The 60,251-nt window shown below is 33.5% G+C and overlaps 1 protein-coding gene across 12 annotated transcripts; it reads right to left on the minus strand.

Annotated features, from left to right (window-relative positions):
• Positions 1 to 2,899: 2,899 nt before the first annotated feature.
• LOC127808916 (cysteine-rich receptor-like protein kinase 10) lies at positions 2,900 to 58,302 on the minus strand. Of its 12 annotated transcripts, none has more exons than XM_052347644.1 (8): positions 57,477 to 58,302; positions 6,011 to 6,395; positions 4,990 to 5,130; positions 4,716 to 4,837; positions 4,417 to 4,627; positions 4,046 to 4,283; positions 3,610 to 3,760; positions 2,915 to 3,518 (listed from the first exon to the last, which is right to left on the minus strand). In XM_052347644.1, exons 1-8 carry the CDS (start codon positions 57,984 to 57,986, stop codon positions 3,189 to 3,191), a joined length of 2,088 nt encoding a protein of 695 aa, XP_052203604.1. In that variant the 5' UTR covers positions 57,987 to 58,302; the 3' UTR covers positions 2,915 to 3,188. The 12 variants fall into 12 exon arrangements, with proteins under 12 accessions (XP_052203606.1, XP_052203602.1, XP_052203604.1 ...); XM_052347643.1 differs by lacking the exons at positions 2,915 to 3,518; positions 3,610 to 3,760; positions 4,046 to 4,283; ... (2 more) ...; positions 4,990 to 5,130; positions 6,011 to 6,395 and adding exons at positions 30,903 to 31,518; positions 31,616 to 31,766; positions 37,260 to 37,497; ... (2 more) ...; positions 38,232 to 38,423; positions 39,742 to 40,078 and having other exon boundaries at positions 57,477 to 58,255; XM_052347646.1 differs by lacking the exons at positions 6,011 to 6,395; positions 57,477 to 58,302 and adding an exon at positions 39,742 to 40,784 and having other exon boundaries at positions 2,900 to 3,518.
• Between the last annotated feature and the right edge of the window lie 1,949 nt (positions 58,303 to 60,251).

The raw sequence follows: 60,251 nt of genomic DNA on the forward strand, positions 1-60,251 counted from the left end.
TAAATGCCTAAATGTCATAGAACAGTCATCATCAAATCGCGGTTAGGCCTTCCAAGCACGAAACTTCCAATTTATTTGCTCGTCATACCCAATAACAAAACTTTAACATCCAGATATGCACACAACCTATAAATGTACCAATGAGTCATTTTCCTTGTCTCACCGACTTTTCCTATAGTCAATTCCTTCCCACTCGTGGCCACTCATAAACCTTTAATCACTCCACTTCATCCTATCTTATTTGATTCACCTAGACCTCACTAACTCTACTTGACAACTTCGGTGTACAGGAACTCGTCCCTAAAAAATGACTCAAACTATGCTCTGATACCAACATTGTAAGCACTCCCGCCCGGATATCCCAGTTGCCCAAACTATCCGAACGAGAGCACTTACGGAAGGGGAAAAATAATGAAACACGAGACAAAGACCACCCTGACATGCATACACAAAAATAAGAACAGCGGAAGCTAAACTATATACACATGCATGCACTACGGGAACCCCGCTAGCACAGCGGTCACAAGATAAAAAAAAAAAAAAATACAAACTCCTGTGCCGACACACACGAGACACGAGGTATGACCTGGCACAATCAGAAATAAAAGAACAAACCCTATACAACCATCAGAGTTGACAGAGATTGACGGGACTGCCTGTACACCATACCGACTCTGTCGCTAGGCACTGACTCCCTTGCCAAGGTCCACGCTGCCACTACCTAGAATGATGGAAAGCAAGGTGAGTCGAGAGACTCAGCAAGCATAAAGAAAAGAAAGGCTGTAGGTTGAGCATAATCAGAAAAAAAAAACTCTCCAAAATAAATCCTTAGGTACACACAAGCCATGAGACGCTACAACACAATAGTGGAGCATAATAAAAGCACATACCGGTCCTTGGGGCCCACACAAGACACACGGCACCCAAGTCCCATGCCAACCTGCCGCTGCCCTGAAAGGCAACAAATATCTCCACAAACCTGCGCGCGCGATCCCAGGCCGGTACTCCCGTCGCCCGTCCCCGTCGATACTCCCGACAACCGAGCCACAGGCTCCCTCGGAACGGTACTCCCGTCCGAGAACTAATAACTACCAGTAGCCATGCAATGCACATAACAATGCAATGGCGTAGTGAGCATCAACGTGATACACCGGCGCCCATACATCCAGGCATCAGGCCATGCTCCGCCCACATAGTAAACTACACGCGATGCATATGCCCGTGTTGGATGCAACCTAACCAAGCTAGCATGTTCGTGTCCAAGCATACTCAATAAATGAATATCCCAATATGCAACCCGTACCCATGTGCATATCAAATCATGGACAGTAATATAATAAATCTAAACGTGCAGAAAATCACATACTGGCAGAGCTAGTCAGCAGTGTTCGGCACCGGTCAACGGCCAGTGACAAGGAGTGTCCACCCGACGGTCCACTTCAAGGCCATACAATAGTCTACCCCAATGTCACCAACAACCGACCCCTGCCTTACTGCTTGATAGCTCTAACCGAACCATAAATAAACCCAAGAAAAACTGTAAATAAACCCAATAAAATCATAAATAAACCCGCACGTCTAGGAACCTAGTTCCCAAGCTGGTTCAGCATCATTCCCAAAGGAATGGGGGGCGATACAAACCCCCGTAGACTCATAACAAATAAACTCTAAAAGTCCTGGATTTAATTTAAATTAAACCTAATGAATAATAATTCAACAAATAAGGCCAGTTGCCGAATTAAAGTAAGGGAGATGATAAAATACGAGAAACTACGAAGTCTCTCACGGGAATTAAAGAACACAAGGAGAGGGTTAGAAGCTTGCCTTCACACGACTGTTTCCTCTTTTTCTTGCACTCCCACTGCAAAATAAAGCATTTAATAACTATTAATAAAACCTGTAGCTCACATTAATTAAATCTAACCGTGTAATATAAGTAATTAACCATCTAAAATCTCATGTAAGCGCACCACAATTAAAATCTCAACGAGTCTCATATTTATTTTAAATTAAATCACGCTAATAAAATCCTCGAAGCCAGCTGGGTAAATTAAATTTAAATCAACGACTCAAAATTCTATAATTAAAAAACGAGCCGAAACAGACGAAGGGAGAGTATAAAATACGAGAAATCATAGGGTTTCTCACGGGAATTAAAGATTAGGAGATGAGGGTTGAGAACTTGCCTGGAACTAGCTGATTCTAACCTCTCTTAAGCTCCCGAGGCAAATTAAATCATTTCCTAACAAATAACACAATCGAGACTCAAATTAATTAATTTTAATCGTCTAAAATTTATAATTTAAACATGACATACTTCGACTAATTTTTACCCACGTACCTGATCACTTCTCATGCCGAAAAATCCCAAAATTTCTTTATTTTTTTTTTCTTTCTTCCTTTGCTTTTCTTCTTCTTCTTCCTTTCTTCCTCCTATCCGCGCCCACTGTTCCTGCGCCTGGCTTCTTCTTCTTTTCTTCTTCTTCCTTTCTTCTTTCCTCTTCTTCTTCTTCTTCTTCTCTTCCAGCGGCCGCTGCTGTTCATCATCTTCCCCACGCGCACGCTGCAATCGGCCATGGCCACCGCTGGTCGCTGCTGCTTCGCTCGGCCATCTTCTCTCCATCTCGAGCTCTATCTCTTCCTCTCGCGGCTTCTTCTTCACTCGGCCGCACCCCCTCCTCAATCTCCCAGCTCTCTCTCTCTCTCCTCTGCTCTTCTTTGCTTTCCATTTGACAAAATGGCCACTTGCTTAACCCCTACGCACACACGCACAGCTACAAAATTTTTAAACAAGTTAATCAATTTAATTAATTAAATAAATTTAATTTACACTTATATTATTTTTAGGATATTACACATAAACTAAAAGTGCACAGCATCAGTATGAGTAATACACATTCAAGATCGTAACTCTTCTCTCTTTAAAACATCTGATAGTCATAGCAGGAGGCATCGATCCATCCAATGTTTTTACTGTTCAAAGTTTACTTAAAACACTCAATTACATATTAAAACTGCGTTGGTACTGGAAAAACCAAATTGATACAGTAGACTAGTAGTTTATGCTTCCCAAGTAGTGAGACGCACATGTATATGTTTCACACCTTAGCTAGCTTGGCATTATTCATCACAACACATCAAGCTATCATTGAGTCTAGATGCATGTGGCATGGACTTCTCAAGATCAATCATCTGGGGTGTAACTCAGTAATTGATGTTTCATTCACAGACCATGGCACTGAAGTGTTGGTTGGCTGATTTGTCTCCAGGCCTTTTGGTACTTGCGACCTGGTTCTGCTCCCAACGAAAAACGCGGGCTGTTCGGGAACTGGGAGGTTAATCGAGAAACTGTTGAGTGTCACAATAACATTTGCCATTGAGGGCCTGTCTTCTGGGTCCTCTTGGACGCACAACAAAGCAATGTGGATGCATCTAAGGACTTCATTTTTTGAGTAAGATCCTTCAAGACTTGGATCCAACAAATCAAGAGGGGTTTCATCTCGCCAGAGCTTCCAAGCCTGAAAGAATATATTCGTCATACATGGCTTGCGGAGACAATGAAATTGGCACAGAGAAGAAAAATGATTGGAACAATTTGTTCAAACTCACGTAGCTCAGAAGGTCCTCGGCATAGCCTGATTCGTAAAAGTTGCTGTTCATCTTGCCGCTTATGATTTCAAGAACTAATACCCCAAAACTATACACATCTGACTTCATAGAAAACTGTCCGTGCATTGCATACTCTGGAGACATATAACCGCTGCAAGCCATGCGCCATTAGCATGTTAACAAAAGTCATGATAATTAAGAAACCTTCAAAATTGTTTGGGTAGTTAAACCATTGATCATTTAAAGAGGGAAAAAAAAAAAAAAAGCATCCCCATTGCATGGGATTCCTTTCTGATTGTATCTATAAGGATATCTCCTTTTATTATTTTCCATTTGTATCTTAAAAGTTCTACTTATTGTTGGAGAAATGATGCATGAGTCAGGTAATGAAAACAAGAAAAAATAGATATACAAAATATGAGAATTGAATACTTACTATGTTCCAACAACTCTGCTCGTATTTCCATGAGTTTGATCCACGCCAAATATCCTTGCCATCCCAAAATCTGAAATTTTTGCATTCATATCCCCATCTAACAGAACATTGCTTGTTTTGAGGTCACGATGGATGATTTTAAGTTGGGAATCTTGATGAAGATAAAGAATCCCCCTAGCTATCCCTCCTATAATCTTGAAACGCCTGGACCAATCCAATTTTTCTTGTTTTTCTGGGTCTGTTCATTAGGTGTGTGTTAATTTGAGGGAAAAGAACACCATCAATGTCAACATGGTTCAACTTGTGCTCACAGCAATCATGTTCATTCTCAAATCAAATAGGAAGGGTAAAACTTAACAGATATGCCTTACCGAAAAGAAAGTAGTCGAGGCTTTTGTTGGGCACGAATTCGTAGACGAGTATCTTTTCTTCTCCCTCCAAGCAGAATCCTAGTAGCCTCACTAGATTTCTGTGTTGAAGCTTGGCCACCAAGACGACCTCATTCTTGAACTCTACTGCACCTTGCCCTGAGTTTCGAGATAGCCTCTTCACTGCCAACTCTTGGCCGTTGGGAAGTATTCCCTGATGAAAATCACGTCCCCAACTCAGATTTGGACTCAAACATTTGGAACCTGGCTAATAATTAAACAGTCTAGTTAGCGGTTCTTACTTTGTAGACATCACCAAATCCACCTTCACCAACTTTATTATCATCGGAAAAGTTGTTTGTGGCTGCTTGAATTGAGGCCAGGCTATACTGCAAGGACTGCACTTCACTCATCGCATTCACAACTGAACAAATTCAAAGCACATATACATGTCATGCACTTGGATTTGGAGATGTTTTTTCCACTACCCAGAGAGCAGACATAGTTAATTAGAGCGCAAGAGCAGACTGGAAAAAGCATATCTTGTTCATTGTTTTGTATTGTTTTTCTTTTTACCACTGCTTTCTCTAACCGCTTCATATTCCTTCTTTCCTTTCCTTCTTATGAAACAGAATCCTACAATGAAAACCAAGACCGAGACTCCCACAGGAACGATTATGGCAATGAGTAGCTGCGATGAGACTCCCCCCCCTTTCCCTGCATCAATGAAGATGGGTTTGAATCAAGTTCTTGAACTGCAAAGAGAACCTTCGGTTGGGCAATCGCCACAGTTATCGAAGTGAGTAGAACTCAGAAGGATCACTAGAACTTGAAAGTGCAATCCCAAGTTCCAAACACCATTGTTCTACATTTTAATTATGTAGGGACAAGTTGCTACTTGGCTTTAACAGTGAGCAACCCCCGAAGTTCCAAATGCTAATACCTATTGTGTCTGACATTTCTGATTATGGATTTTAGATTAAAGTTATCTCTTCGTCTGTATCAAGTTTATCTCCTTTTGATTGGTTTATTATTCTTTTCTTGGTTAGACTCTATTTAGAAATACTTTTGTAGGGTTAATTAGCTTATTCATTTAATTAACCATTTTTCTAAAAAATATTAACATGCTGTAAAGGTGTATAAATAATTATAAGTACGTTACAAAGCATAAAAATAAAAATAAAAATTTATTATTAAGCTAAAAATTTAGGGTAAATTTATTATTTTACGTTTTGTAACAATTTTTTCACTATATTTTAGTTTTTGTCACCACAATTATTAAATTTTAATTTTTATTACAATTCAGTCTTTCTTTTGATTTTTTGGCTAAGGTGTACTAATTCACTTTTCTGATAGATTAAAGAAACCGGTTCTATATCCATGATCTAACCATCTTCTAGTCATAATCTAATGAACCTGACCCGTCTGCTCCTATGTAAAGTTTAAAAAAAAAAAAACATTATTTTCAGTCCAATGAATCAAAAGCGATATGACAGAGCTTCAACTTAAATTAAATTAAATTTGCTGCTTATTGTTCCACTGAGATTCTATTTTATTATTCTGTAAATAATATTGACGTTATTGTTTTGGAGTTTACCTGGACTGTTCGCCGGACCCGGTGGAGGAGGAATGCCCGGTGCGGGCGCCGGTGGAGGAGGCATGCCCGGTGCGGGCGCCGGTGGAGGAGGAATGCCCTGTGCGGTGTCGTCGCTGAGGTAGTAGAAGGGGTAAATCTCGTATCTGACGTTGCAACTGGACTTAAGAACTCTTCCTCCTTGCTTCCCCTCGCAACAAGCTGGGAGTCTGGAGTTAGCATCGGCGAGGCAAGAGTTGCAAGCAGAAATAGACAAATCTGCCGTGCACTGTGCAAGCGTATATAGCTTCTGATCTCCACTGAAATTGGCTTCTTTAGTCGCAAACTTCCTCCCCGATTGATTTCTTGCAGCCTGGTTAGCTATATCGCCCATGGTTTCGTCCAAGACCTGCTTGAACTTGGCTAGGCTCGAGGTGCCAATGTCCTGTGTATTTGACATGTAAACTAGGCCCTGATTGGAGTAGACGGACTGGTTCGAGTACCGGAGCAAGCAGTCATCATACCAAACGATGGCTTCTCTCTGAGTTGGGCACAGCTTCACTATGTCTATGCTAGCAATCACCACGCACCTTTGGCAGGCTTGGCTTGAGACATCGCCGCGGCAGAGGAACAGGCCGTAGACTCGGTCGGAGGAGCTGTTTCCGGCGGTGGAGTTGTAGAAGCCGGTGGCGGTGGTGGCGTTGGAGAGAGCGGACAGGAGGGTTTTGAGGTTGGATCCGAAGGCACTGTTTGAACTGTAAGCGGTTGTGTTGGTGCAAAAATTGTATAGCGCCCCGGAGGAGCCAAACACACTGGGGATGAAGCTGCTGAGAAAGCAGAGCAGCAAGGGAAGAAATAGAATCGCACCCTTCATGTTCATGATTCTCTCTCCCGGTGCCATGGTCCTGGCTCTCAATTTCATCTCTAGCTTTTATGATTCAGCGCCAGCAGCAGGCTGAGAGATGATGTGAAGAAATTAACGGCATTAGACTCGGCGAGAGCTGCATCCAGGTCAACGAAGCCTCAACGGACTACGAGAGAGAGAGAGTTTCTAGTTGTGGAAAACGAAACAAAGACTGAAGACTGAAGACCAATGTTTTCAAATTGGGTCTATTAATTGGGTCACGGATCAATTGGTCTGATTGGTTAGACCGGTATAATCCAATCGGATGATGTCATATATATATTATATATAAAATACTAATATTTTATATATTATTATGAGAAATGTTATTATTAACTAATATTTTATATATAATTATTATATATGTTATTAAAGAATTAATTAAAATTTAAAAATAAGTGAGAGGGTAAAAAAAATCGGAATCAATCCGGTTCCAGTTCGATCAGATTTTGACCGATTTTGACCTGGTTAAAGGAGATTTGACTTTTTATGTCAAATCGAACCAGATAGGCCATCAATTTTCGGTTAAACCGGTCCGACCGGCCAATCCAACCCGATTTTTAAAACAATGCCGAAGACTACTAAAAATCAGTGGCTTGGATGAAAATGGAGAAGCCAGAAATAAAGTGAGCTGTCGGGAAAAGTCCATTCGGGGCGGACGAGATACAGTGATAGTTTTGACAGAAGTTCAATGTTAGTAATTTTATGTAATCTATAAATAGCACGCGGTGAAAAAAATTAAAATGATGAGTAAAATTTGATCTCACAAAAATTAATAATTAAATATCTTAATTATTAAAATTAGTCACAACTAAGAGAATGGATTACTCAAAAAAATTAACTCCTAAATTATATAATTAAAAAAATTAAATAACTAACAATCACTTAAATTTTAAAGAATTAAAATTCAATTAATTAAAACCTAGAATTTTATAAATTCACCTAGAAAATTCATTTTATCCAATTACTTTAATGTTGGTGGATTACGTTATGAACTATGTCAATTAAGTACTCTAATTTATTTATTAGTATATGCCTAGATCTAACAAGTTTATTCAACTAAAATACCTCACTATATGTCTATGTAAATTAGAATTAGAGAACATATTAAGTATAGGTATTCATAATATAAAAAAATTTATTATAAATATAATCAAAGATTGTAAATGTCTTCCCCTCTTAACACATGTTATTTTGTCAAAGAGTCTATTACTTATCTATATCTAGCATTATGAAAAATCTTAAATCATGTAATTGGTGATCAAATAATTATAAATATTAAGTTTAGAACAAAATAAACATAGTCGAAATAACAATCACAAACAAAAATTGAGTAAACTAATAAAATTTTAATGCATAAGATCCTTTAGAAATCCTAAAAAATTAATTAGTCACTCATAATGAATAATATATTCTCAAAATCATCCAAGAGTTGCATAATTGAAATCCTAAATAATCATTGAAATACAGAATTTAAAAGATAAAATCAATTTTCTCCTCCTTAACGAAGCACCACTCTTTGTTGAACCTCTAATAATAGATTGTAAATAGTCAAAGTAAAAATTAGTTTTAAGTATATTCTTCCTTCTTTATATATGTTTTTTGCATTGAAAGGGTAGTTGGTTAGTTGAAATGTACAAAAATAAGACGGTTATGACAATTTTCAAACAAATAAAAGTTTATTTTTTTTTTTTCACTTATAATCTCTAATAATAGAACTCCAAAACTGAATACATCATACTTTACATAAAATAACCCTCCTATGACATACTCCGAGACTATATGTCCATTGTTTTAGAGCATTTTAGAAAAAAAAAAATCTATGATTAGTGATGAGAATATGTATTTCATTTTAAAATCATTATTTATATATATATTATAACAAAACAGCCATCAAATCATTTTTCCGCCCATTTTAAGTTTTTATTTTAATATTTTATTATGTTTTGTTTATTTTTTTTCTTACCCGAAATAAAATTTTTATAAATCATTAATTAAGCCTAGATTTGTGGAACATGTGTAGTTCTTGAAATCTGTAGATAATGTTTTTTAGTTAAAAAGTACTTGGAGAATGTGTAAGCATGGTATATGAAGAGACAAGATATAATCTATATTATTAATTTTTAAATATTAATATAAAATTTTAATTAAAATAAATTATAGAAAAATAAAACTTTTTTAAATCGAGAGAAATTTTGAGATATCAAGTATTACCATCGAATACCGACTGCCAAGTAAATTTTTTTAAAAAAATAATTTTATTTTTTTATTTTATTTTTCATAATTTATCTCTCATTATCTCTCAATAAAACCACCACTACTTACTCTAAAACCCTTAATTAGTTTCAAAATCATGCAAAAAAAAAGTACAAATCTTATATATGTTTATGTTATTACTTAATTTTAAAAAATAATTAGTTGGTAGGTTATGTTAAATTAGTTATTTAGGCAAAATTTAATTATTTTAAATAAGTCATTTAATTTATTTTGACAAAATTAATATTTTGTATAGGCTATTTATATTTATTATATGTTGTCATATTTCTTTTAAAAATTTATTATGTTTTATATTTTTATTATTGACAGCAGAAATATGTGAAGTCATATATAGATAATTAATTTTGAAATTTTGATTATTATCATTTATATAATTAATTGATTATTTAAATTATTTTTATTTTTTATATATAGTTTAATTAATTTAATTTTTTTATAATTTTAAATGTTATAATTTTATATATAACTTAAATATTATAATTTTATTTTTTAACTTTATTCTTTTTATTGCTTTCTTAAAAATTTGACATGTCTTGAATGTGACAATTGATTGTCAAGAGGAATATGTAAAGTATGTATAGATAATTAATTTTAAAAATTTATTATTGTCATTTATATAATTAATTAATTATTTAAATTACCTTTATTTTATATATAGTTTAATTAATTTAATTTTTTTTTTAAATTTTAAATGTTATAATTTTATTTTCTTAATTTTATTTTTTTATTATTTTCTTAAAAATTTGACCATCTTGAATGTGGTAATTGATTGGCCGAAGAAATTTGTGAAGTCATGTATGGATAATCAATTTCAAAAATTTGATTATTATAATTTATATAATTAATTAATTATTTAAATTATCTTTATTTTATATATAGTTTAATTAATTTGAATTTATTTTATTATAATTTTAAATGTTATAGTTTTATATAATTTTATAGTTTAATTAATTTTTTTAAATTTTAAATGTTATAATTTTATATATAACTTAATTGATTATTATCATTTATTTAATTAGTTTAATCGTGCTTTTGGTTTTCAATCAATTAATTTTAATCGTATTTCTGGTTTGTTGTAAACAGGTTTTGTGTAACAACTTAATTTTTTGAAAATCGTCCTAGCATTAAGTTTTCAGTTAATAGTTATTTTTTAACTTTATTTTTTTTGTTACTTTCAAAAAATTTTGACCTATCTTAAATGTGGTAATTAATTGTGAGGGAGAAGATGTGAAATCATGTATAAATAATGTAACATCCCGAAAATTTGAAAAATAAATAATGATTAATAATTTTGGCATTTGATGTCATTTTGGAGTATTAGAGAAATTAAGAGAAAATATTTACTTATGTTATTTTGAGAAAATAAGTAAATAAGATAATTATTAATTCTTGCATTTATGGAAATTATTAATTTATTTGGGAATTTGGAGATATAAGAAAAATAAATTAATTTAATGGATTTTTGAAAGTTTTCGGGTGTAAGTGCAATAAAGGAAATTGGAGTCTGGGGTGTGTGTGCCAATAATGAAAGTTCTGGGTGCTAAAATGTGATTTGCCGAAGTGGCCGAAAATCACCTTAAATATAAGTGAAGGCATTATGTGGTTAAAGGAGTCGGCTAGCGCGGGCGGTCGCGAGTGCTCGTGTGCTGGGTGAGGTCGCGGGTTCGAGCCCCCTCGGGTGTGCGCGCGCGTTGGAGAATTTTGGCTGATTTTTCAGCCAAAATCCTTGCCCAAAACGGCGTCGTTTTGGGCAAGGCGGTGGCAGCCATGTGCGGCTGCTGGGGCGCCACGTGGCGCGCTGTGGGTCGCCCAATTTGCCAGCAGCATTTTTGCTGCGATTTTAAGGCCGATTTCGGCCAAATTCGAAGCAGAATCAGAGGAAAAAAAGAGAAAGAAGAAGAAGCAGCGCGCAGGGCTATTTTTGTGGGAGAAATCTCAGATTAAAAGAAGTTTAATCGCAGTTTAATTATTCTGGTAAGTAAATAAATGTGTATAAATCATTTTGTACGGTTGGAATTTAATTTTGGGCCCAATTTTGTTAATTTTGGGAGTTTAATCTAATTTACAGTGTGTATTAATCTGGTGATGTTTAAGCGTTGAAACGCTGTAATCAGCTGAACGAGGCAAGTTCTCCTCTACCCTTGCGATCTATTTCCATTTGGTGAACCCGTTGTCTTCCCTTAATTCGGTTTGGTTTTACGTATTAATTATACGAATTAGGGATGTTTTGGGCATGATTTAATTTAAAAGAAATATGAGATTTATTAAGATTTTATTTACGAGGTGCCTATGTGGAATTTAGATGGCTAAATTAATTATATTATACGGTTAGATTTAATTAATGGGAGCCTCGGGTTTTATTAATCGCTATTAAACGTTTTACTTCGCAGCGGGAGTGCAAGAAATGCAAGAAACGGCTATGTAAAGGCAAGCTCCTAACCCTCTTCTCGTGTTCTTTAATTCCCGTGAAAGACCCCGTGATTTCCTGTATTTTATCACCTCCCTTGCTTTAATTTGGCACATTGCCTTATTGGTTGAACTATTATTCATTTGTTTTAATTTAAATTAAATCTGAGACTTCTATAATTTTATTCGTTGTGAGCCTAAGGGGGTTTGTACCGTCCCCATTCCTTTCGGAATGATGCTGAACCCAGTTGGGGAACTAGGTTCCTAGTCGTGCGGGTTTTATTTACGGTTTTTCTCAGATTTATTTATGGTTCGGTTAGAGCTATTGAGCAGTGGGGCAGGGGTCGGTTGTTGGTGACGTTGGGGTAGACTATGGTACGGTCCTGATGTGGATCGTCGGGTGGACACCCCTAGTCACTGGCCGTTGACCAGTACCGGGCACTGTTGACTAGCTCTGCCGATATGTGATTTACTGCATGATTAGATACATTGTATTACTGTTCATGATTTGATATGCACATGGGTACGGGATGCATGTTGGGATATTCATTTATTGAGTATGCTTGGACACGGACATTCTAATTTGGTTAGGTTGCATCCACCGCGAGCATATGCATGGCGTGTGGTTTACTATGTGGGCGGAGCATGGCCTGATGCCTGGATGTATGGGCGCATTGTATCACGTTGATGCTCACTACGCCATTGCATTTTTATGTGCATTGCATGGCTACTGGTAGTTATTAGTTCTCGGACGGGAGTACCGTTCCGAGGGAGCCTATGGCTCGGTTGTCGGGAGTACCGACGGATACGGGTGACGGGAGTACCGACCCGGGATTGCGCGCGCAGGTTTATAGAGATATTTATTGCCTTTCAGAGCAGCGGCAGGTTGGTATGGGACTTGGGTGCCAAGTGTCTTATGTGGGCCCCAAGGACCGGTATGTGTTTTTATTTTGTAATGCTATTGAGCTGTTGTGTTGTAGTGTCTCATGGCTTGTGTGTACCTGGGGGTTTATTTTGGGGAGAGTTTTCTGATTATGTTCAGCCTTCAGCCTTTCTTTCTTTATGCTTGCTGAGTCTCTTGACTCACCTTGCTTTCCATCATTCCAGGTAGTGGCGGCGTGAGCCATGGCAAGGGAGTCAGCTTTAACGGCAGAGTCGGTGTGGTGTACAGGCAGTCTCGTCAATCCCTATCCACTCTGATGTCTAAGTAGAATTTACTCTATTATTTCGTACTGTGCCAGGTGTTTTCTCGAGTCTTGTGTATGTCGGCACAGGAGTTTGTGTTTATTTATTTATCTTGTGACCGCTGTGTTAGCGGGGTACCCATAGTGCATGCATGTCTTAAGCTTTGCTTCCGCTGTTCTTATTTTTTGTGTATGCATGCCGGGGTGGTCTTTGTCTGGTGTCTCATTCTTTTCTCCTCCCGTAGGCGCTCCCGGGCGGCTGGGATATCCGGGCGGCTGGGATATCCGGGCGGGGGTAGTCCGGGCGGCTGGGATATCCGGGCGGGGGTGCTTACAAATAATCAATTTTGAAAATTTGATTATTATAATTTATATAATTAATTAATTATTTAAATTATCTTTACTTTATATATATCATTTAATTAATTTAAATTTATTTTTTTAAATAAGTCGTTTCAGTTATTTTGACAAAATTAATATTTTGTGTAGGCTATTTATATTTATCATATGTTCTCATATTTCTTTTAAAAAATTTATTATGTTTTATATTTTTATTATCGGTAGGAGAAATATGTGAAGTCATAATTAATTTTAAAATTTAATTTATTATTATTATTTATATAATTAATTGATTATTTAAATTATCTTTATTTCTTATTTATATAGTTTAATTAATTTAAATTTATTTTTTTATAATTTTAAATGTTATAATTTTATATATAGTTTAAATATTATAATTTTATTTTTTAACTTTTTTTTTTATTACTTTCTTAAAAATTTGACTTGTCTTGAATGTGATAATTGATTGCCAGCATGTATAGATAATCAATATGTAAAGAGTCATATCAATACGAAAAGATTTTGTGTAACAGCTTAATTTTTTAGAAATCGTCATAATATTAAGTTTTTCGATTAATAGTTATTTTTTAACCTTTTTTTATTGCTTTCTAAAAATTTTGACTTATCTTGAATGTGGTAATTAATTGTTAGGATGAAGATGTGAAATCATGTATAGATAATTAATTTTGAAAATTTGATTATTATAATTTATATAATTAATTGATTATTTAAATTATCTTTATTATATATATATAATTTAATTAATTTAAATTTATTTTTTTATAATTTTAAATGTTATAATTCTATATATAACTTAAATGTTATAATTTTATTTTTTAACTTTTTTTTGTTGATTTTTTAAAATTTGACATATTTTAAATATGGTAATTGATTGTCAGGAGGAATATGTGAAGTCATGTATGAATAATCAATTTTAAAAATTTAATTATTATTATTATTTATGTAATTAATTATTTATTTAAATTATCTTTATTTTATATATAGTTTAATTAATTTAAATTTATTTTTTTATAATTTTAAATGTTATAATTTTATACTAGTGGATCACCCATGCGATACATGGATGAATGGATATCGTAAAAAAAAAATTGTTAAAGTGAAAATTATATAGTTTAGTAGTTACAATAAATGAAAATCACAATAAAAAAGTAAAAAATAAATAAAATAATCGTGTTACAATCATGAAAATATAACAAAAAGATTACAGATTTTGAAATATTTCCTTATATGCATTCAAGGGTAGACGAACAATTAAAAGCACATAACTCTATCCCGAAACCATGTAAAAATAAACCTAAATTAACATGTAATACAATAAGCAATGCATAAAAAATACAAAAATTATACAATAACAAGAAAAAAAAAATAAACGATAACCAACCTCTTTATTTTGAAATATGCATTCAAGGGTAGACGTTTTTTGGGGGGATTTTCAAGTGTATTTGTTTCATATGTGCATACCACATAAACCCTTAAAGCCTAATTTTTCTTAGTTGTATTCACATCACTCATTTGACAAAAATAGTGGTGTTATGTTATACCAGAAGACCAAACTGGATAAAAAAATACGGTTAAAATTTACTAAATAAAAGTAAAGAAAAAGAGAAAATTTGAGAAGAATAATCAAGAAATGAGAAGAGGGAAAATAGAAGAGTTGAACGAAAATGGAGAGAAAGAAGAGAGAGAGATATTTACTTTCTTTTATTAATTTTCTTTTCTTCAAATTCTCCTATTTCTCTCAATTTATCAAATCACATGCCACCATTAAGTTTCTCTTTTCTCCCATATTTTGCCACACAATTTGAATCTTACTCACTTAACATAATTTTCAAAACACAAATTTAATTTGTATTTAATTTCTCCAAGTCTAACATATAACACATCTTCAAAATAGACTAATAGGAAAAATGAGAATTAAATAAATGACAATAATCAATTAAGTTGAAAAATAAAATTATGACATTTAAAATTATAAAAAATAAATTTAAATTAATTAAATTATATGTAAAATAGAGATAATTTAAATAATAAATTAATTATATAAAATAATAATAATCAAATTTTCAAAATTGATTATCCATACATGACTTTATATATTTCTCCTAACAATTAATTATCACATTTAAGACAGATCAAATTTTTAAGGAAGTAAAAAAAAAAAAGTTAAAAATAAAATTATAACATTTAAGTTATATATAAAATTATAATATTTAAAATTATAAGAAAAATAATTTAAATTAATTAAACTATATATAAAATAAAAATAATTTAAATAATCAATTAATTATATAAATGATAATAATCAAATTTTCAAAATTGATTATCCATGACTTTACATATTTCTCCTGACAATCAATTACCACATTTAAGACGGGTCAAATTTTTAAGAAAGTAACAAAAAAAAGTTAAAAAATAAAATTATAATATTTAAATTATATATAAAATTATAACATTTAAAAATATAAAAAATAAATTTAAATTAATTAAACTATATATAAAATAAGAATAATTTAAATAATCAATTAATTATATAAATAATAATAATCAAATTTTCAAAATTGATTATTCATACATGACTTTACATATTTCTTCACAATTAATTACCATATTTAAGACAAATCAAATTTTTAAAAAAACAACAAAAAAAAGTAAAGTTAAAAAATAAAATCATAACATTTAAATTATATATAAATTATAACATTTAAAATTATAAAAAATAAATTTAAATTAATTAAACTATATAAAATAAAGATAATTTAAATAATTAATTAATTATATAAATGATAATAATTAATTTTTCAAAATTAATTATACATACATGACTTTACATATTTCTCCTCGCAATCAATTACCACATTTAAGACATGTCACATTTTTAAGAAAGCAACAAACAAAAATAAAGTTAAAAAATAAAATTATAACATTTAAGTTATATATAAAATTATAACATTTAAAATTATAAAAAAATAAATTTAAAATAATTAAACTATATATAAAATAAAGACAATTTAAATAATTAATTAATTATATAAATAATAATAATCAAAATTTTAAAATTGATTATCCATACATGACTTTATATATTCCTCGTAGCAATCAATTATCACATTTAACACATGTCACATTTTTTAAAAAGTAACAAAAAAATAAAGTTAAAAAATAAAATTATAACATTTAAGTTATATATAAGATTATAACATTTAAAATTATAAAAAATAAATTTAAATTAATTAAACTATATATAAATAAAAATAAAATAAAAAATTTACTTGACAGTCGGTATTCAACAGTATTAACTAATATCTTAAGATTTCTCCCAATTTAAAAAAGTCTCATTTTTCTGTAATTTATTTCAATTAAAATTTTATGCTAATATTTAAAAATTAATAATATGGATAAATTAATAATATTTATCTTGGCTCTTCATATACCAGCATGCTTACACATTCTCCAAACACTATTCAGCCATGAAAAAAATCATTTACAAGTTTCAAGAACTACATCTCCAAGACTTAATTAATAACCTATAAAAATTTCATTTTGGGTAAGTAAAAAAAATTAAAAAAACATAATAAAATATCAAAATAGTAACTGGAAATGGGCGAGAAAAAAATTGACGGCTGTTTTGTTATAATATATATATATAGATATAGATATAACTAAATGTTATAATTTTAATTTTTAACATTATTTTTTTTTTTTTGCTTTCTTAAAATTTTGACCTATCTTGAATGTGATAATTGATTGACATGAGAAATATGTGAAATCATATATGGATAATCAACTTTGAAAATTTGATTATTATCATTTATATAATTAATTGATTATTTAAATTATCTTTATTTTCTATATAGCTTAATTAATTTAAATTTATTTTTTATAATTTTAAATGTTATAATTTTATATATAACTTAAATGTTATAATTTTATTTTTTAACTTTATTTGCAAACGTAACAAACTTTTTAGTGTGATGAAGTTGATAATTAACCCTAATTTGATCTCTAAGTGCACGTGTATGTTAGAAATAAGTTAGGTTAGTATAGTGTTTAAAGTTTGCAATATGTTAAGAATGACTATGTGCTAAAATATGTTCTAACGTGTTATACCCATCTTTCTCAACAGCAAGAGTCTGATCTTTATTGAAATATTGAAAATACTAAAATTGAGGAGAAAAATGTGCTTCATCAATTTTCATAATTTAATGTTTATATTTGTAAAATAAGTTTGGGGTTCCTAATATGTATGATGTAAGTACTAATTAATGACATTATATTCTACATTTCTTCATCTAATAATGAGGTTACAACGTCGTTGAAGTCGAGTCGTGAGTTATAAATATATTAAAAAACTATGAAATGTGTTTTACCAAAAAGGCTCTCCTTAGCGATTTGTTGACTAATGCAACTAAGAATATTCAATCGATGATCAAGAAGGAGAATAACTGAAAAAAGTTTATTTGATTGATTTCGAATTATAATTTTTTTTTTTAATTATAACATATTCCTATAAAACTTTTGAGGTTGTTTTGTTAATTGCTACTGAATTTTATTTATTGACTTTTGTTATAATTTCTTATGCAAGGTAAATTTGGTTTGCTGATTTTTTATTTCTAAATATTTTGATTGTTGCTGGATTTATATCTAGGCAATTTGTTTGATCTACATGTTTTTTGTTTTCTTTTATTATTTAGTTATTTTCTTTCTTTCTTTTTTTTACTGATTCACACTTATGTATTTGCTCATTTTTTATGTTCTTTCACTTCTATTTATTTGTATATTTTTTTTAGTCCACTAATTTATAGTGGGTGTCTGACATTCCTAAGTACATTCTTACTTGCATTCTTTTTTTTTTTTTTCCACTGCACAAATTATTCTTTTCAAAGTATTGCTAAAGAATTTATCATAATTTAGCTATAGTTTAATAACATGCATAATATTGAAATAATAACGAACGAAAAACATCTTTAATCAAATAATTAATAAAATGGATCGAGAAATCATCATTTATACTGAGTAATCAACTACCTTACTACTGAGAATTCAGAATAAGACATGCCACATTTTTAGTATTTCATGCATCAAAGTAAAAATATTGTGTTATAAATAGTAAACGTTAACCTCACTCTAACATATCACGAATACTATAAACGTTGGATACAATATTTTGTTAAATACACACATACGTGTTAGTAAAAATACCATAATAAAAGCATAAAAAATGTCAAAAAATAAAAAAAGTCAAACAAAAAAGGGCATACATATTCCGAAATAATTGAATAACTAATTTTGTTGTATGTCTGTTCATTTTTCACGATTGTAACATGATTATTTTGTTTATTTTCTACTTCTTTATTATGATTTTCATTTGTTATAATTACTGAATTATATAACTTTTGTTTTAATGATTATATTTTTTCTTGCGATATTCGTGCATCGCACGGGTGATGCACTGACTGCACTCTCACCCTGCAATTAAAACACAATAAAAACAAATCATAATAAAACTTTTATATTTTTTTTATTTTAGTGAGAGGTTTATACTCGCCAGTGTACGAGTGCAGTTGTAGTCCAAATTTAAATTTATATTTTCTGGATGAATCCAGGTCGTCCACTGAGAGATTTATTTATGGCAAAAGAAAAAGAATGTCACACACACGCACACGCATTTGGACAAATTGACAACAAGATTTTTTATGGTTTTGTTTTTAGACAACAGATACTAGAAAATAAAGTAAGGCAGAAATTGAAATAAACATTAAACGTAAAAATATGAATTTGGATAGTGCTTGAGTTAAGACAATTTCAGTACCAACCCGTTGATTCCCAAATTTTAGCATAAAAGATTAGTAACATTAATTTAATTTCAGATATGAGGGTTTGTTATTAAATGCAATTAGAGATGATGATAGTTCTAGGTTAAGCAATCCCCATACATGATATGCGGGATTCTAATTTAAGCAACTACCATAAATCCAATTACAATTAATATACAAAACAACTAAATTAATCATCCGGGTTTGGGTATGATAGCGTTTCCAGTTCTAGTAACTCTCATACATGGCATGAAAGCTCTAAGTTAGGCTTACGCTCCAATCCAAACCTAGTGATTTTTTAATAATTAATACACACTCATACTGAAATTTAAATTAATGTTACTTATTTAAAGCGCAGCTTTCTTTGGGAATCATTGGCATTGGACACTGTCCTTGCCTTAACCCAAGATTAGATTTAACTACTCATTTTTATTTGAAAGTTAATTGACAGAAATTTAAATGACGTAATTTAAATAACAGAATTTAAATGACAAGAAATTTAAAAGCATAAACTAACCGGCCATTTAGGCGGTGGATAATTAAATGACAAGAATTAAAATTGCAGAAATTTAAAGGCATAAACTAACCGGCCATTTAGGCGGTGAATAATTAAATGACAAGAATTAAAATTACAGAAATTTAAAGGGCACAAATTAACCGGCCATTTAGGCGGTGAATAATAAAGTAATAATAAATGACATAAGAATTTAAAAGAAGAAAGAAAAAAAAAGTAAGATTATAAGAGAAAGTACTAAAGAAAATAAGAAAGAACAAGAACAATTCTCAAAGAGAGAATTATAAGGAAACAACTAAACTTTTATTCAAGAATAATAATCACACTTACAAATACAATCAAGTGAGCTATTTATAGGCCACAAGATGCAATACAAACCACACAATTTCAATTATTCAATTAGACATAATTATATCTAATGGGCACTCACACACTTAAAGTTAAATGGATTTTAGCTATAATACACACCTAATATTAAATGGATTTTAGCTAAAATACATACCTAATAAAGCACTCATAAAGTTAAATGGATTTTAGCTATAATATCCACCTAATAGTTAAATGGATTTTAGCTAAAAAACACACCTAATAAAGCTCTCACATAAAAAATAAAAATAGATTTCTATAAATTGGTTTTTAATCTTCATTAGGATTAAAAATAATTCTTGGGCCTTCTCCAAATAATATTTTCCATGGGTTGCTCAAATTGGGCCTTAATTCTTCATGGGTTTGAATTCTTCATGGACTTTAATTTTTCATGGGTTTGATTTCTTCATGGACTTGATTTCTCCATGGCTTTGATTTCTTCATGGACTTGAATTCTTCATGGACTTTAAGTCTTCATGGGCTTGAATTCTTCATGCCTAAAAAAAATAAAAATAATTTAATGTTATTAATAAATTATATATTATATATATGTATTACACATGGCACATATATATATTAGATTATATTATATATATATTACATGCATGCATATAATGATATATATGTATTATATATAATTTTATATATTATTATTATTTACTTTAGAACTTCATTTCATTCATCTTTCAATTTAAATTTACATATAACCATAAAATATATATTAATATCTAATTTAAACCATATTTAAGATCGAAAGAAGGGTATAATTATAACAAAATTTTTACAAAATTAACCACTAATCATGCACTAGTTGTTTATAAAAATGGAAGAGGCATATAAATAGTCATACTTCAATTATACACATTCACTTGCTATGAAAACATTAAATGGTGTATAACTAAAACAATAATGATACTATACTAAAAATTAATTACAAATAAAAAAAAACACACACACATAATTATTATTGTATTAGGTTCATTTTAAATCTATTGAAGTTTTTTTCCAATTGAACGTACCTATTTATTTTCATAAACTCAATTCAAATTTTATAAAAGAAAAAAAAACAAACAAATCACCTAACTACGATATTAAAATTTAAAAAAATATATATTATACAAAAAAAATATCAAACAACAAGAATAAAACAACAGAAAATATTTCACACTAATCTACAAAGTTAACAAAATCTATAATATATTCCAAGCAAAAATTTATTCCAAATAAAATTAAAAATTAATACTAACAATATTTACAAAAAATATAACACAAATATTGCTATTATTTATTTACAAAAAAACTCACGCATCACGTGAAATAACGCCTAGTTTATTATTAAGCTAAAATTTGGGATAAATTTATTATTTTACATATATAACAAATTAATTATTATATTTTAATTTTTATCACCATAATCATTAAATTTTAATTTTTATTACAATTCAATATTTCTTTTGATTTTTTATTAAATTATTTTAAATAAAACTAATATAATATATATTAATATAAATATTAAAATCAATTAATTGTGAGATTTACGTTAATTTTAACATTAAGCTATTTTTAGATTTATATTAATGTATATGGCATTAATTTTCAGTAACAGAGTTTGATAAAAAAATAAAAAATAAACTAAATTATAACAAAAATTAAAATTTAATAACTGTGATAACAAAAATTAAAATAAAATGAATAATTTATTATGAATTATAAAATTAAAAAACTAATTTTATTATTTACCCCTAAAATGTATATAGTCCAGCTCAATAGTAGTATTTGGTGTGTGGTTTTAAGGAAATGAAATACCCACAAAAAGGTATGGCAAACATAAATTTATAATCATTATGTACAAATTTATAAAAGTTCTACATAAATTTATAATAATTTTACTAAAAATTTGTAATAAATTTTTAGTCCAATAATCTCATGGAAAATGACAAAGCTTCAACTTAAATTAAATTAAATTAAATTTGTTGCTTGTTGCTCGACTTAGATTCTATTTTATTATTCTGTAAATAATATTGGCGACGTTGTTTTGGAGTTTACCTGGACATTTGGCAAGCCCAATTGATGTGAGTTGTCATATAGAGCTGAGGAGGAGTTGAAGAGTAAACAAAAAGGTGTCTAAATTCATCAATACTGAATAAATTATATATTAAGGTAGGGTTTGTTAAAACAAACAAAATAAATGAGTATGAAGATAAAGTTGAAATAGTTTTTGGATTAAGATATTGAATGATCAAAATAAAGTTAAGAAATATTTTAAGATTTTTATCAAAGTGTTTGTTAAATTCTTTGAAATGCATTAAAGGATACAGAAATTATTTTTTCTTATATGTAGAGACTGAGATATGCTTATTTTGAGGAAAATGATATATATGCATATCTTGAAAAATCAATATAAGAGGTCATTAATAATTTTTTTAAGAATTGTCAGATAAACTTAACATGTTAGAAATTATAGAAATTCAAGATGCATCTCATACTTAACTTTTTCACTTCATATTTTGATTAACAAACGCCCACAAACTGAAGAAATGAGTGAGAAACCACATTCTACGTCTATAGGCTACACATTCAACGTCTATAATCCATAAGTAATTGATTATGAAGAAAATTTGTGTGTTTGTTTACCGTAGAAAATGTGGTGAGACCTAAGACGTCAAGATTAAAAAAAACAAAACACTCTTATGTCCTGCTTGAGCCACTAGTTTGATTTTTTTTTTCAAAAAATAAAAATTCTGAATACATATATTTTTAATAATATACAATCTAAAAGATGTTATATCTTCAGAATCCTTAATTAGCCTTATCGGCGATGGTTCTTATTGTTTTTGTTGAATTATGATACGTTTCCAAGTACGATTGAAGGCTAATGTATGATGCTTCAAAAATTGTGTTACTTTGAACTTAGAAAGTTGTGTTGCATTAAATGTAGCATCTCAAAAATTTGGAGACAAGTAAAAATAATTAATTTGGATGTTGTGGATATCTTAGAATATTTAGGAATTTTTGAGAAATATTTATTTATGATATTTTAAAGAAATAAGAAATTAAGGTGATTAATTAAATTAATTGAAAATAGTTATGAAAATAATAAAATAAAATATAGTAATAACAATAATAATAATAGTAATAATAAGAAAGTAAATTAAATTAACTTAAATTAAATTAATTACTTAATATATATATATATATTTATATGTGTGTATGCATGGCGTGGCCTTGTCTTGGCCATGTCTTTTTATGACTTTAATGCCATTGAGTTGAGTGCAATGAGATAAGCTTGGGCAGCAAAGTGGGAAGAGCAGCGCGCGGGGAAGGAAAGAAAGAAGAAGAAGAAGAAGAAGAAGAGGAGGAAGAAGAAGAAAGGAAAGAAGAAAGGGAGGAGAAGAAGGAAAGAAGGAGGAAGAAGCAGTGCGTGCAGGGAGCAGCGGGCGCGGGGAGGAGGAGAAGAAAGGAAGAAGAAGAAGAAAATGAAGGAAAGAAAGAAAAGAGAGGAAAGAAAAGGAAATAAGAAAAAATAAAAGGATTTTGGAATCTTTCGGCATAGGAAGTGATCAGGTATGTGGGTAAAAATCTGTAGAAGCATGATATGTGTAAATTATAAATTTTGCGCGATTAGAATTAATTAATTTAAGTCCCGGTTGTGTTATTTGCTAGGAAATATTTTAATTTGCATCGGGAGCACAAGAGAGGCTGAAATCAACCATTTTCAAGCAAGCTCATAACCCTCTCTTCACGTTATTTATTTCCCGTGAAAGTCTTTGACGTTTCTTGTACTCTAAACCCTCCCTCACCTTGATTCGGTGCCACGCATTAATAATAATATTCTGCGTGGCAACCACCCTATGACTTATGTTTTATTAAATGGGATTATTATTAATAGAATGAATTAAGAAAATGATGATTTGGTGTTATTCTTTCTGTCCGTTACGGAGCTTCGTATCGCTCCGCTTCCCTTGGGAATGATGTCGAACCCGTTGGGGTTAGGTTCTTAGAGAAATTGGTTATGGTTAGAATTAGGAAAATGTGTTAAAGAGTTTATTATGTATGTTGAGATGACTTTATGTGAATGAAAAGTAATAAGAATGGTATTACGATGTTATGTGGTTATGTACATGAAGAGTTATGAGTTATGGAGAAATGTTATGTAAAGTTAAGCTGGGAAGATATAAAGTTAATAATGTCAGTAAGTGTGTCTAAGGGTATGGGTACAAAGTCACTGACTGTTGATCGTGGGTCGTGGCAGTTGATGGCTGGATGTATGGGCGCCAGTCATCGGTTGTTACGATAAGCGCTAGACGGCTAGAAGAGCTGGTACTCCAGATTCCCGCCTTGGTTTGTGCATTTCATGATGCGTGTGCTACAAAGGGCTGGGTTGCATTCACGCGGGGACATGCTTCGTGTGTGATAGGATGTATGAGCATTTGCATGACCCGGTTGGTCCAAGAGCTAATTTGGGTATCCTAGATGAGCATATGCATTTAGAACATGTCGCATGTGTGAATTCTTATGTGTGGGCGTAGCAGGGCCTAATGCTTGGTTTATGGGGGCCTTGTCATCACGTTTATGCTACGGAAGCCCTTGCATTTCTTATGTGTTGCATTGCATGGTTCTAATGTTACTGTTATTCTGGACGGGAGTACCGTGCCAGGTGTCGGGAGTACCGACTCATGTGAGCTTCGGCTCGGCTTAGATATTAGCTCGGGGTTGGCCCGAGAGAAGACCAAGATCGCGAAAGTATATGATTATGTGATGTATGACATGATGAACACATGAGAATATGATGAGAATCAGGAAAAGTATGTAACAAGTATCAGGAAAAGACAAAAGTTGAATGTCAGGAAAAGTCGACCATGTCAGGAAAAGGCTGGTCTAAGAGAATGATGATATGGTAGCCTATGTTAGGCTACAACAGGTTTGTATGTGGGACCCGGGTGCCAATGTTTGACTTATGTGGGCCCCTGGTTCCTTATGTGCAGTTTATTTTATGTTATGCATGTAGAAGTAAGGTACGTATAGCTCATGACATGACGTGATTTCATTGACATGAATTGCATGGGGTGTCATGAGAAGAGTCCTATCCTAAACCTGTAACCTTTCTTTCTAGAGCTTGCTGAGTCTCGCGACTCATGTTGTTTTACATCATTCCAGGTCAGCGTATCCTGAGATCGCAGGTGTGTTCATCGGGGTTTGGGTCCAGACCGTCAAGTCATGGTAGCCAGTGCAAAGCTCTCCCAAAACTAGATCCTGGGTGTCATCGTGTCTTAATAAGGTTAATGTTTATGTTTTCAGAGTTTGTCGCATGTTATGTAAGCCCAGGTGGGCCCAGGTGATGAATGGTTTGTAAAGATTATGATGAGATGTTATAATAAAGAAAAATTATGATTTCAAAAAGGGTTATGTGTGTGTTGTAGGTGCGTCATTGTTCGATATCATTTTTATAATGACTCTCTCACGGATCCTCTATCCGCGGTAGGGGCTCCGGGAGGCGGGCCGTTACAGTTTGGTATCAGAGCAAGTTAAGGGTTAAGGGAGGTGACTCTGCACACATAGCACGATCGAGTAGAGTTAGGTGCGTGTCATGGGTCGTATGGCTAGAATGGTATTCGAGGTGCGATTAGTTATAATCTGGACTTCTGAATATGGTTGCTATATAAGGAAGTGAATGTTAAGGAAAGAAAATTACCGGCTTGAGGGCCAGAGGTACTAGAAATGCAAGGAATAGATTTCCAGTTGCCATCGTTGCGAGTTTGGCGATTCGTGGGTGTTTAGGAATTAAATGTTGCAACGCGTGATGGAAGGCTAGTGACCCGGGTTAAGATTCTGTAGATGTTGAGGTTAGCCACGAGTAAATGGTAGGAATAAACCCCACTCAAGGTACGTGCCCGATGTCTAGGTTGATCAAGGTGTTTGTGTCTCTATTGGTGTTAGCTTGCGGCCTTGATGGAAGATAGGATATAAGTGAGAGGCTAGGTGCATGATAAATGATTACAGGATGTTAAGGATGTGCTTGGGTGGTTTCATGGTAGCAAAAGTGATTGCCAGTAGAAAGCTATAATAGGAAGTGTTATGTGAGCCAATAAGCAAAAGTTGGATATTAGAACCCACCTAAGGGAATTTGCGGTCAATAAGGACTCCCAAATGGGAATTCGGTGGGCAAGGTGTATAATGGTGCTAGCCAAATTAGGGTCAACCTTATAGTTGAAGTGAGTAATAAGACGATTTGGAAGTCATTAGTGCTATGAGAAAATTGAGGTTGATAGTTGACTCGGTACAAAAAAAAAAAGGCGAGACCTTGAGGATGATTTAGTGACGTAAGATGCCCAGTGAGATACTGAAAAATGATGATATGGAATGTTCCAGAAGTGATGTTGAGTAATCTCAGGAGAGTTACGAGTGCGTCTTGAGGAGTTGATGTGAGCGCGAATTTCGAGGACGAAATTCCAATAAGGAGGGGAGAAATGTAGCATCTCAAAAATTTAGAGACAAGTAAAAATAATTAATTTAGATGTTGTGGATATCTTAGAATATTTAGGAATTTTTGAGAAATATTTATTTATGATATTTTAAAGAAATGGGAAATTAAGGTGATTAATTAAATTAATTGAAAATAGTTATGAAAATAATAAAATAAAATATAGTAATAACAATAATAATAATAGTAATAATAAGAAAGTAAATCAAATTAACTTAAATTAAATTAATTACTTAATATATATATATATATATATTTATATGTGTGTATGCATGGCGTGGCCTTGTCTTGGCCATGTCTTTTTATGGCTTTAATGCCATTGAGTTGAGTGCAATGAGATAAGCTTGGGCAGCAAAGTGGGAAGAGCAGCGCGTGGGGAAGGAAAGAAAGAAAGAAGAAGAAGAAGAGGAGGAAGAAGAAGGAAAGAAGGAGGAAGAAGCAGCGCGCGCAGGGAGGAAGAGAAGAAAGGAAGAAGAAGAAGAAGAAAAGAAAGGAAAGAAAGAAAAGAGAGGAAAGAAAAGGAAATAAGGAAAAATAAAAGGATTTTGGAATCTTTCGGTATAGAAAGTGATCAGGTATGTGGGTAAAAATCTGTAGAAGCATGATATGTGTAAATTATAAATTTTGCGCGATTAGAATTAATTAATTTAAGTCTCGGTTGTGTTATTTGCTAGGAAATGTTTTAATTTGCATCGGGAGCACAAGAGAGGCTGAAATCAACCATTTTCAGGCAAGCTCCTAACCCCCTCTTCGCGTTATTTATTTCCCGTGAAAGTCTTTGACGTTTCTTGTACTCTAAACCCTCCCTCACCTTGATTCGGTGCCACGCATTAATAATAATATTCCGCGTGGCAACCACCCTATGACTTATGTTTTATTAAATGGGATTATTATTAATGGAATGAGTTAAGAAAATGATAATTTGGTGTTATTCTTTCTGTCCGTTACGGAGCTTCGTATCGCTCCGCTTCCCTTGGGAATGATGCCGAACCCGTTGGGGTTAGGTTCTTAGAGAAATTGGTTATGGTTAAAATTAGGAAAATGTGTTAAAGAGTTTATTATGTATGTTGAGATGACTTTATGTGAATGAAAAGTAATAAGAATGGTATTATGATGTTACGTGGTTATGTACATGAAGAGTTATGAGTTATGGAGAAATGTTATGTAAAGTTAAGCTGGGAAGATATAAAGTTAATAATGTCAGTAAGTGTGTCTAAGGGTATGGGTATAAAGCCACTAACTGTTGATCGTGGGTCGTGGCAGTTGATGGCTGGATGTATGGGCGCCAGTCATCGGTTGTTACGATAAGCGCTAGATGGCTAGAAGAGCTGGTACTCCAGATTCCCGCCTTGGTTTGTGCATTTCATGATGTGTGTCCTACAAAGGGCTGGGTTGCATTCACGTGGGGACATGCTTTGTGTGTGATGGGATGTATGAGCATTTGCATGACCCAGTTGGTCCAAGAGCTAATTTGGGTATCCTAGATGAGCATATGCATTTAGAACATGTCGCATGTGTGAATTCTTATGTGTAGGCGTAGCAAGGCCTGATGCTTGGTTTATGGGGGCCTTGTCATCACGTTTATGCTACGGAAGCCCTTGCATTTTGTTAGGATTATGATTCAAAATGTATTTTTTATATATAACTGATATGTGCTGTTATATATATATTTGGGTTTCATTTAACTAATGTTTAATTGTATACATGATTAAATTGCTGATTATATTGTGAGCTATTTTTGCTGTTTATATTCTGAGCCATTAGCCATTTGGGCCGAGATTAGTTTTGTGTAGCAAGCCCATCTTTCATGTGGCCCATTTGCTTTGCCCAAGCCCAGCCGATTGCAGCAGCTATTTAAGGGCAGCTTCTTGCCCTAATCTCTACAGATCTGCAATTCTCTCTCCCTTGAAACCCTCTGTTCGGCGCTTTCGAAGTGAGACTCTCTCTCGCTTGTGAATCATTCTCTTGTTCGTTTGGCTTCGATTTATTGGTAAGATCACGATAAGGTTGTATTGCTTTAAATCTCTGTTGTTGAATCGCCTGAAGCGTGAGAGATTTGGTATAGCTGATAGATCAGATTCTTGACACGATCTTGAGATCAGTAGAACAGATTCTATACTTGTTCTTGTATTTAGATTCTGATTTCAGTTGATGTATTTGCAATACGTTTTTGTTCTTCTTGTGATCTTGTAATCTGGTTGTAACCGAAAGCTATTAGTGGATTGACTAGAGGCGGAGCCTCTACCGTGAGTAGGATCGATTGATCCGAACACGTATATCGTTGTGTTCTTGCGTTCGTTTTCTGTTTCTATTTTTACCGCGCTTGCTCTTGGTTGGTTTGGCCGATTGTACAGGTTACAATACATTAACACATTTCTTATGTGTTGCATTGCATGGTTCTAATGTTACTGTTATTCTGGACGGGAGTATCGTGCCAGGTGTCGGGAGTACCGACTCATGTGAGCTTCGGCTTGGCTTAGATATTAGCTCGGGGTTGGCCCGAGGGAAGACCAAGATCGCGAAAGTATATGATTATGTGATGTATGACATGATGAACACATGAGAATATGATGGGAATCAGGAAAAGTATGTAACAAGTATCAGGAAAAGACAAAAGTTGAATATCAGGAAAAGCCGACCATGTCAGGAAAAGGCTGGTCTAAGAGAATGATGATATGGTAGCCTATGTTAGGCTACAACAGGTTTGTATGTGGGACCCGGGTGCCAATGTTTGACTTATGTGGGCCCTTGGTTCCTTATGTGCAGTTTATTTTATGTTATGCATGTAGAAGTAAGGTACGTATAGCTCATGACATAGCGTGATTTCATTGACATGAATTGCATGGGGTGTCATGGGAAGAGTCATATCCTAAACCTGTAACCTTTCTTTCTAGAGCTTGCTGAGTCTTGCGACTCATGTTGTTTTACATCATTCCAGGTCAGCGTATCCTAAGATCGCAGGTGTGTTCATCGGGGTTTGGGTCCAGACCGTCAAGTCATGGTAGCCAGTGCAGAGCTCTCCCAAAACTAGATCCTGGGTGTCATCGTGTCTTAATAAGGTTAATGTTTATGTTTTCAGAGTTTGTCGCATGTTATGTAAGCCCAGGTGGGCCCAGATGATGAATGGTTTGTAAAGATTATGATGAGATGTTATAATAAAGAAAAATTATGATTTTAAAAAGGGTTATGTGTGTGTTGTAGGTGCGTCATTGTTCGATATCATTTTTATAATGACCCTCTCACGGATCCTCTATCCGCGGTAGGGGCTCCGGGAGGCGGGCCGTTACATTAAAGGTTAGAAATTAATTAATTAATTTGCATCTAAAATTCATGTATCCTGTATAAACACTCTTCCAAAGATGGTTTATCCTGTATATATATATGTCATATACTCTTCAAGATTTTCAAAGATGGTGAATCAAATGAAAATTCTTGGAGAATCAGTTCCATAAAGATAGACAAGTGCTCAAGATTTTGAATAATTTGTAAGACAAGTTTGATGTTGTTATTATAGTTATAGAGGAGTCTAAGCAAAAACTTAAAACTTATTTATACTATTTTCATTGATGATTTTACGAGGATGACTTGGGTTTATTTTATGAGAAGAAAATCTAATATTTTTAATGTGTTTAAGAAGTTTAAACCTCTTGTAGATACTCAAAGTAACGTAGGATGAAAGTTCTCAGATTTAACAGAGGCAAAGAGTATATCTCATCTAAGTTTTATAAATTATGTGAACAAGAAGGAGGCATGGAACACCAAGAAACAGCTGGGTACTCCCCACAATAAAATGAAGTTTCAGAAAGAAAGAACAGATCATATCCTAATCTGTTATCCAATTCTAACGCTATCGAAATTACTCTACAAATGAAGTTTCAATCGACAGAAAAGGGCAACACGTTGCAAGGCATAACATCAGACTTTTAATTTCTCATGTAACTCAAAAAAGTTGGCAAATTTTTCAAATAGATGTAACTCAAAAAGAGCAAGTTTATAAATTGAAGAAAGCTTTGTATGGGTTAAAACGGACTCCAAAAGCCTAATACAATCGTATTGATGATTATTTCATCAATCAAGGTTTCAGGAGGAGTCCAAACGAGACAACTTTGTATGTAAAGGGCAACAAAGATTCTGGTTTGGTAATTGTATCTTTGTATGTTGATGATTTATTGGTAATTAGAGATAATTTGTAGGAAATTCAAAAGTTCAAACAAGAGATGTTGAAGCAATTTGACATGACAGCTTTGGGTGCCACGAGCTATTTTCTTGGCATGAAGATTCAATAATCAAGTCAAAGGATTTTTGTTTCTCAAAACAAATATGCAAAAATGTTTTGAAAAAATTCAACATGAAAAAATGCAAGCCTGCTCCTACACCACTAGTTCAAGATGAGAAACTTTTGAAAAACGATGATGAAAAACCAGCAGATGGTAATTGAATATTGCAACTAGACCGGATTTAACTTTTGCAACTTTTTAAGATTCACGTATCATCACATCATGGGGTTACATGCTGTTCTTTTCTTTGATCTCTCTTTGGGTTTAGAATTTCACATTTTGCTCGCTCATAAACTAAAAGTGCGCAGCATCAGTATGAGTAAATACACATTCAAGACCGTAACTCTTCTCTCTTTAAAACATCTGACAGCCATAGCAGGAGGCATTGATCCATCCAATGTTTTTACTGTTCAAAGTTTACTTAAAACACTTTATTACATATTAAAACTGTGTTGGTGCTGGAAAACAAAACTGATACAGTAGAGTAGTAGTTTATGCTTCCCAAGTACTGAGACACACATGTATATGCTTCACACCTTAGCTAGCTTGACATTATTCATCACAACACATCAAGCTAATATTGAGTCTAGATGCTTGTGGCATGGACTTTTCAAGATCAATCATCTGGGGTGTAACTCAGTAATTGATGTTTCATTCACAGACCATGGCATTGAAGTGTTGGTTGACTTATCTGTCTCCAGGCCTTTTGGTACTTGCGACCTGGTTCTACTCCCAACGAAAAATGCAGGTTGTTCGGGAACTGGAAGGTTAACCGAGAAACTGTTGAGTGTCAAAAGAACATTTGCCATTGAGGGCCTGTCGTCTGGGTCCTCTTGGACGCACAACAAAGCAATGTGGATGCATCTAAGGACTTCATTTTTTGAGTAAGACCCTTCAAGACTTGGATCCATCAAATCCAGAGGGGTTTCATCTCTCCAAAGCTTCCAAGCCTGCAAGAATATATTCATCATACATGGCTTGTGGAGACAACAAAATTGGCACTGAGAAGAAAAATGATTGGAACAATTGTTCTATGTTCAAACTCACGTAGCTTAGAAGGTCCTCCGCATAGCCTGATTCGTAAAAGCTGCTGTTCCTCTTACTGCTTATGATTTCAAGAACTAATACTCCAAAACTATACACATCTAACTTCACAGAGAACTGTCCGTGCATTGCATACTCTGGAGACATATAACCGCTGCAAGCCATGTGCCATTAGCATTTTAACAAAAGCCGATAATTAAGAAACCTTCAAAATTGTTTGGTTAGTTAAACCATTGATGATTAAAGAGAGGAAAAAAAAAAAAAAAGCATCCTCAATGCGTGTGTTAGTGATTCAAAATTGAGTCAGCAAAACGGTTGGATAAAATTGTTAGTAGTTGTTGGGGACTACAGCTCCAATGGCTACCCCTTATTCTAACTGTAACTAACTCTTCCTTGAAGATATCGAATCTCTTCTATAAATAAGAGCAGAGCGGGCAAGATAGAGGGTAATAAAACTTCTTTGTATCATTGTTCTCAAAGGTGTAAAGCACTGGGATTGAGAGAAGAAAGAAAGTTGTGAGCGCTGGGCGCTTAAGGGAATTAAGCTTGTACTCGGTGAGTTCTTGGAGAGATCAGAGAGTTTTCTTGAGTGATTGTACCTTGTAACCTTATCTGTTGTTCTAGTGGATTGATTAGGGGCGAAACCTCTGCCGTAAGTAGGATTCATTCAAATCCGAAAATGTATATCTGTGTCCCGTGTGTGTGAGTTGTGGTGTGGTGTTCTGTGGATCTTTTTCTGGTTTTCCCTTCTTGTATCTTTCATCGCTCTTGAGGTATCTGTCGACTGCCATACAATCAAAATTTGACAGCCAGTGAATCAAAGTATCAACAACTGGTATCAGAGCCAGAGTTCAGACTTCAAGATCAAAACGGGGGTGTCTTGAAGCATTAAGAAATTCAAGAACAAAACGAGATATGGCACCCACGAAGATGGAACTCGAGAAATTTGACGGCCACGGGGATTTCAATATGTGGCCCAAGAAGATGAAAGCCGTCGTCGTCCAACAGAGAGGTGCAAAGGCTTTGAATGAAAAGGATCCACCAGCCACTATCACTCGAAGAAAAGGAAGACATGAAGGAGATCGCATACAGCCTCATCATTTTGAACTTGTCAGATAATGTTCTCCGACAAGTAAATGAGCAGGATACGGCAGCTAAGGTATGGCTCAAAGTTGAGTCTTTATACATGACTAAAACCTTGTCAAATAAAATCTATTTGGAAGAACAACTCTTTGGTTTTAAAATGGACCCATCTAAATCTCTAAAAGAAAACCTAGACAACTTTAAGGTTATCACAATAGGATTGACTAACATTGATGAAAAGATTTCTGATGAAAACCAAGCCATCCTGCTTTTAAACTCCTTGCCAGAATCCTATAAAGATCTTAAAACAATCATCAAGTATGGCAGAGAATCCCTCTCTTTAGAGGATGTTTTAGTGGAAGACAAGAAATTAAGTTCTGCTAAAGGCCTGCATGTTAAGGGAAAGATTATAGAAGACCTCAGGTTAGAGGAATGAGCACCTCAAGATCCCAGTCTAGAAGTAGGGGCCATTCTAGAACTATGACCTGCTGGTTTTGTAAGAAAGAATGCCACCTAAGAAAACATTGTCCCTCAAGAAAAAAAAGGGTATGAAACTAGGATGGATAAACTAGATGTAGCAAATATATCTGATGGCTATGAGAGTGGGGAAGGAGTAACCATCTCAGAACAAAGTTATAGAGATGAATGGATAATGGACTCAGGCTGTACTTTTCACATAACACCTAGAAGAGATTGGCTGTTTAATTTTAAACAACTTAAGGGAGGAAAAGTCCTTATGGGAAATGATCAATATCGTACCATTGCTGGTATAGGGTCTGTTAAATTTAAACTTTGGGATGGTTCTTATAGAATCCTAGACAATGCAAGGCTTGTACCCGACCTGAGAAGGAATCTAATTTCCTTAAGCATGTTGGACTCAACTAGATGTACCTATAAATCAGAAAAGGGTACTCTAAGGGTAATGAAAGGATCAATGGTAGTCCTAAAAGGAATCCTAAATCAAGGATTATATATCCTAAAAGGGGAGGCCATCTTTGGTGATGCTGTAGTTTCCACAACTAAAAGGGATGAAACTGGAAAATGGCATTAGAGATTGGGGCATATAGTCATAAAAGGGCTACAAGAACTTTGTAATCAAGGTGTATTAGACTCTAAGAGGATCAGCAATTTAGAATTCTGTGAAACCTGTGTAATGGGAAAGTCACATAGACTACAGTTTGCTCCCTCAATACTTAAGACTAAATATATCCTTGAATATATACATGCAGACCTATGGGGCTCCCCTCAGGTACCTATATCCCTCTCAGGTGCTCAATACTTCATTTCTTTTGTTAATGACTTCTCTAGAAAAGTTTGGGTATATTTTCTTAAACACAAGAGTGAAGCATTTGGAAAGTGTAAGAATGGAAGACCCTAGTAGAGTATCAAACTGGAAAGCAAGTTAAAAATTTAAGGACAGATAATGGCTTAGAGTTTTGTAATCATGAGTTTTGCAAATTTTTGCAATCAAATAGGCATTACTAGGCATAGGACTTATAGTGAAACACCTCAGCAAAATGGTATTGCTGAGAGAATGAATAGAACTATCCTAGATAAAGTGAGATGCTTGTTAAAAGACTCTAGTTTGACCAAAAGATTTTGGGCTGGAGCCATGGCAGCGGCTTGCTACCAAATATAAATAGTTCTCCCTCTTTATCCATCCAATTTAAAACCCTAGAAAATCTGTGGACAAGCAAACCGCCCAAGCTAGACCATTTAAAACCTTTTGGATGCATTGGGTATGTTCATAAAAGGGAAGGAAAATTAGATCCTGGAGCCAAGAAGGCTGTATTTCTAGGATATCCCAAGGGAGTAAAAAGTTATAAATTTGGTTAATAGAGGAAAATAAGGTGGTCATCAGTAAAAATGTAGTATTCAATGAAATTGACTTCTATAATCCTAATCAGCTAGGAACAAATAAGCATAAGCAAACTGATAATTTTCAGTTTGAGGTGGAAATAAAAGAGGATAATTTCCCTCAAGGTGGAAAATTAGAAGATTCAAACTGCCAAAATTATCCTGCGAGCACCTCAACAGAGTAATCTAAATCATAAGAGCATTCTGGAACTTCTGATGACAACCCCATCCCTGATAGTCATGACACCCTTCCTAATACATATATACCCATAGAAGACCAGGACTGAAGTGATTATGTGCTCTCTAGGGATAGGGTCAGGAGAGAAATCAAACCACCAACAAAATATGCTCATGCAGATGTTATAGCCTATGCCCTGAATATAGATGATTCCATTGAGTTGGATGAACTAGTAAATTTCAATGATGCATGTAACAGCAAGAACAAAACTTTTTGGCTTAAGGCAATGCAAGAAGAGATGGATTCTCTTTATAAGAATAATACCTGAACTCTAGTAAAGAGACCAAGTGATAAAAGGGTAATCGATTGTAAATGGATTTTTAAGAGGAAACCAGGTATACCAGGGGTTGAATTAGCAAGATATAAGGCAAGGGTAGTTTCCAAAGGCTATTCCCAAGTTGAGGGAATTGACTACCATGAGATGTTATCTCCAGTGGTAAAACACACCTCCATAAGACCAATATTGGCTATTGTAGCTCTTTATGATTTAGAAGTAGAACAATTAGATGTCAAGACTGCATTCCTACATGGAAATCTAGAAGAGAAAATTTATATGGAACAGCTAGCAAGTTTCGTGAAAAGGGGGGAAGAACAGATGGTTTGCTTACTGCAAGGGTTTGATGAATTTATGCTTAGAGAAAATTACAATGGGTGTAATTTTGACCATTGTGTGTATTACAAACAATTAAGGGGAAAGCAGTACATATCCTAATTTATGTAGATGACATGCTTATTTGCATGCAAGGACAAAGGAGAAATAAGTAAGCTAACTAGAGCCCTCAAATCTGAATTTGAAATGAAAAACCTAGGTGCAGCCAAGAGAATCCTAGGGATTGATATAATCAGGGATAGAAAGGAAGGTACTCTATCCTTGTCTCAATCAGATTACTTAAAAAGGGTTGTAGATCTTTTTGAAATGTAAAGCTGTAAACCTGTCTCTACTCCAATTCCCCCTCACTTTAAGCTATGTGCTGTTAAATGAGATCTACTAAAAGAAGAGGAAGCATACATGAACAAGGTCTCCTACTCAAATGCAGTAGGAAATCTCATGTATGCAATGATAGGAACAAGGCCAGACATAGCATACGGGGTTAGTCTGGTCAGTAGGTTTATGGGCAAGTATTCCAAGGATCATTGGAATGCAGTTAAGCGGCTGCTTAGGTATCTTAGAGGTTTAGTAAATAAAGGGCAAGTGTTTAGTTCAAACACTGAAGGAAACAAATGCATAGAAGGGTTTTGTGACTCAGATTATGCTACAGACCTTGATGAGAGGAGATCTTTGATAGTATATGCATTTACTTTTGGAGGAAATCTAGTAAGCTGGAAATTAAACCTTCAGCATATTGTGACCCTTTCCACAACATAGGCTGAATATGTAGCCTTGACTGAAGCCATAAAAGAAGCAATATGGCTGCAGGGGATCACTCATGAATTGAGAATGTTTGAGCAGGTTCCTAAAGTATTTTGTGACTCACAAAGTGCTATTCATCTCTCTAAGAATAGTGCATTCCATGAGAGAACTAAACATATAGATGTAAGACTACACTTTGTGAGGGACATCATTGCTCAAAAGCAGGTTAGTGTTGAGAAAATCTCAACTGAAGTTAACCCGGCTGATATGCTCACTAAATCCATACCAGTAGCTAAATTTGAGCAGACTTTGGCCTTGCTAAATGTTCTTCCTACATTGCTGAATGAGTGATGTAGGTCCTCTAGTCATATCCAATTTTCAATTTTGATTCAAGGTGGAATTTGTAAGTTAGTGACTCAAAAATTGAGTTGGTAAAACGGTTGGATAAAATCGTTAGTAGTCGTTGGGGACTGCAGCTCCAACGGCTACCCCTCATCCCTTTATTCTAACTGTAACTAACTCCCTCCTTGAAGCTATCGAATTTCTTCTATAAATAAGAGCAGAGCGGGCAACACAGAGGGTAAGAAAACTTCTTTGTATCATTATTCTCAAAGATGTAAAGCACTGGGATTGAGAGAAGAAAGAAAGCTGTGAGTGCTGGGCGCTTAAGGGAATTAAGCTCATACTCGGTGAGTTCTTGGAGAGATCAGAGAGTTTTCTTGAGTGATTGTAATATGTAACCTTGTCTATTATTCTAGTGGATTGACTAGGAGCGAAACTCCTGCTGTGAGTAGGATTCATTTGAATCCAAACACGTATATCTGTGTGAGTTGTGGAGTGGTGTTCTGTGGATCTTTTTCTGGATTTCCCTTCTTGTATCTTTCATCATTCTTGAGGTATCCGTCGACTGTCATACAATCAAAAGTCAACATCCAGTGAATCAAAGTATCAACACAATGCGTGGGATTCCTTTCCGATTGTATCTATGAGGATATCTCCTTTTTTATTATTTTCCATTTGTATCTTAAATTTCTACTTATTGTTGGAGAAATGTGCATGAGTCAGATAATGGAAACAAGAAAAAATCGATGTAGGGAATATGAGAACTGAGTACTTACTATGTTCCAACAACTCTACTCGTATTTCCTTGAGTTTGATCCACGCCAAAGATCCTTGCCATCCCAAAATCTGAAATTTTTGCGTTCATATCCCCATCTAGCAGAACATTGCTTGTTTTGAGGTCACGATGGATGATTTTAAGTCGGGAATCTTGATGAAGGTAAAGAATCCCCCTAGCTATCCCTCCTATAATCTTGTAACGCCTGGACCAATCCAATTTTTCTTGCTTTTCTGGATCTGTTCATTAGGTGTGAGTTAATTTGAGGGAAAAGAACACGATCAATGTCAACGTGGTTCAACTTGTGCTCACAGCAATCATGTTCATTCTGAAATCAAATGAAAAGGGTAAAACTTAACAAGTAGAGTTGTACATAGAGTAACAGAAATCCCTTACCGAAAAGAAAGTAGTCGAGGCTTTTGTTGGGCACGAATTCGTAGATGAGTATCTTTTCTTCTCCCTCCAAGCAGAATCCAAGTAGCCTCACTAGATTTCTGTGTTGAAGCTTGGCCACCAAGACGACCTCATTCTTGAACTCTACTGCACCTTGCCCTGAGTTTCGAGATAGCCTCTTCACTGCCACCTCTTGGCCGTTGGGAAGTATTCCCTGATGAAAATCATGTCCCCAACTCAGATTTGGGCTCAAACATTTGGAACCTGGCTAATAATTAAACAGTCTAGTTAGCGGTTCTTACTTTGTAGACATCACCAAATCCACCTTCACCAACTTTATTATCATCGGAAAAGTTGTTTGTGGCTGCTTGAATTGAGGCCAGGCTATACTGCAAGGACTGCATTTCACTCATCGCATAAACAGCTGAACAAATTCAAAGCATATATACATGTCATGCACTTGGATTTGGAGATGTTTTTTCCACTACCCAGAGAGTAGACATAGTTAATAGAGAGCGAGAGCAGACTGGAAAAAGTATATCTTGTTCATTGTTTTGTATTGTTTTTATTTTGGCCTTACCACTGCTTTCTCCAACCGCTTCATATTCCTTCTTTCCTTTCCTTCTTATGAAACAGCATCCTACAATGAAAAGCAAGACCGAGACTCCCACGGGAACGATTATGGCAATGAGTAGCTGCGATGAGATTCCCCCCCCTTTCCCTGCATCAATGAAGAGGGGTTTGAATCGAGTTCTTGAACAGCAAAGAGAACCTTCGTTTGGGCAATCGCCACAGTTATCGAAGTGTCAGTAGAACTCAGAAGGATCACTAGAACTTGAAAGTGCAATCCCAAGTTCCAAACACCATTGTTCTACATTTTAATTATGTAGGGACAAGTTGCTACTTGGCTTTAACAGTGAGACAACTCCTGATGTTCCAATATGCTAATACCTATTGTGTCTTGACATTTCTGATTATGGATTTTAGATTAAAGTTATCTCTTCGTCTTCGTCTGTATCAAGTTTATTCCCTTTTGATTGGTCTTGTTATTCTTATCTTGGTTAGACTTTATTTAGAAATACTTTTCTAGGCTAATTAGCTTATTCATTTGATTAACCATTTTTCTAAAAAAAATTAACATGCTGTAAAGGTGTATAAATAATTATAAGTACGTTACAAAACATAAAAATAAAAACAAAAATTTATTATTAAGCTAAAAATTTAGGGTAAATTTATTATTTTACGTTTTATAACAAATTTTTCACTATATTTTAGTTTTTATCACCACAATTATTAAATTTTAATTTTTATTACAATTCAGTCTTTCTTTTGATTTTTTGTCCAATTCCTTTAAAGAAAATTGTTTTGGTATATGTTAATATAAATCTTAAAATCATTTTATTGTGAGATTTATGCTAGTTTGATTTTTAAGTTTATTAATTTTTGGTAACAGAATTTGATAAAAAATAAAAATGAACTAAATTATAACAAAAATTAAAATTTAATGACTATGATAACAAAAATTAAAATAAAATGACTAATTTATTTTGAAATATAAATTTAAAAAACTAATTTTATTATCTATCCCTAAAACATATATATTATCCATCTCAATAGTAGCATTTGGTGTGTGGTTGTAGGGAAATTTATTATAATTTTATAAATAATCTTCACAAGTTAATGCAACACACATAAATTTATAATAATTTTATTATAAATAAAATGACAATGAGAATTAAAGCATGTGGGGTTGTTGAGTGGATTTATGACTTTAGGTGAAGAATTATGAAGGTTTAGATTTGTGGTAAAGCGTGAACAAGTAGATGTGAGCTTAGGTTGAATGTTTTCATTTTTATAATATTTTTAATTTTCTATTCTACTTTAGACAAAGCCATTGTACTATAAGTTTGCGCAATTTTATTTATTTATTTTTGGCTAAGGTGCACAAATTCACTTTCTGATAGATTAAAGAAACCCGTTCTATATCCATGATCCATCTTCTGGTCATCATAATCTAATGAACCTGACCCGACTGAGATTCTATTTTATTATTCTGTAAATAATATTGACGTTATTGTTTTGGAGTTTACCTGGACTGTTCGCCGGACCCGGTGGAGGAGGAATGCCCGGTGCGGGCCCCGGTGCGGTGTCGTCGCTGAGGTAGTAGAAGGGGTAAATCTCATACCTGACGTTGCAACTGGACTTTAGAACTCTTCCTCCTTGCTTCCCGTCGCAACAATCTGGGAGTCTGGAGTTAGCATCGGCGAGGCAAGAGTTGCAAGCAGAAATAGACAAATCTGCCGTGCACTGTGCAAGCGTATATAGCTTCTGATCTCCACTGAAATTGGCGTCTTTAGTCGCAAACTTCCTCCCCGATTGATTTCTTGCAGCCTGGTTAGCTATATCGCCCATGGTTTCGTCCAAGACCTGCTTGAACTTGGCTAGGCTCGAAGTGCCAATGTCCTGTGTATTTGACATGTAAACTAGGCCCTGATTGGAGAAGACGGACTGGTTCGAGTAACGGAGCAAGCAGTCATCATACCAAACGATGGCTTCTCTTTGAGTTGGGCACAGCTTCAGTATGTCTACGCTAGCAATCACCACGCACCGTCGGCAGGCTTCGCTTGAGACATCGCCGCGGCAGAGGAAGAGGCCGTAGACTCGGTCGGAGGAGATGTTTCCAGCGGTGAAGCTGTAGAAGCCGGTGGCGGTGGTGGCGTTGGAGAGAGCGGACAAGAGGGTGTTGAGGTTGGCTCCGAAGGCACTGTTTGAACTGTAAGCGGTTGTGTTGGTGCAAAAATTGTATAGCGCCCCGGAGGAGCCAAACACAATGGGGATGAAGCTGCTGAGAAAGCAGAGCAGCAAGGGAAGAAATAGAATCGCACCCTTCATGTTCATGATTCTTTCTCCCGGTGCCATGGTCATGGGCCTCAATTTCATCTCTAGCTTTTATGATTCAGCGCCCGCCAGCAGCAGGCTGAGAGATGATGTGAAGAAATTAATGGCATTAGACTCGGCGAAAGCTGCATCCTGGTCAACGACGCCTTATTGGACTATTATTGGGTTTAAGGTACGAGAGAGAGAGAGAGAGATGGAAATTAACAGGTTCTTCTTGTGGGAAACGAAACGTAACGAAAAGTGAAGACTGAAGACTATTAAAAATCAGTGGCATGGATGAAAGCGGAGAAGCCGAAAACAAACTGAGTCGTCGGGAAAAGTCCATTCCGAGCATACGAGGGACAGTGATAGTTTTGACAAAGTTGAATGTTCGTGATTTTATCTCATCCACTAATAACAGGTCAGTATATCCTGTCGACACAAGTAAAAATTACTTTTACCATTCATAACTAAATCTCTTAATTACTAAAATTAATTATATTTAGATAATTAATTACTCAAAAAAATTAAATCCTAAATTATATAACTAGAAAAAAAAATTAAACAACTAACAATCACTTAAATTCTAAAAAATTAAAATTCAATTAATTAAAACCTAGAATTTTTTAAATTTACCTAACAAATTTAGTGTATCGAATTACTTGAATCTTGATTGATTAGATTGTGAACTATATCAATCAAGTACTCTAATTTATCTATTAACCTATATCTAAGTCTAACATATTGATTCAACTAACCTACCTCATATATGTTTATGTAAATTAGAATGAGAGAACACATTAAATATAGATACTCATAATATGAAAATATTTACTACAAATATAATCAAAGATTATACATGTAATCAAATGAATGTTTTCTCCCATTAACACATGTTATTTCGTCCAAGAGTTTATTCCTTACTTATCTATATCTAGCATCATGAGAAATCTTAAATCATGTAATTGATGATCAAGTAATTACAAGTATTAAGTTTAGAACAAAATAAACATAGTCAAAATAACAATCACAACCAAAATTTGAGTAAACTAATAAAGTTTCAATGCATAAGATCATTTAAAAACCCCCAAACAATTAATTAGTCATTCATAATGAATAATATATTCTCAAAATCATCCAAGAGTCGTTGCATAATTGAAATCTTAAATAATAAAGAAAAACATAATTTAAAAGATAAAATCAATTTTTTTTTTATGTAGCCTTGACTCCTCTACGACGAAACACAACTCTTTGTTGAACCTCTTGCCTCCAAAACCTTGCTTTTGGTCCCTCTAGGCAAGTTATGAATGAGTGGACAAGTGGCTAGAACAAAGAGTTTTAAAAAAGAAGGAAGGAAGCAAAACAGTCTCCTAAAAAAAATGTCTTTTTTTCCCAAAAACTACACTTTTTCTCCTTTTTTTGGGGGGAGGGGTTTCGTGATGTCCAATCTCCTCTCTAATGTGTTTTTCACGTCCAATTTTGCACGTATTTTAAATTGTCTTCTCATAAAAAATGGGCTTTATAAAATGTATAAATAATTGTCTTAATTTTCCAACGCATATAAGAACACCCAAATTTGATATCTGCGAAAGTAGTTATGGCCCAAAAATTTAGCAAAAATCCAGATTGGAATTTTAGTCTTTATGCATGTAGGATTCCAATTCGACCCAACTTCTTTTTCTATGTTAATTATGAACTTTGACTTTCAATTAGTCTCTTAATTTATCTTCCAACTCTAACACATAATAAAATAAATATTAATGCAATATTAACTTAAAAATAAATTAATTAAGACACTAATTATCTAAAATTTACAAAATAAAATAAGTCAATTTTTTCTAATTCTATGAAAAATAATTCCCACCTCCCCCTAATTCCAATTTTTTATGAAAAATAAGTCAAAACATGCTTCAATGTATTGTATCATGCAAATTTTCTATAGAAAATGTTACGTAATCAAACATGTAAGTATGAAAAATTTTCTCTTGATATTCTTCATGAAAAATAATTTCAATCAAATACACTCTTAATGTCCATAATAATTAAGAATCATATTTACCTTAACCTCAACCAAATCCCCTTTCGCCTAACTCGTTTAATTTTGTCAAAAAATTGTAAAGTAGCTACAAGTATAAGATCCAATTAAATGACAAGAAAGTAAGAAGATTTTGTATTCCTCTAGCCAACTCAAATAATTGATCTTCTTGACTATTTTATTTGTATAAAGCAAAAATAGAGACTTAGATAATATAACGTATTTGTATAAATTAACACAAAGATATTAAGATATGATACCATTCATATATGTTTTAAAAAGAATATTTATAAAGAAATTTAAAAAAAAAACCTTTCATGGCCTAGATCATGGAGATGATTTTAATTGAATATTTTTTTGATCCGAGATATGGTGTTTTGTGAAATAATTATATATATACTATTTTCTGTATACATATATATAGAAATTTTATATATACACACGTATATAATATATCTACGTGAATATAATAATTATACATAGACGTATTATAAGACTTAAGAGTTGGTAAAGTCTTAAGCGATAATTTTTTAGTGATCCTATAAAAAATAATAAAAATTATTAAAAATGCACGTGTAAAAAAATTTAAACTTTATTTTAATATAAAAAGATGATGTCCGCCTACCTGAAAGACTAAAGAAATATTAAATATTTTAACATAACACACAGAATAAGTTGACAAAATTATTAGTCCCCTCACTTGCAACTTATAAATTATATAACACTAGTCCACACTCAATCATTAACAAAGTTCTTCAACAAAATTTTTAAACCTCTTGCTTAAACTTATAAATTACATAGATATCAGATACCACCCTCAATCATTAATAAAGTTAAAAATTGAATCCATTATTTCAAATAATATTCTATTCTTTTAAAATTAAATTTTATTTTCAGTGCACTCTAATTTTAAGAAATAACAAAAAAACAGTTTCTATAGTATGAGAAATCATTATCGTGCATACAAAGCTGAGAGTTGACATAAAACAAAGTGTTCTCAAAAATAAAATAAAATAAAACATGACTAAATAGACGTAGATGGATACCTTCCTGGTCCTGCTCCTCCGTTACATGTAGAAAGAAGCATTGTTTTAAAAATTGGATCAGATCGGCCAGTCAGACAGGTTAAATCAGGAATCGATAGCTTATCTGATTCGATTTAACTTAAAAAATTAAATTTCTTTCAACTCAGTTAAAATCGATCAAAATTTGATCGGACCGGTGAACCGAGAATCAGGTTGACCCCGATTTTTTTTACCCTCTCACTTATTTTTAAATTTTTAATTATTAATTAATTCTTTGATAACATATATAACAATTATATATAAAATATTAGTCGTATATTAGTTAATAATAACATTTTTCATAATAATATATAGAATATTAGTATTTCAAATATATATTTTATATATATTATTTAATTATAAAATATATATATATATATATGATATCATCCGATCGGACTACTCCGGTCTAATCGGTCGGACCAACTAATCCATGACCCAATTAATAGGTCGATTCGCTCTACGGTCCAGTTTTTAAAACATTGAAAAAAAAGACTATGGCTTTAAATGGAGAGAATCCATTAGGGCCTGCATGACAACATACCAAACAAGTAGTAGTAGGATTACGGATAGCAATTGCAATCGAAATTGTGAGAAATCGAATCGGTCAATGCAATTAAAAATTATTTGATTGGGTAATGATTTGGTTTGGGAAAAAATCGAATATTGTTTTAATGGGTATGGTTTAATTATGATTTTCGCTAAATTCAAATCAAAACCCAAACCGAAGTCGAACCGAATGTGTGACTAATTGAACCAAACCGAACCAAATATACATATATATATATATAATGGATATTTATTTATTTAATATATTATATATACACATAATATATATATATTGACTAATGCATTTTTTTACAAGTATTTTAACTAATGCATTACAAATATATAAAATATTTAACATTTATAAAGTAATTAATAAATAAAAATAAAACATAATCTTAAATTATTTTATTTTTATCAATCAAATAATTATATCCAAGAAGTTTGAAGAGAAGAAGATAACTTTATTAAAACAATTTCAATATTGGTTACCAAATCCAGAGCTAATTTGGTGTCCAATGGTGTTTTATACCAAATTAGTGTTATCTTCAATGTGTAACATCAAATTGGTGTAAAAGAGAATTTTAAAAAATATTTTATAAATAAATATTAATTTATTTATTTAACTTAGCATAATATAAGAATAAAAAGCATTTTATTTTTAAGCCATGTTGTTGTTTTTATTTTGAAATTTTTTTCTATTTTCATCATGTATTTTTAATTTAAGTTAATGGAAATATTATTATTTTTATTATATTATTGAGTTTTTGTATTAAGAATATTTTCTTTTAATTAAGTAATTATTAAAATAAAAAAATTTCATATATATAAACAAAAATAGTTCATTTTATATTAACATTATATTTATAAAATATATTCAATATTATACTCATTTTATAGATCTTAATAAAATATTTACATTGGTATATATTTTTTATAAAAATTTAATTTATATTTCTAATTATTAATCAAAATATATAAATATAATAAAAGTGATAAAGAATATAAAGGGAATAAGTTGTTTTGAAGTTATACAAAGAGGGGTAAAATTGAAAATAAAATAAAAAAGAAAAGTTGGTGGGGAAATTTTATTTGTAACCATATTTTTTGCTCTTTGCAATTAGTGTAAAGTAAAATATTAGATTTCACTATTTACAACCACATTTATTACTTTCTGCAACTATTTCTATTTTAAATATATCCTCCAAATACCATCCTCAAAAAAGACATCTCATGCGCATCAAATTATCTTCTTCTTCTTATTAGAATTATTTGTTGTTATTTGTTGTATTATTATAATTATAATTTTTCAATGTACATTAAATTATTTGTAATAATATTTTATTTTAGTATTTGCTGTTAGATTTTATTTAATTTATGATAAAATATCATAAATTTAATATAAATTTTAAAGAAATAAAAATAAACATAATTTTATTATGATTTGCATTTAACTCAAAAAAAATAAAATTAAAGCAACATTAATTCAAGAAAAAATAAATATAATATTAATCCAAAGATTCGGCACGATGCGAAATAATTTATATATAAAATCATTATATATATAGTATAATATATATATAATATATAATAGTATATAATATATTATATACATTTTGGGAGACAGGTTCGGGAGAATTGCATTCTCCCGAATTCAATTAATATAATGTTATATATAATATATAACATAATATAATACTATATAATATGTTATATAATTAATATAATGTTATATAATTAATTATATAATATGTTATATAATTGAATTCGGAGAATTGCATTCTCCCGAATTCATAGTTTTGAAAAAAATGATTTTTCTTGAATTCATGATTTCAGAAGAATTGATTTTTCCTGAATCCATGAATTCGGGGTGCTTATCGAACCCTGACATTCGAGGTTCCTCGACCACCCAGAACCCTGGGGTTGGGGGCATCCCCTAGCCCCTGAACCCCAGGGTTTGGGGTTTCAAGGTATTTTTATTTTTATTTTTTAATTAATCTTATTTTTTTAATTCATCCATTGTGTATGTATATGTAAATTATGTGATTGAACTAGTGATAAATGTTGTAAATTGTGTTATTTCTCGCTAGAATACTCGTTATCTTCTTCGTCAAACTCTACGTAAATAATAATGGATAATAATCTTCCATCACTATAGTAACTGCTGATAGTAACTAGTAATTGGTTATGGCGAGGAGAACTAGCCTGAACAATATTTGGTGTTGAATAATAGTGGTTGTGCGATGTTCAGTTATAGTTGTGGGCGAGTAAAATGGCTATGGCAATCGTGGTCGAGAAAGTGAGTGAATACGCTTGAAGAGTAATGATGGGTGATTGAGCGTCAAAGATTTAAATGAAGGGTAAATATGAGTTTTCATTTTAGGGTATTTTAGGAATTTTAAAAGTGAGTTACAGAGAGTAAAAAGTATAGTTGCAAATAGAATTTCCCAAGTTGGTGTTGGTGATTGAAAATTGTGCCCAACACCAAAATGGTATATTCGTTGGAGAGCTCTTCAGCGTTAAATTGAAGTTGGCGCTGGAAATTGTGTATTTCTTGGAATTGCTCTTAGAATTTGTCTTTGTTTATTGTGAAGTTATTAACAAATTTTATGAATATTATTTGTAAGAGTTTGCCTTTATGTATTGGTATAGATCAAACTAAAAAAATATGATTAAAATCGAAACCGAACAGTTTAGTTATAGTTTTTAATTTTTAAAATTAATAAATAATGATTTCGTTTTGATTTTAATAGTTTAAGTTTGATTTGATTATAGTTTGATTCCGTTTTGATTTGTATATAATTGGCAACCCTAATTAGGATACTGTGTCTTTTATTTATTACTTTATTTATTTTTGGTTTTTGAGCAAGCAGTTTAGTACAGAGTTCACTGTTCATAATTGTAAAAATAGACAACTCACGTGAATGCACTAAACAGCAAGTATGGATGCACATGTGTTATACATATAAATATATATATATTTTTGTATATAGACTTAATACTTATAGCGGTCTCTCTACAATTTAAAAATATAATATTTTAATTATTAAAAATTATTATTTTAATTTTTTGTCGTGATGAAACGTTAACATGTGTATAAATATGTTTATTTTCGCGAGTGAGTGCTATCTCAGCTAAACACATCAAATGTGAAAAAAATATAATATTTGATCTCTCAATAATTAAAAAATATAATATTTAATACATGATATGAAAAAAAAATTTAATAAAAGGACCTAAAAATATTAAAAAAATATAAAAAATTTATAAAAAAATGATGAGGTTTATTTTGTTATTTCTTGTTTAAAACCAAATTTGACAGGTGTGAAGAATCAAGAGCAACAGCAATTAAGAATCAAAAGCTACAGAGAAGAAGAAAAATACTTTTCTCATTCAATATCCGGTTAGAAACAAATACCGAGTCTGTTTACAATATATATGTCATATGCCTAATCCTTTACAATTGAACTCATTTTAATTACATGCATCCATTATATAAATACACACTGCTACACCCAAGAGCCCCCCCTCAAGTTGGAGATTGTGGAGAACACAAACCCAACTTGACAACCATGAAACGATGTTGAACTACAGAGAGAGGTTTAGTGAACAAATCAGCCAGCTGCAACCGAGAAGGAACAAACTGAGGAGCAATGAAACCTTGTTTAAGATAATCACGAACCAAATGACAATCAATATCGAGATACTTCGTACGCTCATGAAACACGGGGTTAGCAGCAATGTGTAAAGCAGGTTTATTGTCACAGTTGAGAGGAATAGGCAGAGAAGGTGAAACACCAAAATCTTTAAGAACATTAGAAATCCAAACAAGCTCGCAAGTAGTGGTAGCCATACTCCGATACTCAGCTTCGGCAGAGGATTTAGAAACAATAGGTTGTTTCTTAGTTTTCCAAGAGATCAAAGCACCACCAAGAAAAATACAATAACCGGTGAGGGAACGGCGAGTAAATTTACAAGTAGCCCAATCAGCATCACAATAGGCAGAAAGGGAAAAATCAACAGTAATGGGATAAAAAAGACCATGAGTAGTTGTGCCTTTAAGATACCGAACTACTCGGAGAGCAGGATCAAGATGAGGCTGGCAAGGAGAAGACATAAACTGGCTAAGATGTTGCACACCATGACTAATATCAGGTCTAGTAAAATTAATATACAGCAAGCGACCAATTAATCTTCGGTACTGATTGGGATTGGAAAGAGGAAGACCCTGATTCGGCTCTAAAGACAAACCTTTAACCATAGGAAAGGATTCACTTTTAGCATCTTGCAACTCGGTTTCAAGAATAAGATCCATAATAAATTTGTGTTGGGACAGAAAAGTACCAGTAGAGGACCTAGCAATTTCCAACCCAAGAAAATATTTGAGATAACCAAGGTCCTTAATAGTGAACTTGGCATCAAGGGCAGCCTTAGTAGAATGAATAAAACTAACATGATCGCCAGCAAGAAGCACGTCATCAACATATACCAAGAGGACTACAAAATAAGAACTTGTCTTATGTGTGAAAAGACAGTGATCATAAGAGGACTGAACAAAACCAAGCTGAATAAGGAAGCCACTGAATTCCAAATTCCATTAGCGTGAAGCCTGTTTTAAGCCATAAGTGATCGTTTCAACAAACATACTTTGCCTGGATCCACAGAATAACCAGCAGGTGGGTTCATGTATACTTCCTCATCAAGATAACCATGAAGAAAGGCATTATTTATGTCAAGCTGGAAAATAGGCCAACTCCGGAAAGTAGCAACTGCTATGAAGAGCCGAACAGTAACTAGCTTAGCCACAGGAGAAAATCTATCTTTGTAATCAATACCCTCAACTTGATTGTATCCTTTGGCAACTAAACGGGCTTTATATCTATCAATCTCCCCATTGGGCTTATATTTCACACGATATACCCACTTAGAGCCGATGGGCTTTTTACCTTTAGGCAAGTCAACAACTTCCCAAGTATGATTAAGTTCTAAGGCTTGCAACTCTTTTTCCATTGCTGTAACCCAATTAGGATCTTGAGATGCATGATGAAAAGTGCTTGGTTCAGGAGTAGAAGAAATGTTATTTAGGAAAGCAATATGATCAGGAGAGAAAATGAAAGATTCAGAAGCATCATGAAAGATATTACCTGATGATGTAGAAGTAGAAGTATGAGCAGGTAAAGTTTGAACCAAGCTGACAAAATCCTCAAGCCAAGTAGGTCTTTGGGAAATCCGGGTACTCCGGTGAAGAGAAGGTAAGGGTGATGTTAAGGTTTGAGAACTATCATAAGGGAAGTCTGAAGATAGAGAATGAGAGGCTGGAACAGTATCAGGTAAAGGTGATGAAGATGATGTGGGTAGAGGAATAAAATCTGGAGAAGGAGAATTGACAGGAACTTGTGGCAAAGAAGTAGGAATAGAGGGTGCTATAGAAACACTGCCTTGAAAAGGAAATACAAATTCAAAGAAGGTGACGTCCCTGCTAACAAATATTTTTTGAGTTGAAAGATCATATAATCTGTATCCTTTATGATAATGGGAGTAGCCAATAAAAACAAATTTAATGGCTCGTGGAGAAAACTTATCTTTATGAGGGAAGGTATTTGTGGCATAACAAAGACAACCAAATGTTTTCAATGAAGCATAATCAAGATCTTTGTGGAACAACCGAAAATATGGAGTTTCCCATTGGAGAATTGACAGAGGCATTCGATTTATAAGGTAAGTAGCTGTCAATATACATTCGGACCAAAAAGATTTAAGCATGTGAGAATGCAGCTGCAAAGCTCTTGCCACTTCAAGTAAATGTCTATGTTTACGCTCAACGACTCCATTTTGTTGAGGTGTGTATGTACATGTTCTTTGATGTAAAATTCTTTTGGATTGTAAGAAGGTAGAAAAAGTATGGTTAAGGAATTCAGAACCATTGTCTGTCCGAATGATTTTTACTGAGGCTTGGAATTGGTTTTCAACCAATCAAAGAAAGGTTTGAAGAAGTGAAAGACTTTGACTCTTGTGTTGAGCCATATAGGTCCAAGTGGCTTTGGAATAGTCATCAACGATAGTGAGAAAGAATTTTGCCCCAGTTAAAGAAGAAATAAAATATGGTCCCCAGAAATCAATATGTAACAGCTCCAAAGGACTAGTAGTTTTAGGACCATGAACAGGAAATGGTAACCTAGTTTGTTTTGCCAAAGGACATGTTTCACAAAAACCAGTATCACTACACAAATGTTTGAATGCTGGTATGTATCTTAAATTTCTAACAGGCATATGTCCCAATCTATTATGCCACAAATTAGATTCAGAAGCAATAGTAGAGGTAGTGTTTTGGCATTGAAAAACAATAGGATCAGTACAAGATGAACTAGCAACAGTTTTATTCTTGGAAAAAGAAAGATCAGAGACAAAGTGTAGGTTGAGTGACTGTAGCTGGGAGAAAAATGTGGTGATGGTGTCCACATGAAAGCTTGGCTTGTCTAGCTTGTATAATCTTCCTTCTACCTTGCCCACAGCTAATACTTCATACGTCTTCAAGTCCTGAATAAAACAGCCCATAGGAAGAAAGATTACTAGCATTTGATGATCAAAAAGTAATTTGCTAACAGATAGAAGATTAAACTAAAATGAAGGAATGAACAAGACATCTTTGAGCACAAGAGCAGGATTTAAACAAATTGATTCTGCTTGAGAAACAAAAGTTGAAGTATGGTTTGGCAAGCGAATAGAAATACGATTAGACAAAGTATATAAAGAATGAAACAACCTTTTATGACAAGTTATGTGGTCAGTAGCACCACTATCAAGGATCCAAGTACCTTCACCAAGTTTACCAAGAAAACAAGAATTAACAGAATGTGGGTTACCAGCATAATCAATCAAAGTTGTGTTGAGAATAGCACTTCCAGCAGATGGCTTCAGCAGTTTAATAAGAGCTGCAGCAATAGAATTCCCCAAATCTTGACTATCTACCAAATCAAGAGGTGTGTCGGAGCCTATTTCAGCTTTATTCGTGACATTTGCAACTATTCTGTGTGTTGATTCTTTATTTGTCCTCTCCTTGTACTAGTCTGGATAACCATTCAATTTAAAGCAAGAATTTTTCAAATGTCCATTCTTCTTACAATACTCACATATAAGTTTGCTCTTATCTTTCTTTGAATCCTTTTTATTATTCACTCTTTGTTTAGAAAAGAAAGCAGCTCCTTCATTTATTTCATTCAAGGTTGAAACCACCTGTCTTTGAGATTCAACTCTTAAAACCATCAAATAGGCCTTGTTAACACTAGGCAGTGGGTCCAGTAATAAAATTTGACTTCTCGTCTAGTTGTATCCATCATTCAGTCCCATAAGGAATTGCATCAGCTTATTTTCTTCAGCAAATTTTGTTATTGCTTTAGATGCATCACAACAACAATTTGGTAATGGCCTTACTGCCAATAATTCATCCCACAGACGCTTTAATTGAGTATAGTATACCGATACAGAAAGATTGTCTTGACTGAAAGAGCTTATCCTACGCTGGAGTTGATATACGAGAGCTCCATTACTCTCTCCAAAACGCTCTTCTATTTCAATCCAGAGTTGTCTAGCATTTGTAGTGTATATAAAAGCATCTACGAGATCCTTAGAAATAGAATTCAATAACCAAGAGGTTATCATGTAATCACATCTTTTCCAAAGATGAAATTCCTCAGTATGTTCAGCCGGAATTGCAATTTCTCCATTTATAAACCCTAGTTTGTTCTTAGCTCCTAGGGCAATTTGAATTCCTCTTTTCCAAGATCTATAATTGAGACCAGTTAAAGGAGTTGAAACAAGCATCATACCCGGATGATCCGATGCGTGAATTTGCAATGAATCTCCTATCGCGATGCTATTCCCAATCAAAGCCATAAGAAAGATTCAACGAATAAGAAGCGTATCGAAGACTTGCGATTGCTCTTATGATCGTTTCGACAACACTGAGTAAAGCTCTCTTCAGATTCAAATAACTTCCTCCGATCTCCGCTCTGATACCATGTGAAGAATCAAGAGCAGCAGCAATTAAGAACCAGAAGCTACAGAGAAGAAGAAAAATACTTTTCTCATTCAATATCCGGTTAGAAACAAATACCGAGTCTGTTTACAATATATATGTCATATGTCTAATCCTCTACAATCGAACTCATTTTAATTACATGCATCCATTATATAAATACACACTTCTACACCCAAGAGTTATGAACAAAATTTATGGATTCAATGAAATTTTTGTTATTTTACATATATTATTGTTCTCATAGTTTCCATTGAGTCATTTTATAATTGTTCTCACAGGTTTATGGATTCAATGATGTTGGAGCTGTAGGCACTGTGTGGAGTGTAAGTGCCTTGCGTTTGAACAAAGGTGGTAACGCTCGTCGGAGTCCATTACGGTGGGGGTGGTGAAGCTGATGACAAAGCAACACAGTTAGGAAAGAATTAGGAGCATCTGACCCTTCATCTCATCTTCCATTACAGCTGACAGAGCCAGTGCATGCTTTTTGGGGTCTGATCCAGCTTTATGAGACAGCCCTGATCAGGCCGAATTGATGTGGGCTGTGTTAGAGAGCAAAGAAGGAGTTCAAGGGTTAAATTCATTAAAACCGGAGAAATTATTGAAGTGAATGGGTGGGAAACCACGTTCTACATTTATAGTCTATAATTAATTGATTATGAAGAAAATTTGTATGTTTGTTTACCGTAGAAAACGTGCTGAGACTGGAGACTTCAAGATTAAAAAATACAAGACACTCTATCTCCTGCTTGAGCCACTATTTTTGAATTTTTTTTTTCAAAAAATAAAAAATCTGAATTTTTTTTGATAATATATAATCTAAAAGATGCTATATTTAGATTCACATATCATCACATTCAAGACGTAACTCTTCTCTCTTTAAAACATCTGATAGCCGTAGTAGGAGACATCGATCCCTCCAATATTTTTACTGCTCAAAGTTCACTTAAAGCACTTAATTACATACTAAAACTGCGTTGGTGCTGGAAAACCAAATCGATACAGTAGAGTAGCAGTTTATGCTTCCCAAGTAGTGAGACATACATGTATATGCTTCACACCTTAGCTAGCTTGACATTATTCATCACAGCACATCAAGCTATTATTGAGTCTAGATGCATGCATGTGGCATGGACATCTCAAGATCAATCATCTAGGGTGTAACTCAGTTATTGATGTTTCATTCACAGTCCATGGCACTGAAGTGCTGGTTGACTGATCTGTCTCCAGGCCCTTTTGTACTTGCGACCTGGTTCTGCTCCCAACGAAAAACGCAGGCTGTTCGGGAACTGGGAGGTTAACCGAGAAACTGTTTAGTGTCACAATAACATTTGCCATTGTGGGCCTATCTTCTGGGTCCTCTTGGACGCACAGCAAAGCAATGTGGATACATCTAAGGACTTCATTGCTTGAGTAAGACCCTTTAAGACTTGGATCTATCAAATCCAGAGGGGTTTCATCTCTCCAGAGCTTCCAAGCCTGCAAGAATATATTCGTCATACATGGCTTGTGGAGACAATGAAATTGGCACAGAGAAGAAAAATGATTGGAACAATTTGTTCTATGTTCAAACTCACGTAGCTCAGAAGGTCCTCGGCATAGCCTGATTCGTAAAAGTTGCTGTTCTTTTTGCCGCTTATGATTTCAAGAACTAATACCCCGAAACTATATATATCTGACTTCACAGAAAATTGTCCATGCATTGCATATTCTGGAGACATGTAACCGCTGCAAGTCACACACCATTAGCATCTTAACAAAAGCCGATAATTAAGGAATCTTCAAAATTGTTTGGGTAGTTAAACCATTGATGATTTAAACAGAAAAAAAAAAAAAAAAAAGCATCCCCAATGCATGGGATTCCTTTCCGATTGAATCTTAAAGTTCTACTTATTGTTGGAAAAATGATACATGAGTCAGGTAATGGAAACAAGAAAACATAGTGTGCAGAATATGAGAACTAAGTACTTACTATGTTCCAACTACTCTACTCGTATTTCCTTGGGTTTGATCCACGCCAAAGATCCTTGCCATCCCAAAATCTGAAATTTTTGCATTCATATCCCCATCTAACAGAACGTTGCTTGTTTTGAGGTCACGATGGATGATTTTAAGTCGGGAATCTTGATGAAGGTAAAGAATCCCCCTAGCTATCCCTCCTATAATCTTGAAACGCCGGGACCAATCCAATTTTTCTTGCTTTTCCAGATCTGTTCATTAGGTGTGTGTTAATTTGAGGGAAAAGAACACCATCAATGTCAACATGGTTGAACTTGTGCTCACAACAGTCATGTTCATTCTGAAATCAAATGGGAAGGGTAGAACTTAACAAGTAGAGTTGTACATAGAGTAATAGATATGCCTTACCGAAAAGAAAGTAGTCGAGGCTTTTGTTGGGCACGAATTCGTAGATGAGTATCTTTTCTTCTCCCTCCAAGCAGAATCCTAGTAGCCTCACTAGATTTTTGTGTTGAAGCTTAGCCACCAAGACGACCTCATTCTTGAACTCTACTGCACCTTGCCCTGAATTTCGAGATAGTCTCTTCACTGCCACCTCTTGCCCATTGGGAAGTATTCCCTGATGAAAATCATGCCCCCAACTCAGATTTGGGCTCAAACATTTGGAACCTGGCTAATAATTAAACAGTCTAATTAACGGTTCTTACTTTGTAGACATCACCAAATCCACCTTCACCAACTTTATTATCATCGGAAAAGTTGTTTGTGGCTGCTTGAATTGAGGCCAGGCTATACTGCAAGGACTGCACTTCACTCATCGCATTCACAACTGAACAAATTCAAAGCATATATACATGTCATGCACTTGGATTTGGAGATGTTTTTTCCACTGATTAGAGAGCGAGAGCAGACTGGAAAAAGTATATCTTGTTCATTGTTTTGTATTGTTTTTCTTTTGGCCTTACCACTGCTTTCTCCAACCGCTTCATATTCCTTCTTTCCTTTCCTTCTTATGAAACAGAATCCTACAATGAAAAGCAAGACCGAGACTCCTACGGGAACGATTATGGCAATGAGTAGCTGCGATGAGACTCCCCCCCCTTTCCCTGCATCAATGAAGACATGCTTGAATCAAGTTCTTGAATAGCAAAGATAATCTTCGGTTGGGCAATCGCCACGGTTATCTAACTGTCAGTAGAACTCAGAAGGATTACTAGAACTTGAAAGTGTAATCCCAAGTTCGAAACGCCATTATTTTGCATTCTCATTATGCAGGGACAAGTTGCTACTTGGCCTTAACAGTGATAATACATGGAGAAGACTCCTTTTACGTCTGACATTTCTGATTATGGATTTTAGATTAAAGTTATCTCTTCGTCTGTATCAAGTTTATCTCCTTTTGATTGGTTTATTATTCTTATCTTGGTTAGACTCTATTTAGAAATACTTTTGTAGGTTAATTAGCTTATCCATTTAATTAACCATTTTTCTAAAAAAAAAATAAAATTAACATGCTGTAAAGGTGTATAAAGAATTATAAGTACGTTACAGAACATAAAAATATAAATAAAAAATTATTAAATTTATTATTTTAGGTTTTGTAACAATTTTTTCGCTATATTTTAGTTTTTGTTGCCACAAGTATTAAATTTTAATTTTTATTACAATTCAGTTTTTCTTTTGATTTTTTGTCAAATTCTTTTAAAGAAAATGAATTTGGTATATGTTAATATAAATCCTAAAATCATTTTACTGTGAGATTTATGTTAGTTTGATTTTTAAGTTTATATTAATATATATATATATCAAATTAATTTTTGGTAACAGAATTTGATAAAAAATAAAAAATGAACTAAATTATAACAAAAATTAAAATAAAATGACTAATTTCCTCTGAAATATAAATTTAAAAAACTAATTTTATTATCTATCCCTAAATCGTATATAGTCCATCTCAATAATAGCATCTGGTGTATGGTTGTAGGAAAATGTTATATTCACAAACAAGTGTAAAAAATAATCTTCACAAATTGATGTGACACACAAATTTATAATAATTTTACATATATTTATAATAATTTCACTAAGAATTAATAATAAATTTTTTATTATTATAAATGTATATATATCACGGCAATAACAAAGAGAATTAAAGCCTGTGGGGTTGTGAGTGGATTTATGACTTTAGGTGAAGAATTCTGATGTGAGCTTAGATTGAATGTTTTCATTTTATAATATTTTTTATTTTCTATTCTACTTTAGACAAAGCAATTGTATTATAATTTTGTGCAATTTTTTTATTTTATTTTTGGCTAAGTTGTACTAATTTACTTTTCTGCTAGATTAAAGAAACCCTTTCCACGAGAAGTGAGATCCATCCCCTCCCCTATCCCTTTAGCTCTTCCTCCGGTCAAAGTCATCTCATAACATCAAAAGATTCAATGTTTTTTTTTTAAATTTATTCTGTAATTAATAAAAAAATAATTTCTTTAGAGATGAGTTTTTTTTTAAACAAAATACTTTTAGTTAAAAAAAAATTGTCTAAAAATATTTATCTCTTCATCTGAAAAAGAGAAAACAAAAAATTTATTAATTACAGAATAAATTTAAAAAAAACGTTAAATTTTATAATGTTATTAATATACATCATTATGTATTAATTTGATGAAATGACTTAACATAATTGGAGGAACTAGCAGGGCACAGGGGGGATGGGACAGCACGGCTCAATTTAATGAACCTGACCCGTCTGCTCCACTGTAAAGTTTTTTTTTTTAAAAAAAACATTATTTTCAGTCCAATGAATTAAAAGCGATGTGAATCATTCACCATCACTTTTTAATTCGTTGATTTCTTATGGGAAATGACAGAGCTTCAACTTAAATTAAATTAAATTTGCTGCTTATTCCTCAACTGAGATTCTATTTAATTTATTATTCTGTAAATAATATTGACGTTCTTGTTTTGGAGTTTACCTGGACTGTTAACCGGAGCCGGTGGAGGAGGAATGCCCGGTGCGGGTGCCGGTGCGGTGGCGTTGAGGTAGTAGAAGGGGTAAATCTCATACCTGACGTTGCAACTGGACTTAAGAATTCTTCCTCCTTCCTTCCCCTCGCAACAAGTGGGCAGTCTGGAGATAGCATCGGCGAGGCAAGAGTTGCAAGCAGAAATAGACAAATCTGCCGTGCACTGTGCAAGCGTATATACCGTCTGATTTCCACTGAAATTGGCGTCTTTAGTCGCAAACTTCCTCCCCGATTGATTTCTTGCAGCCTGGTTAGCTATATCGCCCAGGGTTTTGTCCACGACCTGCTTGAACTGGGTTAGGCTCGAGGTGCCAATGTCCTGTGTATTTGACATGGAAACGACGACCTGATTGGAGAAGACGGACTGGTTCGAGTACCGGAGCAAGCAGTCATCATACCAAACGATGGCTTCTCTCTGAGTTGGGCACAGCTTCACTAGGTCTACGCTAGCATTCGCAACGCACTGTCGGCAGGCTTGGGGTGAGACATCGCCGCGGCAGAGGAAGAGGCCGTAGACTCGGTCGGAGGAGCTGTTTCCGGCGGTGGAGTTGTAGAAGCCCGTGGCGGTGGTGGCGTTGGAGAGAGCGGACAGGAGGGTGTTGAGGTTGGTTCCGAAGGCACTGTTTGAAGTGTAAGCGGTTGTGTTGGTGCAAATATTGTATAACCTTTCGGAGCCATACACACTGGGGATGAAGCTGGTGAGAAAGCAGAGGAGCAAGGGAAGAAATAGAATCACACCCTTCATGTTCATGATTCTCTCTCCCGGTGCCATGGTCCTGGCTCTCAATTTCATCTCTAGCTTTTATTTATGATTCAGCGCCCGCCAGCAGCTGGCTGAGAGATGATGTGAAGAAATTAATGGCAGTAGACTCGGTGAAAGCTGCATCCAGGTCAACGAAGCCTTATCGGACTATAATTAGGTTTAGGGTTCTAGAGAGAGAGAGAAATTAAGAGGTTGTTGTCGTAGAAAACGAAACGTAGAGTGAAGATTGAAGACTATTAAAAATCAGTGGCATGGATGAAAACGGACAAGCCAGAAAGAAACGGAGTCGTCAGGAAAGCTGAAAAGTCCATTCGGGATGTACGAGGGACAGTGATAGTTTTGACGAAAGTTCCAACTTTCGTAGGTTATCTCAGAGGAAACCTTAACCAAGCGGCAGATATTTCTAGGGGAAATTTTATTTGCAATCATAAGTTTATTTTTAATATTTTTAAAATATCTTGAGATGAAAACTCATATTTGTCCTTTATTTAAATATTTAACGCTCAATCATCCATCATTACTCTTCAAGTGCGTGCACTCACTTTCTCGACCACCATCGCCACAGCCACTTTCTCACCCACAACTAAATATCGCGCAACCATTATTATTCAACACCGAGCAGCAGCCACTATTATTGAACATCAAACATTGCTCAGCCGAGTTCTCATCGCCATAGCCATTATTATCAGCGATGGATGATTATTATCTATAAATATTTATGCATAGTTTAACAAAGAAGATAATGAGTATTCATGTTTCGGTGAGTAAAAACACAATTTATAACATCTATCACTAGTTTAATCACATAATTTATATATACATACACGATAGATGAATTAAAAAATAAAAAATACACTGCTTTGTTGCCCTTTACATACAAAGATACAATTTCCTACAAATCTCGCCCTTCGGGAAAGCCCTCACCTCCCGAACAGCGAGATTCGAGGGGTTTCCCGAACCTTACTGTTCTGGAAACCCCTAACCCCCCGAACAACGAGATTCAGGGGATATGAGGTTCCCCGAATCTCGCCTTTCGGGGAAGCCCTCACCCCCCAAATAGCGAGATTCGAAGGGTGAGGGGTTCCCCGAACCTTATGGTTCAGGGAATCCTTAACCCCCCGAAAGAAGGGCATTACCTAGTTCTGAGATTTTAAGAAACTCCAATGAAAAATGTGAGTGAGGCAAGCGAAGTGGGCGACGACGAAAGGTCAGCAGTGGTCTGTGAGAGTGGTCTAAAGAAGAAGAAGAAGAAGAACATGGTTTGATGCGCGAAGAAGGAGAACAGGAAGAAGACCAGGGTTTGATGTGAAGAAGAATAATTTGGATGCGCGTGTGGTGTATTTTTTGAGGGATGAGTGTTTAAAGGGTATATTTGGTATATAAATGGTTGGACAAAGTAATAAATGTGGTTACGAATAGTAAAATTTAATATTTTATGTGTAATGGTTACGAAAAATAAAATTTATGATTATAAATAGAATTTTCCTATTTCTACGCATTCGGTAACAATACCGAAGACAGGTGTTGCGTGCCTAATGACCAATTTGCCCTAATTCTTTAGATCTATTTGAAGTTTCAGGTAAAAGTTGGAGTCAATTACACCTCCACTTCTCATTACGTCATCACCTCGGTGGCCGATGCCAAAATTAGCCCCTGGATTACGTCACCAGTTTTCACTGGTGACTTCATTGCTTTGCCAATGAATTAAAATATCGGAAATGCTAGTTTTATGCATAATTTTTACATTTGGGATAATATTTATTTATATATTCATGTATTATATTATATAATATATTAATAAAAGATGTCACTTTAAATATTAAAATTAAATATTCAAGCAGTAATTTTGTTAAAATATTGAGAATAAAGAAAGATATTACCTTTTATAAAAAATCATATGTTAAGAGATAAGAATCTATATTTGTTATTAAGACTATTAATGATTTATGGAAATAGATGAGGTTTACTATGCATTGCCTACTCATTTTGTGTTGCCTACGTCTTGTTCACCAAATTTTTTATGATTGTAAAGTATAATATTTTAAAATTCATCTTGTGATTTGCAACGACACTTATTCTAATTCCAAGAGTTTGGATTGAATCGATGTTGATGTTGTTAATTGTTAAATTTATATAAATTATTTTAAGTCATAAATTTTTATACATGCATAATAAAATGTCAATAGATTCTATTCCGTTACTAATTAGAAGATATCTTTACTTGTCCAGTTCTATGGATTGAGATGAATCTAACAGTTAAACAATAAAAAACATTTAAGTTAATCTTTTTTTCTA

This window comes from Diospyros lotus, chromosome 8 (genome assembly GCF_014633365.1).
Source record: "Diospyros lotus cultivar Yz01 chromosome 8, ASM1463336v1, whole genome shotgun sequence".
Taxonomy (NCBI): domain Eukaryota; kingdom Viridiplantae; phylum Streptophyta; class Magnoliopsida; order Ericales; family Ebenaceae; genus Diospyros; species Diospyros lotus.

Bases quoted from the DNA above. Each gene is read 5' to 3' on its own strand.
- LOC127808916 (XM_052347642.1), bottom strand. From the start codon at position 40,591: ATGAAATTGAGGCCCATGACCATGGCACCGGGAGAAAGAATCATGAAC. The intron at 4,628-4,715 runs GTAAGAACCGCT...GATTTTCATCAG, and splicing joins GATTTGGTGATGTCTACAAA to GGAATACTTCCCAACGGCCA. The intron at 3,761-4,045 runs GTAAGTATTCAA...CATGGCTTGCAG, and splicing joins AGCAGAGTTGTTGGAACATA to CGGTTATATGTCTCCAGAGT.